The sequence below is a fragment of the Populus nigra genome, chromosome 19 (assembly GCF_951802175.1).
Source record: "Populus nigra chromosome 19, ddPopNigr1.1, whole genome shotgun sequence".
NCBI lineage: Eukaryota > Viridiplantae > Streptophyta > Magnoliopsida > Malpighiales > Salicaceae > Populus > Populus nigra.
In genome coordinates this window covers 9273028-9333975 of record NC_084870.1, presented here as the reverse complement: position 1 = coordinate 9333975, position 60948 = coordinate 9273028, and the positions used below count along the sequence as shown (strand labels likewise).

Sequence of the window (60948 nt, the reverse complement as noted above, 5' to 3'; positions counted from 1 at the left end):
AAGAGTTATTTTTTTAAAAAAAATTTCAAACTAATTGCTTATGCTTATGCTTTGCTTTAATTGGGGAGTCTGATCCCTAGAATTACTCCAGAACCAAGAAAGGATTTTCAATTTATAAAATATATAGCTAGGAACATATCTTAGTGTGTTTGGCGATGCATCTGCGAGCGCTTCAGCGAAGTGTCTTTTGGCTGAAAAAACATTGATGCATTTTTGGATGCTTTTTGATGGTTTTAAATTTTTAGTAGGAAGATGCCAAAAGGAACGAAAACAAAAGAAAAGGCATTTCAGCCAAAAACACTTTGCAAACGCTTGGCTAAAATCAAACATTATCTACCAGTATTTATTTAACTGTTGGCATCTCTTCGTTCATTGAATATTATTCTCCTCTCCTGCATCTATCAGAACACAACTCAAGAAATCTGACCTCAATGGCATTTTCCTAGTTGCTTTAATATCGTTTGCATCCCAATCTGCAACAAGTTCGATCATTCTTTACAGAAATAAATGCATTCCCTGGCTGTCACAACCTGTCATTTCAGCAATTACCTCCTGCTGGAAACCAAGCCAGCTTCCCTTGATGCAAGAAAAACAATTCTCCCTGATATTATGTGCTGAATGCCTGACTCCTTGGCCAGACTACTTCCTTATCCCCACCAAAATCTGCTTTCAGCAGTAATAGGAGAGATGCATCTCGTTAGGCTTTCAGTTTCAGTACTTGCCACCAACTTCAGGAAAAAAAAAGAGAGAAGGGAAACCCCAAATTAGAGATGACTGGTTCAACATCCATTCATCAAAGCTTGACGAGACAACCTACTGAGATGATTTTTTACCTCTTTCTCTCTGTCTCTCTCTCTCGCTCACTATTTGACCTCAAACGTTGGCACATTATAGATGAAGATCCCAAACCTTGCAAGATTCTTAACTGATTCATGGTCTCAAAACATCCCAACTTTTTTTCATATATGGAGGTAAAGGAGCATCAAACTTGAGGCTAGCCAATTGTGAGAAGTCATAGTCTGAAGATAATTGCACATCTTGCAAAGCTTTAGATACATCGGGTAAAACCATTTGTTTGCAGTGGAGATGTAGGCGGGGGTGCTTTTCAGAGATACTACCACTATCCAAATCAAGGGCGAAAGGGAGTATTTTCTCACTTAGGGACTTATCATTTGAGTTATCTTCAATATTAGACCATGGCAACTGTTTCCAATTCCTGTGAGCTTGCCATGCGTATTTGTAGTCTCCAACTATTGGCGTCCCCAATACTTCAGCACAGTGTACACGGAGCTGTGATGGTGACCGGAAATGGTTGAAAGAAATCAGTGACATTGAAAGTGAGCACGAGTAAGAGGACAGAGTTACAGGCAGACATCATAGATCAAGATATGTGTTGATTCTGCTTCATACCTGATGCTTTCTACCAGTGAGAGGGGACAGCTCCAACCACGTGAAGCCTGCATTAAGGCACAGATTAAGACTATGAACTAAAAATTACGCAAACAACTTAAGAATGAGCACCCAGAAGATCCAAAATTCTCAAATAAATGTTCCATTTCAATTAACCCAAGGGAAAAATGGAGAAAAACAGACACAAGACAAAAAAGACTAAAAACAATCCAGGACGAGCACAAGAAACAGTAAGTGGAATTTTCTTTGGCTGGCAAGAGCATGCTCTCATCAAATGCTTTAAAAGAGAGATATAACAAGTTCAGTGAATTTCTAGCAAACAAGGTCATGCTCTCCTCCTTGGTGTAACTCCTAAAAACCATCCTACATCTTTCTACAATTTCCAGCAAACAGACAGCACAACTAGCAGCAAAACACTCACTCACACTCACTAAACAACTTCCCACACGTAACTAACCAATCCTACAACAATTAACTACCAAAGTTTCAGCCTGAAATCCCCTAAAACACTGCCCGCATACCATTCACAGCCCCCTAAAATTCAGAACCAGAACATCCATTAATTACACATTCATTAAATGCTAGCATTAGAGATATATGGCTCTTAGACAAATTCAGTTAAAGAGATTTTCCCAGAGATCATGTTTAACTACATATTTGAGCAGACAAGAAGATATTCACGAATGATTTCTATGTACAATGATCAATTTGGATATCCATGAAATATCTAAATCAGGTTAAATGTATAAATGATTGATAGCTTATTTAGTTGAACGTAACATATAATGGGTCAGTTTAATTCTTTTCACTAGCAAATTATCAATAGAAAAGAAAAAAACATGTGTCAAAATAAATCTCATCTTCCTGACACATTACATCATCAAGCTATATTGATACAAAACTAGACATGTATTATTAAAAAATTCACATGCAATGGATGTGACAGAGAAGTTACGTGCTAACCATGAGATGATTCAATTACTCTGTACTGTGTAACTGCATGCTGAGAAGACAAGTTTTGTGAATTCTCAACCACTGTTATTCGATCAGATTTTCCATTGTCCACAACCACCTACGAGCAATCAGAGCACAAAGATTTTCAATATGATATTGCAAAAACCAAAGGCTTCTGATTAATGGTGTTAAGCATTAAACTCATTCTAACCTTTCCCAATGGTGCTGAAATTAATCCCTTTGGACGTCTTGGAGAACCAATGACAAGTGCCCAGTATTTTCTTTGCAGGATTCTTCTTTTGTTACCCACGTCCTTAAAAGAGAAGATAAATATTGTTAGCCTGAAACTGGGATGGACTTAACAATTTTCCACTTCTAAAGGGCATTTATAGACTAAGATAAGGAGAGTAGAGACAGGAAATGCAATACAGTAGACAATACATCATTTGATGCTGCAAGAGTTTTCTCCCGGAAGATGGCATGCAAAACTGTCGCACTTGTTTGTGTCCTTCCCATCACCAAGATACCACTGCAATCTCTGTCAAGTCTATGAACCTGATAAACACAATGATTTCATGGAAATATTTGTCGTAAGGCAACATATGAACAAAAGGGGAGGGCACTCTGCTTAGCTAACTGCTACAAGGAAATGAAGACCACTAACTTTTACACAACATAAAAAATACTTCAATAACTATATCATTTTTACTCCATGCTGCTTTCTGGGAAATTGCCTCAGATCAGTTACATGAAATATTCAATAGAACACATGCTTTTATGATGGCCGCAAGGAATATTTTTAGCAAGTAGAGTGTACCTGAACAAGAAGTGGTTCTGGAGTAACTGAAATTAAACAGCATGAATTCACCAGAAACTCACCAGCCGTGGGGGTTCTGAGTAGTCAGAACTAAAGCAACTAGCTGACAATTCATCTAAACTTCTTTTGATGCCAATGCCACCCTGTCCAGAGTAATTTAAGACAAACAAAGTTAAACTTTTACCGCTACTGATCCAACACAACATAAAGAAGCCCTGGAGGAGCAGACATTCTCTAAGTCACCTGAACAGGCATTCCGGGAGGTTTATTGACAACAATGATTGCAGCATCCTAACAACAAAAAAGCGTGTTGGGTCCACATTTGGAAATAAGAAGAATATATTTTTGACAAAACAGCAGAGTTTATGTCAATAACCTTATACAGCTCAAGGCCACGAATAAAGTTTATTTCTTCTTCATTGCAATGACAGTCTTGTTTCTCAGCAGGTAACACTTTCACACTAATTGGAAGAAAAATTCTATCTCCTACATCCATCGAATCCTTAGCTGCCACCTTTCAGTAATTTCAAATATCAAAGACAGCAATCATAATCAAACAATATAAAAAACAAACAATTCTTTTAATGCATTCCTAAAATGAAAATCAAACAGTCCTAATCATGAGAAATGCTATTTCAAAATTTTAATCAAATCCACTAGGGTAATTTCTTACTCTTTTCAGCCGATGTTCCTGTCCTTGATCACCAAGATTACAACTTTCCATGACAGGGGACTCTCTTCGTACCTGTAACCACACACACCATGACAAATCAGTCATCCTCCACTTAGCCTTTTATTTAAGTTGTTTCAAATTACAATTCAGTTTCAGTAAAAAAGACCTTTCTGAAAAAAAAATCCAAAAATTAAAACATTTCAGCTACCGTTGAACACTACTAATTGACTCCAACATTCATAAAACATGTAAAGAATGAAAATTTAAGTCCACAGCCATTGTTTCGTAAGGTCAAATTCTAGGGGGGGGGGGGGACAGATGCGCATTAAAAGCTTAAGAAAGAAAACCTCAAACCTGTCTTAAGCGAAACAGCTTTTGTACAAGGTTTCTAGGGAGTTCAGGGCAACAACGAAGTACCCACTTAAGCGCTGTCGTTTCAGAAGCTGATTTTGCGGGGATTCTTGCAGAAAGCGCTTTTCCCAAAACGCTGCCATTGATAGTCGAAGTGTAAGGAGGTAAAGTGAACCATTTGCCTCTCTTGTCATTCTCATAATGATTTTGGCTATTGGTGTTGGTGGTGTACTGAGATTGGAGTACGCGGACGGTTGAGATGGACGGTTTGGTTGCACGGAGTGAGGAGATTGACCGTGATGGTAGGAGGAGGACACGGGCGAGGAGCGTGGCGTACGCCATCATCATGCGAATTCGTGGTTTTTGGTGGTTTGATTGTTGGAGGGGAGAGGAAGGGTTTTAATATACAAATGGGCTTGGGCTCTGTTGATTCTTTTTAGAAAACTGGTCTAAGCCTTGTAAGGATCCAAAAACACCCACCAGAACTAAATAAGGATTAAGAGTTAGCTATTTAAGAGCCCATTTGTCTTGTGGCCGCAACCATTGTACTCTAATTAGTAATTCCCCCCTTTTTTCTTTTTTAAAATAAATAATAGTTTTCGGGTATTTTATTAAGAAGAAATTTTATGGCTCTCGGTTACTTTAGATTTTATATTTTTTTCAGTTTTTCATTTTTTTTAAAAATAATTGACAATATGTTTTTTTGTCCAGTTTTTTGTATTTTTAAATTTTTTTCCTCAAAAATTTCTTAAATTTGAATTAGAAAAATAATTTTTCTAAAAATTTAAATTTTTTGTTTAAATTTTGTTTATATATATTTTTAGATTATTTTGATGTGTTGATGTAAAAAATAATATTAAAAAATAAAAAAAATATTATTTTGATAAATTTCTAATTAAAAAACACTTTAAATTATAATCGCTGGCACATTTTCAAATACTTCTTAAATATTTTAGTTCTTGTTCAAGAGCCTAGATTTAATTCCATTAATGAACAAGATAATTTTTAAAATAAAATCCATAAAGATGAAAAGATATTGATTATATGAAATAAAATCAAACAATCATTAAACATTCCAAATCAAGGCAGGGGATTAACGGTTCAATGAACTCAAATTGGAAGTTTCTTTATCAGTCAAAAAAAGTCTCTCCACTTGGATAGATTGATGGTTTTCTGATTATCAATGCATGAGAGTTCTACATCGACGAGAGCCTATTGGATCATCCAGGGGGCATGTCCGCCATCTGCCACTTGCATGCCTGCTCCGGCTTGCTTTGTCTTTTTCTGATGCTGAAATGATGAGCGGGTGCGCTTAATACAATAAAAGAACCATTGCCCCTCTTATTTTTCGATAATTAGGCTCTTGAATTAATGGAGAAACAAAGACCTCTCAGTAAATTTAAAAGATAAAAGAAATAAAATATGTAAATATATTCTCGTGGAAAAACATTATTTCCTTTAAAGGGCGCGGGATATCGTTCTATGTAACATTCTTTGAACCGAGAAAGAAAATCTTACAGCGCTCTAGTAATAGCTAGCTGTTCACTTCTGCCGAGATGTAAGAAAAGCATGCGCAGCATCCAATCTTACGAAGATCAGAATTTCTAAACATGTAATAAGATGATTGTACATCCAATTTAAAGCAAACAGATTTGAAATAACAATAACAAAAAAGACCAGTAATGTTTTTTTAGTTTAATGTGGGTATCCGGGCTAGCTTTCACACACCTCGACTAATTTTATGAACTCTAAAATTAATAATCATGTAAACTTCCAGTGATTATTATAAAACTGACAATGTGCATGCCTTGGAGTATTTGTGTGCGGCTCGGACCGGAGTATTTAATCGGTCCAAGAAGTTGAGCATTTCATGATCCGTGGCCTGGACCGCCTGGGCTTGGCCCGGATTGCTTAATGCCTCGAGGGGCTAATTTAGTGAAGGAATCCTCCATCTTCTTGAAAGAGCTAGCCACCTTCAGATGCCGAGCTTGGGATTGGGAAAGAACAATGCTCAGGCAGAGGAGTAGAAGAACAACAAAACAAAGAGATCTTAGTTCTCGAGCCATCTTTAAGTGATATATATATATATATATATATATAAACCTAAAGATTCAAATGTTAGTAATGCTTGTAGAAGTGGTGATGCATGGAAACTTGGAGTCGAGTATATATAGAAAACTGAAAGTAGGTGTGCTTTTATAGCATTGAAGGTAAGTTAGGTCCTCCTTGCTCTAAAGTAAGATCTCATGTGATTTTTTCTCTCTTAATTTCCTTTCAACTGCCACAAAAAAAATAAAGAATTTTGAAGAATCCAAGATGGTCGTGGATTTAGGAGGCCACAGGGAGGAATGTAGATAGTCCAACTTCAAAGGTACCGTATCATATATATGACTTGTGAATTTGCCAATTTTCAACTGAAAGCAAAGGCAATGTCAATTTTCTTGGCTGGCCGACGGTCATCGTAATTCTAACGTGTTTGCAATCTCAAGCCTTCCGGTGGGGGACCAAACCCATGCAAAACGTCACGACCAGTTCTTTTCTCATCTTTTTTGGGCACGTAAATTCTCCAAATCGTCTGTCTTTTTCTAATAATCTTTCTTCTCTAAGATCATTTTCATTAATTAGCTGTGCTGACATATATAATTTTTCATAGAGCAGTAATTTCTTGTTGGGTATACGACCAAAGTCTCACATTGGCTAGAAATTAGGAGGATCATGGGTATATAAGGATGGGTATATAAGGATGGACAAATATCTCCATTGGTATGAGGCCTTTTGGGTATAGCCCAAGAGCAAATTCATGAGAGCTTAGGCCCAAAGTGGACAATATCATACCAATGTGGAGATAGGTGGTGTTTATAGTCCTTACATTCCTTTCATAAAATTTTTGGATTTTGCATTCGTGTTTTTCTCAACCCCTTATTCTAATTAATTCTATAATTAATTTATTTTATTTTTTATTAATATAGATGTTCGGTTCAATTCATGAGCATCTCGACTAATCTTATAGATTCTGAAGTTAATAATCATGTAAGTTTTCAATAATCCTGAATTTTATAGAACTCGAACTGATAGTTTTTATAATACAAACTTAAAATCTGATCAATTAATTTATATTTTTTTACTTTGTTTCGTGTACCAATTCTAAAATAAAGCGGCACCATGTTTAAAGCCCTATTGGGATAATCAAACCATTTTTTACTACACGCAACAATGCTTCTTGTTTTAAGCTGCCCGTGAACTCCATTAGTAAGATTTTCTTTTTCATTTCGAAAAACACAACATTATCATACCTTGGTTTTGCTATCAAATTAACTCCGCTGAGTAGGGACATTAGAAACTAATTATTTGCTTGTTTCTCGATCGTGCTAAGTGACAGAATTCTAGAATTCCATATCTTGCTTTTGGCCCCAAGAAGATTAAATGACAAAGAAAAACAATCACTAGTTTCATTACACAAGATATGGATATTTTAGTTTTTCATTCTCCATCAACATGCATGGTAGTACGTTTTCCTAAGATAGCTACACCAGGGGCTGCCAATTGTTTGATGTCTTGATCACCCAATTCATTGAAATTCGAATCCAAGTTAGGTCACGAAGCACACCGTTGTTAAATTAGCACGTGCACAGCAGCCCGGCAGTTAAAGTAGCAAATTTCAGCTCAAAATTTAACAAGGCAGTCTGTTTTTGAAATTATTTTTTTATTTAAAAAGATATTAAATTAATGTTTTAAGTATTTTTTTAATAATTTTAATATGTTGGTGTTAAAAATAAAAAAATATTTTAATATATTTTTAATTAAAAAAATATTTTAATAGATTCAAACGCTCTAACAAATCCATTCTAGTATCTAACAATTAAAAAAAAAAATTCGAAGAAAAATATTGGCAACAATCAAAATAAGCTTAATTTAATGTAAAATAATTTTCAATAAAAAAAAATTCATAATATTTTCATATGTCAATTTAAAAAAAGAATCAAAATATCTCACCATTAAAAATTATATTAAATAATTTTAAAAAATATATTAAGAGTTAAATCATAATTTATATTAGGCAAGAAGTGCGATAAAGCTAAAATACAATCCCGGTGCAACAAGCAACCGGCTACAGATGCCCTGGGAGGTTTCTAAAATCCATATATTGTTTGAACCATAAAGGCATGGTTCTTAAACTTCCTCCTCACTAGAAAAAGAAGGGGGTGGGGGGGTGGTGGTGGGTGGTGGTGTGGGGAACACTGCCTGCCCACTTATTCTCCCCGATGACTTGGAGCTTTAATTTAAATGTGTGTTTTACCCTTTTTCATCAGATAAAAATAGCAATTAACTTTATTTAATGCACATTAATTAATTTGATTTTCATGATCAGGATCCGGCACGTGATAGGTGTAATATATAAAGACAATTATTAAAGATTTTCATCTCCTTAAAACGTATTTATAGAGAACAATAAATCTTGACGTAATTACCTTTTGGAAATAATTCAGTCCCAGGGCCAGGAACATCTCTCCCGGCCCCTTGCCTGTCTGCAAAGCATCGCTGTAGTCCAAACTTTCTGCTGCTCATGGTATATAAACCTGTAGCTTTCTGACAGTTTTTAGGCAGATTGAATATGGTTCCAAGTTGACCACTTAAAAAGGCTCGTGCGAGGAGGATGAATTACAATGCCACAAAAGAAAGCACTGTCATGGTGGGTTTACCCCTTTTTTTTTTATTCCACGATACAGAATATTTTAGAGAAATTAATATTCATTTTTTTATGTTTTTACCAGTGTATTTAGAAAAAAAATAAATTCACTGGAATATTAGTTTTAAAATTTGAATCAAGGAGAGAAAAGGAAGGGAGTGTCTTGTACTAATTAGCTAGCTTTTATAAACACCTTTCCCAGTTGAAAAAGATCCACCGTCTAAATCTTTCGGAACATTTCGTTTTCGGCTTAGAAACTAATAAGCTGCCTCAGAGAGAGAAGTATGCGATTATTTAGTCTTGGGCAGTTTTCTTCTTTTTTCTGGAACTCCCGTCAATTGTTTCACCAAATCTTAAAGGATAATTGTCATCAATCTTATCAAGATACCACTAAAAATATATATTTCGTAGTTCTTGATTTTTCTAATTAGGGTTTCAACTCTCCATTTATCTTGTTTTGGTCCTCGGCTTGACAATTTAGTAATGAACAAGCTAGCGTTTATGTTGCCAGCTAACTTAATTATACGGTAAATTATTTGGGTATTTTCTTATGTTCTATTTATTTTTGTATTTTAAAATTGTTTATAAAAAAGTTTAAATTTTTTTTATTTTTTTACTTTAAATTAATATTTTTTTTGTGTTTTTAAATTATTTTAATACGCTGATATAAAAAATAATTTTTTAAAAGTAAAAAATATATATTATTTTAATATATTTTTAAATAAAAAATATTTTAAAAAATAACTGCTATTAACTAAACAATTTGGTTAAAAATCACGCTAGCCTAAAACATACATGAATGAGCCACGCAGAATCCGATACGTCTCCCCCAAATCAACCAGGAAAGCAAAGTAATTAGAAAACTTTCTTCCCCGTCAGCTATAATGTCTAATTAAAATATCAAGCAACAACAGTCTTGATAGCCTAAAGTCTTGACTAAACTAAAAAATTCAGGTAATCCTAGAGTGAGTTTTCAAAAGAAGACAGCTGGCTAATGGGAAAGAAAACAAAAGAATTTAGCTAGTACTACAAGTTTTGATCTCTCATAATCGTGTCGTTGTACTAGGTAAAATCGTTCTACAAACCCTTAGATTCATGTTGGTCCACCACATTACTTGTATGATCCTAGTTTATCCATGTCACTAAATGTACTTTTCATGTTAGTTGCTTATATAAATCAGTATCTTTGCCAGATTTTTACTGTTGAAAACTGCTGATGAGATTGGAGAATTCAATCCAAAATTCCCAGGCTAGGTACAAATCGAATTGGCCATCGCCCTCTTACTTTCTTTAACCAAAACTTTAACTCGCACTTCTTTCGAGCTCACCGCCAGTTCCATATTTCGATTCCCGTTAATGTTACCACTTGTCCATTCTTAGAAATCGTACTCTTTGCTTTAACTATTTGCCAAGCTGATTGGAAATTTCTCTTTCCAAAGATCAGCCAAGATGGTACCCTATACTATGAACCAAAGGTGGCCTGGCGGCACATGATCAATAATTCAAATTATCACATGCTTTCGAATAGTGATGCGCAACCTTTTCCGTCAAATCATCTCCCAAACTAACTTAAAGAGCTCAAACTACTAATTTTCAAGCCTTATAAATGGAACTCCAGCATACAACCTGCCATTCATTGTCGAAACATACACAGCACATAGTCAGGGAAACATATTTCGGAGGCATATAATTAAACCATAAGGTTCAAAAACGTGTATGTCTAGCATGGGGAGAGAACAAAAACCTGTAACCCTCTCTTCTCTTCTTCTTCTTCTTGGTTCTCTCTTGATAATCACCATGGTTGTCGGCACAGAAGCTCGGCCTTTGAGTGGTTCAAGGCTGAATAAAGATGTTAATGTTGGAGGGATTGAAGGTCTTATTGGAGGATTTTCTCTCCAAGCAGTGAAGAAGTCAGGGCCGAGCCCAGGTATTGGTCATAAATACGAAAACTTTCAAACTCAAGGAGAGGCTACAAATTCTGGTTCGAGTCGTGGTGAGGGACATAAGCACGTTATTAATGGCAATAAACCGTAACAGCATTTTACGCACATAGCCAATGGGATGAAGATCTTCAATTTTTTTAGGATACATAGGCAGGAGAGAAGATCATATTATTAATTTCTTTTTCGTTTTCCCGTACAATAGTTTTCACTTATTGTTTTTGTAGTTTTTAACATGTATTTACGACATATAATTAAGGTAATTAATTAACCAAGTAAATATGATTTTAATTAGGGAAACCCAAACTTTTCAGTGAAGTGCATTGTTTCTACATATGTGTGGGTATGGATGGCACGAACACGAGCTAATGCAACTGAAATTTGAGAATACAAACACGAAGTGGTCAAATTTTTGTCCTAACAATTCTTATATTTTAACCTTGAAGTCTTTGTTTTTCTTCTCAATTAGTACACTTTCCAACAATTTATTTGGCAACGTTCGGCTAAATGTCTTATTTGGAATAAAATATGGCTGATCGGTTAAAAACTACCCCGAGTTATTAATCAACATCGAATTAGTCCCTGTAACTTTCTTTTATTTTAATTTGGCTCTTCAACTTCTTTTTCAACGATGTTAATTTTTTCCGTCTAGCTGATCACATGTAAGAGCTATAGACGTAACCTTTAAATCTCATAACATGTTTTCGAGGAGAGACACTTACAAACACGTGATTGAAATTGTTTGAAAATTGATGAAGTATAAAAAATCCAAGTGGGAAATAGGATTTTAAGGTCTGATGATCAGTTAATTAATTCATCTCAGCAGTAATTTTATCAATTCTTTTAAGTTATGGTGATTCATAACTTGTAATTAGTATTTGTTAGGATTGTGATTAATACCTGAAAAAACATCTTTTAATGAATGGTCAAATTCTTAGATATTTAAATAAATATCATTTTATAGAGAAAAAATAAAATAATATTCTTAGATTTTATGGTAAAATTTGTATAATTGATGACATTAGATTAATATATTATATTTAAATTCATGAGTGTAATGAATTCAGTCATATCAGGAGTGCGATGATAAAATTTCTCAGGTTCAACACCATTTGTATAACATGTGACAAACTCACTCCTATTGATCTGGAAACGCATCAGGTCAAGTTATTGGATTTGGCAAGCACCACTGATTCAGTTCCTTGTTCCCTCTCCCTCTCGATTGATTCCCCCTGTTCCCTCTCCCTCTTAGTCGATCCCCCTCTCGGTTTCTCTCATTCCCCCATTCCTCTGTTCCCTCTCCCTCTCGGTCGATTCCCCTCTCGGTTTTTCTCATTCCCCCATTCCCCTGTTCCCTCTCGATTTCTCTCATGCCCCTATTCGCTATCGGTTTCCCCGTGTTCCCTCTCTGTTTCTCTCGTCATTTATGCACAAAGAAGCAAATATTGAAGACATAGAAGTAGGACAAAGATTCAAGGGGCAACAAGGCTCCTCCTTCCCAGTTCTCCTCCCTCTCCCTCCCGGTTACTGTTTAAAAACAAATAGAGCAAGGGTTGATTTTCAACGCTTCCACCCGGGATATGGTGGCTGGATCCGGGGATAGGGTAACAGGGAGGGGCTGCTGTTTGCTGGGGAAGATTGATTAACACAGTTTGGGGATTTTTGGCGTGTCTTGAATTGGTTTGTTGGGTTAGAATAAAACTGCCGAATGTGAGTGATTTTTGAAGAAAACTATCATGGAAAAATTATGTTTTTTGTGGCTTTGCTTGATGAATTTTAGTTGTGTTATGGAAATGTTATGGAAAATATGACAGGTAACAGATTTATGGAAATGGAATGCCATACTTTTTACAGATCTACGAAGAAGATAAGAACATAAAGGAAATAAAGGAAAAAAAATACCTGAAATTGTGCAAGCGAAATGCTTCAATTGTCCAGAGAATGCTTCTGTAATTGTTCCTGCTTCCAATCATTTTTGACGAGAGAGAAAGAGATCGTGATTTGTGAAAATAGGTGTATTAAAAAAAAGGAAAGTGTTTTCCTTTCTTTATCCGGGGGAAAACACTTTCCTTTGATAAAACGATGTTTTTTTGTTGATTGTAATTAAGTTTCCGTTGACTACTTTTCCGTAATGTTGTCAAACATGGGAAAGTAAGGAAAATGAATTCCAGAAATTCATTTTCCTTGAAACAAACAAGGCGCAAGGTAGAGGGGTTGCGTGTAAGTAGGGGAAAGATTTTTTACCTGGAGAGCAAGCTGGAATTGCACAATCTTTAAAAACTAGAAGATTCTATTTTACTGTAGCTTTCCATCACTTCTTTTTACTGCAGCTTTTCCAGTTTTCAAAGATTTATAATAGAAGTGATGGGAAGCTGCAGTATGTGAGCTTTGAATTTGCAGTCTCTTTTAAAATCAACGAGAAACCTTCATCCATAAGAGAAACAAGTTGTATACAAATCAACGAGAAACCTTCATCCATAAAAAAAATATAAAACGAACATAAATGTATTTAGTTAAAAGAACACACACACACACACACACACACACACACACACATATATATATATATATATATAAATATAGTATTTTTTTTTTTATATTGGGCAACTAATTTTTCAAAAATTACATTTTATATTCTCTGGAATTAACACAAAAAAAATAAACAAAAAATATATATTTAATTATAAGACCATCATTATATTTTAAATAATAACTAAAGAGCTTGTAAAACTTAAAAATAACAAAAAAATATCACTAAATTTCTTAAAGTTTATTTTCACTGTTTACATCAGTAAACAAAGCAGTATCGAAAAAATTGCTTAGACATAGTATCAAAAAGATTTACATCAGTAAACAAAACAGTATCGAAAAGATTGCTTAGACAAGACCTCTGTGCTCAGTCGACGCAAATTAGTTAATGACCAAGTTGGTGGACTGTATTTTCCTTCATAGTTGGCTGAGTGCGATGATAAAATTTCTCAGGCTCAATATCTTTTGTATAACACGTGACAAACCCACTCCTATTGGTCTGGAAACGCGTCATGTCAAGTTATTGGATCTAGCAAGCACCATTCTTAGATGCTGTTTTGGCCTGGTGTTGACTAGATTCAACAACACTTGGATCAGGCCAGTGTTAAGCTCAATAATTTTTTTTTAAAATCATATCTATATGTTTTTTTATCCAGTATTTTTCAATAAACATATATATAATGATAAAATCTTGGTTGATAAAAAATATTTGGAATTTTTAAGTTTCAAGTGGTTATGAATTAGGGGTATCGTGTTTAGGAGTAATATAAGAACCATGTCAGTGGTTTTAGTTTTAAGGCAGAAACAATCATGTACCCAATAATATCTTTCCTAGGAGACACGTATCATGATATCGAAGGATCATGTTGTTCTCACATCAAGTAAATATTGTTCGGGGATCGGTCGGCGAGATGGAAGGATGACTTCCTAGTAAAAAAAAAAATTCATGACCTAAATAAAAAATAAAATGAAAATGAAGGACTAGTTTTCTATTGACCAATACTTGATTATAGTTTTTAATCAATTAACTATAAAATATTCCGTTGTTTAGAGTGCTCTTTGTTAATTCGCTCTTGTATTAATTAAATATTTAGACTTTGTTCTATAAATTACGATGATTGACACTCCATTATGTGAAATGGACATTAATTAATATAACCATCAAACTCTTTCTTGGGACTTTTTTCCATTACAAAGTACTGGCATACGCGCACGAGTATTTAAATGATATTTATGAACTGTACTTATAAAAAAAAATTAAATTAAATGTAATAAGATCTCTGTATAAGCATCACGGTTCATGTTCTAGCTACAAATAAAATACATTAATGATATAAAATTTTATTAAATTTATTTTATATATTTAATTTATGTTTCATTCATGAAAAGAAAATATAGTATCGCTCTGACGTAAAAGAGTATTAATTATGTGATTGTGAAAACATTCCAAACCCAGCAGCTCACCCTTAAGTTTTTTTTAAAATAAATATAAGTATGAGAGAAAAATTCTAAATGGATATATTTTTAATAATATTAATAAAATTCATACAAATATCTTCCAATTTATATAAATATCAGAAATTTGGTTAAATAATTAGATAAATTCAAAATGATATTATTTTAAAAGAATTAAAAATAAAATTATATTTCACTTGTGATTTGACCGGGTTATGAGTTGACATATCGAATCAATTGGTTTGATTTAATCAAGTATCGTCCGGTTTGAAATAAAATAAAGATTGAGTCGGATCGAGTTTAATAACATTGATAAAACCATACAAATATCTTTTGATTTATATAAATGTCATTAAATATATTTATAATAAAGATAAACAACGTAACAATTTAAAAATGATAATCTCAACTAACTTTTAGTCTTGCATTGAATAGTTACATGTGTGTGTGTGTAGTGCAATGTGTAATCAAATACATGCATGCATGCATGCAACAAAAATTGTATCTGTCGTTCATAGTTATGAGTACAAGTTTTTATATTTTTGGAGAAATTAAGAATTTAACCAATCCAAAGTCAAATATATATATATATATATATATATATATATATATATATATATATATATATATATATATATATATTGTCAAAGTTAATGTACTGCACAAAGGAGAAGCATTATTTACGACATCTGAAGAAAAATGGCATACAATTTACGTCTTCTGCAACGTGAAGCAGACCTAGAATTAACTAATGGTCAAAGCAGGTGGAATAACTGGTAGCTGTCGAAGTGACACCATTTAACTGGTCTCGAGTACTGCTTCAAAGGATTGACTTGCAATTGGGAGTTGCAGGGCTGAATATTTGTTAATTCTCCCGAACCATTATTAAAGCATCCTCACCCAACGTTTTCCAAATTCTGGCAAACTAGATAATATTAAAAAGAATACTCATTACTGTACGGTCTATCTATCACTAAAAACTTTGAATGGAACTCCTTCTAAATGCTATATATATATCCGCATCCTTTCATTCCATGCTCACCCCTCACTCCCAAACTCATCAAGTCCTCTACTGTACATCAATCTCTTCTCATTCTCTTCCGTCTCTCTGCCAGTCAAAAAAACCCTGAAGAGAAAAATGGTTTCCAAGTCTCTTGGCCATCTCTTCCTTGTTTCTTTCCCAGGCCAAGGCCATGTAAATCCTTTACTTAGACTTGGAAAAATTCTTGCCTCCAAAGGCTTCCTTGTCACCTTCTCCACCACTGAAACCACTGGCAAAGAGATGAGAGAAGCCAGTGACATCATAGATAAGCTAACCCCGTTTGGTGATGGCTTTATCCGGTTTGAATTCTTTGAAGATGGATGGAAAGAGGACGAGCCTAGGCACCAAGACCTTGATCAATACTTACTTCAACTTGAGCTTGTTGGTAAACAAGTAATTCCTCAAATGATCAAGAAAAATGCAGAGCAAGGGCGGCCTGTTTCTTGCCTCATAAACAACCCTTTCATTCCTTGGGTTACAGATGTGGCCACAAGTCTAGGTCTCCCTTCTGCAATGCTTTGGGTTCAATCCTGCGCTTGTTTCGCCTCATATTACCATTACTATCACGGTGCTGTACCTTTCCCTGATGAGGAGCACCCCGAGATAGATGTCCAACTACCATGGATGCCTCTCCTAAAACATGATGAAATTCCTAGTTTCTTATATCCTACAACTCCTTATCCTTTCTTGAGGAGGGCTATTTTAGGTCAGTACAAAAATCTTGACAGGCCATTTTGCATCCTGATGGAAACATTCGAAGAGCTTGAACCAGAGCTTATCAAGCACATGTCCGAAATCTTCCCCATCAAGACCGTTGGGCCACTATTCAGAAATCCTAAGGTAATAAAGACAACGGTCCATGGAGACTTCCTGAAGGCAGATGATTGCATCGAATGGCTTGACACAAAGCCACCTTCATCAGTTGTTTATGTGTCTTTCGGTAGTGTCGTACAATTGAAGCAAGACCAATGGAACGAGATGGCTTGTGGGTTACTGAATTCGGGCGTCTCTTTCTTGTTAGTTATGAAACCACCCCACAAAGATTCAGGAAATGACCTCCTTGTTCTGCCAGATGGGTTATTGGAGAAAGCAGGAGACAGGGGCAATGTGGTGCAATGGAGTCCTCAAGAGAAGGTTTTAGCTCACCCATCAGTTGCGTGCTTTGTAACACATTGTGGGTGGAACTCTACTATGGAAGCACTCACATCAGGCATGCCAGTGGTGGCTTTCCCTCAATGGGGTGATCAAGTAACTAATGCAAAATATTTGGTCGACATCTTTAAGGTTGGTGTGAGATTGTGCCGCGGAGAAGCAGAGAACAAACTGATTACTCGTGATGAGATAGAGAAATGCTTGTTGGAGGCCACAGTGGGACCTAAGGCAGTGGAAATGAAGCAGAATGCAATGAAATGGAAGGAGGCAGCCGAGGCAGCAGTGGCTGAGGGTGGTTCCTCCGACTGGAATATACGATATTTTACTGACGATATTGTAAAAGCGAATGAGTCTGAGATTGCTGGGAAGTGCATTGGTTCTAATGAGTTTCCAGTGGCGGTAGTGGTGAAGTCCAACGAGAAAGTGGCTGAACTGGTGGGGTGATCGGCATGAGGAGATTTGCTATATATGCAGTGAATATGGAACGGGTTTAATCCAGTGTTAGTATGATGAAATTACTCTTGTTATGTAATTGTCTCCTTTTTACTTCTTTTAATTAGGTATTAATAACATACAGTAAAGGCCAAGTGCCATATGTATGATTGTTGTCGATTTTTTGTACTCTCCTATTTATAATTTGCTAAAATCTTATTGGTTTGAATTGCTTGGAATGGCTGTTGAAAATTAAAATTGTTGTAATATTTTTAGTTTTTATTATATTCATGATTGTCTTATGATTTGGATATAAATTTCATTATATATAGGATCTTTATAATGTCGAGTAGTAACCAAAATCCAAAGAAATACAAAGGTATGGGTTTATTTTTTAAGAAAGTAAGATCATCAAGTAGGTGGAGGACAAAAAATTCTAAACCTTCTAGTTTTGAAAATATAGAATCTCAAGGATTTTTTCAGTCTTTAAAAAAGGATCATGCATGGTTAAGAATTTAACATTACAATTCTTGAAGTAATCCAAAATTATATTGGCAAATATTTGAATTTTTAGTTAATAATGCCGACAATATTCAAAGAGTATACATGACCCATATGAATATCCTAGTCATGCAGATGGAGCACAATCTCAAAGGTTTCAATGTAAGTCATTTAAGCATATTTTTGGCTTGAGTATTCTATTGCCAAAGATATGAAATTTTGTTTTCCTTGCTTTCATTTTAATAATGAATAACATAAGAGAGAGACTCATCATTCCAAAACATATACCAGCACGTCTACAAATAAACGAGAAAATGAAAGAAGGTGCATAGGGAATTGAGGGTGTCAGGCTCCTCGATAGTTGCTCCCAGTATAATGATCAGTCAGTAGCTAGAAAGCAGAATATATAGCTTTGAGCAAACGACAATAATTGTAGGAGGCAGGTGAAGTGAATTGGGTCGATATTTGGTTCGTCATACAACAAATAATGCAAGGTATGGGCGGTTTCTGCTCAGAAACGTGAACAGTGGAGGTTGCACGCAGAGAAGTGTTGTGTGTGGTCCCGCACCATGTGATGGTGGGACCACCACATTAATTAGTAAGAGACAGCAAGGCAAGGCTGTCTCTTTGAATTAATAGAGGAGCTGCCACTGTAGAGGCAGTAGCAAAAACGGGAGAAAAACAAGAGAAAAGAGAAGAAGAGGCAGCAGAGCAGCCTGTGTTCTTTCTTCGATTTCCAGCTCGTTCACCGTTGGATCGGGCTGAGATTTTGACAGCAGCTTCTAGACACATTCCTCTTCATTCTGGACGGCTGGATTGAAGATTGGTGGTGTGGAAGCTGGCCGTTTTGATAGAAAACGGGGCTGTCAGTTTTGTGAGTTTTTCTCAAATAATTCTCCTTTAATCTTGTTGTAATCCGAGAATAAGTAGTTCTTGATGATATATATGTTGTATCCCTTAGTTGAATCTGAGGAAGAACAGTTGTGAACCCATTATTTGTGATAGTGGAAGTTTTTAGGTGGACTCCGGTCCCGTGGTTTTTCCCGCATCGGGTTTTCCACGTAAAAATCTTGGTGTTAATTTGTGTGATTATTTGCATTATATTTGATCATTGTTTGAATCTGTTTTTTTTACTGCACAAAGAGGGAAAAAGGATTGGGACTTGTGGATTGTGAATTGTATTCCGCTGAATTGATCCGATTAGTTGTCCCGAGTTTTCCCAACAAAGTGGTATCAGAGCATTTGGTTGTGTAGATTGATTTCTTGTGCAGTTAAAATGGAAAAGGAAGATTCGGGCATGATAAAGCTCACTTCCTCAAATTATTTTCTGTGGAAAACAATGATGGAGGATCACTTATATTGCAATGATTTGGCTTTGCCGATTGAATGTAAAGGAATAAAGCCTGATGACATGGATGATGCAAAATGGAATGGACTAAATAGAAAGGCTACCGCTAATGTTAGAAAATGGGTATCTTCTAAGTCCATTAATCATATTTCTCAAGAACATGACTGTTATACAGTGTGGAAGATGTTGGAAGAAACATTTGCCAAGGAGAGTGCACAAAACAAGGTTTTTGTAATTAGAGACCTTGTGAATTTGAAGTATAGAGATGGTGAAGATGCTTCAGTGCATATAAATGTATTCCAAGGGTTCTTGAATCAGCTGTCATTGATGAACCTTGAGTTAGCCGATGAAATGCAAGCATTAATCCTATTGAGTGCATTGCCGGATAGTTGGGAGACTTTGGTAGTGTCACTTAGCAATTCTACTCCGAATGGAAAGCTCACTTTAAAAACAGTGAAGGATTGTATCCTCAATGAAGAGAAGAGGAGGAAAGGAACAAGCACTTCCGAGTCTCATGCACTTGTTACAGAAAGTCGAGGGAGAAGTCAAAGCAGGTTCTCTCACGGCAAGCAAGATGGAGAATCCAGCAATAGAAAAGGCAAATGGAAGCCAAGAGGAAGATCTCAGTCAAGGAAGGGTTTTAAATGTTATTATTGTGACAAGCCTGGGCATATGCAAAAAGATTGCAGAAAGTATAAGAGAGATAAAAAGGGTAGAGATGAAGACAAGAATGAAGAGAACGAGACAACTGCAGTTGTGTCTGATGGTGATGTTGCCATTGTGTGTGATGATGGCTGTGTTAATCTTGCATGTCAAGATACCACCTGGGTTGCAGATTCAGCAGCTTCTTACCATGTAACACCCCGACGTGATTTTTACACATCCTACACTGCTGGTGACTTTGGTCAAGTTAGGATGGGAAATCAAGGGATGGCTAATGTTGTGGGCATTGGAGATATTTGGTTGGAAACTAATACTGGGTGCAAGTTGCTACTCAAAGATGTTAGGCATGTGCCTGATATGCGCCTACATTTGATCTCTACTGGTACTCTTGATGAAGAAGGCTATCACAGTTACTTTGGAGATGGTAAATGGAAGCTCTCCAGAAATTCCCTAATTATTGCTAAAGGGAAGAAGATGGGTCTCTACATGTCACAAGCCAAGGTGATCAAAGGGGAGGTGAATGCAATTGAAGATTGCTCTACTGATCTATGGCATAAGCGGCTTGGACATTTGAGTGAGAAAGGCCTTGGCATCCTTGCCAAGAAGAACTACCTTCCTTTAAAAGGTATGAACTTGAACACATGTACTCATTGTTTAGTTGGTAAACAACATAGAGTTGCATTTCAAAGATCACCTCCACATAGAAGATCACATGTTCTTGATTTAGTTCATACTGATGTTTGCTCAATGATTGATAAGTCTCTTGGAGGTGCATTGTACTTTGTTAGTTTTATTGATGATCATTCCAGGAAGATTTGGGCCATTTGTTTGAAATCCAAAGATCAGGTGCTTGATGTCTTTAAGGATTTCCATGCCAGAGTTGAAAGAGAAACTGGTAGAAAGCTGAAATGTGTTCGAGCAGACAATGGTGGTGAATACAGGGGTCCTTTTGAGAAGTACTGCAGGGAACATGGTATCAAGTTGGAGAAGACAGTTCCTAAGACTCCACAGCAGAATGGAGTGGCTGAGAGAATGAACAGAACAATTGTTGAAAGAATTAGATGTATGCTCTCTCATGCAAAGCTGCCTAAGTCCTTTTGGGGTGAGGCAATGAAGACTGCAGTTGCCATGATCAACCTTTCTCCATCAGTTCCTCTTGAGTTTGATGTTCCAGATAGAGTTTGGAAAGGAAATGATGTTTCCTATGCACACTTGAGAGTGTTTGGATGCAGAGCATTTGTACATGTTCCAAGGGATGAAAGGTCTAAGCTTGATAGCAAGACAAAGCAGTGTATTTTCTTGGGCTCTGAAGATGATGAGTTTGGTTATAGGTTATGGGATCCAAAGGAGAAGAAAATTGTGAGAAGCAGAGATGTTATCTTCTTTGAAGATCAAACCATTGAAGACTTTGAACTGAAGGAGAAAACAGAGTCTACTACTTTTATTCCATCTAATTCAAATCCAGCACCTACTCCACAGTTATCTTTGATGCCTGCTAATCATGGGGGAGACTTGCAAAATGATGAAAATGATGGTTTTCTTAATGAGCCATTAGTTGGTGATCCTGAATCAGCTAATGATGATATTGATGTTATTCCTGAACAGGTTATGCAGGAAGCTCCAGATGAGCCACAATTGAGGAGGTCAACTAGACCTCGCCAACCTTCCACCAAATACTCTCCTCATGAGTATGTGCTGGTTACTGACGGGGGAGAGCCAGAATGCTTTGATGAAGCTATGTCACATGAGAAGAAAAGTGAGTGGTTGAAAGCAATGCAAGAAGAGATGAAATCCTTGCATGAAAATCATACCTTTGAGTTAGTGAAGCTTCCTAAAGGTAAGAGAGCGCTCAAGAACAAATGGGTGTTCAGGTTGAAAATTGATGAACATTGCTCACAACCAAGGTACAAGGCAAGATTGGTTGTGAAAGGTTTCGGTCAGAAGAAGGGTATTGATTTTGAAGAAATCTTTTCACCAGTGGTCAAGATGTCTTCAATCCGAGTTGTGCTTGGCTTAGCTGCTAGTTTGAATCTTGAAGTTGAGCAACTTGATGTGAAAACTGCCTTTCTCCATGGTGATTTAGATGAGGAGATCTACATGGAACAACCTGAAGGGTTTGAAGCAAAAGGTAAAGAGCAGCTAGTTTGCAAGTTGAAAAAGAGCTTATATGGGTTAAAGCAAGCTCCAAGACAATGGTACAAGAAGTTTGATTCTTTCATGGTGGATCATGGTTATGACAGGACCACTTCTGATCATTGTGTATTTATGAAAAGGTTTCCAGATGGAAACTTTACTATTCTCCTGTTGTATGTGGATGATATGTTGATTGTTGGCCATGATGCTAAGAAGATTCAGATGTTGAAGGAAGAGTTAAACAAGTCTTTTGCAATGAAAGACTTAGGACCGGCAAAACAGATTCTTGGCATGAAGATCACACGTGACAGGAAGAAGAAGAAACTTTGGCTATCTCAGGAGAGATATGTCCAAAAGGTACTTGAGAGATTCAACATGAGCAACTCCAAACCAGTTTGTTCTCCACTTGCAAGCCACTTTAAACTAAGTTCTAAGCAGTGTCCTTCAAGTGATGAAGAAAGAGATGAGATGAAAAAGGTTCCTTATGCATCCGCAGTTGGTAGCTTGATGTATGCCATGGTTTGCACAAGGCCGGATATAGCTCATGCAGTTGGTGTGGTTAGTCGGTTCCTCTCCAATCCCGGTAAAGAACACTGGTCAGCAGTGAAATGGATACTTAGGTATCTCAAAGGTACTTCTAGTTTCAACTTATGTTTTGGTAATGATAAACCTGTGTTGGATGGATACACAGATGCAGATATGGCTGGTGATGTTGATTCTAGAAAGTCCACATCAGGATACTTGATGAAGTTTGCAGGGGGAGCAGTCTCATGGCAATCAAGGCTGCAAAAATGTGTTGCATTATCCACTATAGAGGCTGAATATATTGCTCTTACTGAAGGGGGCAAAGAGTTGTTATGGATGAAGAAGTTCTTACATGAACTTGGCCTAGTTCAAGAGAACTTTGTGTTGCATTGTGATAGTCAAAGTGCAATCCATCTCAGTAAGCATCCTACTTTTCACTCTCGGTCAAAGCACATTGAAGTTAGATATCAATGGATTCGAGATGCTATGGAGATGAAGTCATTTGTTGTTGAGAAGATCCATACTGATGACAACGTGTCAGATATGATGACCAAACCTCTACCGAGAGAGAAGTTTGAGTTTTGTAGAAGGGAAGCAGGCTTATCAGAGCCTCCTAAATTGAAGCTTACATGTTGATCGCCAGTATGGCGAATTCCTCACATGGTGCGTGAGGGGGAGATTTGTTGTGTGTGGTCCCGCACCATGTGATGGTGGGACCACCACATTAATTAGTAAGAGACAGCAAGGCAAGGTTGTCTCTTTGAATTAATAGAGGAGCTGCCACTGTAGAGGCAGTAGCAAAAACGGGAGAAAAACAAGAGAAAAGAGAAGAAGAGGCAGCAGAGCAGCCTGTGTTCTTTCTTCGATTTCCAGCTCGTTCACCGTTGGATCGGGCTGAGATTTTGACAGCAGCTTCTAGACACATTCCTCTTCATTCTGGACGGTTGGATTGAAGATTGGTGGTGTGGAAGCTGGCCGTTTTGACAGAAAACGGGGCTGTCAGTTTTGTGAGTTTTTCTCAAATAATTCTCCTTTAATCTTGTTGTAATCCGAGAATAAGTAGTTCTTGATGATATATATGTTGTATCCCTTAGTTGAATCTGAGGAAGAACAGTTGTGAACCCATTATTTGTGATAGTGGAAGTTTTTAGGTGGACTCCGGTCCCGTGGTTTTTCCCGCATCGGGTTTTCCACGTAAAAATCTTGGTGTTAATTTGTGTGATTATTTGCATTATATTTAATCATTGTTTGAATCTGTTTTTTTACTGCACAAAGAGGGAAAAAGGATTGGGACTTGTGGATTGTGAATTGTATTCCGCTGAATTGATCCGATTAGTTGTCCCGAGTTTTCCCAACAAGAAGGAGAAGAGGAAAATAAAGGAGGTGGAAGCTGACCTGCAGTGGCGGTGCTGTTGTTGACGTTGGGCGAAGAGGACTGGCGGTGGTTTGCGAAGGACGCTGCTGGTTGTTCTTCCTCTTTCTCTGTATTTTCCTTCTGCTTGTCTTCTGTTATCTCTTTTCCTTCCCTGTATTTTTCTGTTCTTCTCCTTTTGTTCTCTAGCGGTGGCAGTGCTACTGGTGGCGGCTGGCGATGGTTCGCGGCTGGGAACGGTTCTTCTTCCTAAACAAAGTGGCTGTGCAATAGGGAGCTGTTGTGCCGGTCGACAGTTTTTTCTCTTTTTTTCCTGTTTGTTTTTCCTTTGTTTCACTTCTTATGTAACTCCTTTCTATTTTTGTTTTCATCCTCTTCTCTTGTTTCTGTCCCTTTTTTATAAGTTCTTTCCTCTCTGTCTCTTCTTGTTTAGCTCTCAAGTTCCCTTGTTTTTTTGTTGTTTTTTGTTCTTCTTTTTCTTTCTTTCTCTCTATAATTTCACTTGTTTTTTTCATCCCCCGCTCCTCTCTGTCCCCTAGTATTTATAAGGGGGAAAAGGGAGAGAGAGGAAGCGTTACTACCCTTGTCCAGTCATGGTGTAAGGGTAGGGTGGCTGAGACAGTCTCTCTGCAGCCGTTCCAAAGTCGCCTGTAGGCATGCTTCTCCTAGCTTTTTTATCATGGTGGTATGTCATGAGGGGGTGTGGATTGTGTTGGGGTTTTGGGTTCTTAGGATAGAGCCTAACGGACGCTGCAAAAGAGGGGAAGAAAACCTTCTTCCCCTGCCTATACGCGTCAAGAAAGAAGAATACACACCATGTCATTCAAAATAGCACTGTTTTGAGCCTTTTCAATGAACAATGCATGAAACAACGTGGTTTTGAAAAAAACATGCTGTTCCATTTAAAAAAAACATGATGCTAAGTGTTAATTTTTAAATAAGTTTTCAATTTTTTATTTATTCAACTAAATTTTCAGTTGCTTAAGAATCAATTCAATTACGACTCTTCTAAAATTGAATATCAGTTCTAACATTGACCGTCTTTTTAATTTTAGTACATGTCTCTGATTTATTCAATTTAAATTTTAATTAATAAATAAACTTTTAATTTTTTCAATTTGGCTCCTGATTCAGACAATTTCAGTTTCTCTATTTTCACGCCTTTTCAGTTTGATCATTGATTTTTTATTTCTTCAATCAAGTCCCTAATTGACCATCAAACTTTGATATTTATACAATTAAACCCCTGATTTGACCAAATCAACTCTTAAAAATTATAATTTGACCCCTGTACTTTAATTTTTTCCAATAAAAGCTCAAATTGACTTTAAAATCATTTTTTCTTTCAATCAAACCCTCTACAAATTTAATTAAACCTTCAATTGAGTCCATAAATATATGATTTTAAACTTTTCTTCCTTAAATTCAATTTTTTTTTGTCAACACAGCTCCATTTGGCCCTCTAGTTCCTCCATCACTTCTTGGTGAAGATGAAGATCATGATACGGGTGTCGAGATGTGGAAAGCAGAAGATACTTGCATTGAATGGTTAAACAAGGAAGCCCCTTCTTCAGTTATATACGTATCTTTTGGAAGCCTTGTTTTCTTATCAGCCAAACAAATGGAGTGCATGGCGAAAGCCCTGAAGAACAGTAACAATCCATTTATTTGGGCGGTTAAGAAACCAGACTTAACAGAACCTCATGGTGCAGGACAATTGCCATTAGGATTCTTGGAGGAGAGGAAAGACCAAGGGGTGGTTGTATCATGGTCTCCACAAACCAAAGTTTTAGCCCACCCAGCCATTGCGTGTTTTATAATTCATTGTGGATGGAATTCTATGTTAGAAACAATTGCTGCGGGCGTGCCGGTGATTGCATACCCCAAGTGGAGTGACCAGCCAACAAATGCAAAACTTATTGTTGATGTTTTTCGCATTGGTCTAAGGCTTAGAGCAAATCAAGATGGGATTGTTAGCAATGAGGAATTAGTTAGAAAGATCGATGTATTAGAGAGATCATGGACGGACCAAAGTCTGTGGAGCTTAAATCCAATGCAAGGGAATTGAGGATCGCGGCAAGAAAGACAGTTGCCGGTGGTGGCTCATCGGACAAGAATACCCAGTTGTTTGTAGATGAAATTATTGAGAGTTGTGGTTCAATTAATTGAAGTATCCAATGTAGAATGCACGGTTCCGTGACGTGAAGGGATTGTGCAATGATAAATCATGACATGAAGATTAATTAAGGCAAGGACGTCAGTGATAATCCTACCAAATGGTGGTTGTACGCTCTTTGTTTCCTCGTCAATATACATAAGGCAACGAAGGCCAATAATTGTGATTGGATAATGCTAGGATTACTGCGTTTTTTTATTATTATTAAGTTTTGTTTACCCGTTATTTATTCCAAGGAAAGAATTCAAATCATGAAATGTAGATCATATCATATTTAAGACTATGTTACTCTATTTTTAGCACTAATAATGGTCATTTTTCTAACTGGACTGAAGAAATATACGTGGTCTGGATGTGAGAAAACAAATGATATTAAAATAAAATAAAATAATGCTTAATATATTAATACTGATGGAATATTCATGCCTGCAAGTTAATTCTCTGAAGCAAGGAAAATGAGATGAACTCCCTTTTTCTAATCTTCTGCATAAGAAATTATGTGTTTTTTAATCTTTTATGGCTTAATCTAATCCATTTCATTGTATTTTTATATAATTCGATTTTTAAAAATATTTTTTAATTGAAAATATATTAAAATTATTATTTTTATATTTTTGTAACATTAATTTATCAAAATTATTGAAAAAAAAACTTTAATTTAATAACGAAAGTAACATCTTTTCACTGAAAATAAATGTCCTTTCTATGGAGCCCCACAAATTGAAAACGTTTTCACTTTTCAAATATATAAAATATTATATTTGAAACAATTTATCAAAATAATATTTAAATATTTATTCAATTATATTATTGTTTTTAAGAAATTTTTTATAAATATTGTTAATTATTTTATGAATAATTATATATTAGTTAAACATTAATTGCTATACATTTCGAACTGATAGGAATAGCTTGATAATTAAGATGCATGTTTGTCTCATTCCCGGAGAAAGCTTGTCCAAATTCAATGGATCCTCTTTTAGTCTTTACAAGTTTCGTAAAATTAATTATAGAGTGCAATGTGGGCATTTGGAATTCCATTGATACTGCTCCCCTGAGACTTCCATGCAAATTAAACACACTAAGGCTCTGTTTGTTTGTTTGCACAAAAATTATTTTTTTAAAAAGTAAATTTTAAGAAAAGTAAATTTTTGAAAAATAAATTACAGGAAAATATTTTTTGATATTTAGTAGTGTTATGGAAAATAAACTGGAAAACACTTTCCAGTGTTTAGTTATGTTATGGAAAATAAACTGAAAAATAATTTATTAATGAATTAATATTTTTTTCAAGTTTATCTAATATATATCTAATATATAATATAAATATTTAATCACTTACAATAAAAGAATGAAATCTAAAAAGTATAATGATGAATTTTTTTATTATAATATATATTCATACATAGCTTATTTTATAAAATATAACTATATATATATATATATATATCATATCATATTATATAGAAATAAGCTTGTGAAATATTTTTTAAGTAAAACCTATTAATATATATTTTTTTAATTTTAAAAGCTTAAAATAAGTTTTTTTTTTCATATGATGAAAGCCAAATTAGTTTATGGTAAGAGTTATATATTTGGGTTTTTTTTTGGTATGAAGTTTTTTTAAAAGATAAATAGATTCAAAAAATATTTTGATGGGTTTTTTGGATAAATATTTTTTTTTACGGGTAAAGACAATTATCCATTTAATATATATCGAATAAACATCAAGAAATAAATATAAATATCTAACATCAAACAAAGTCATGCATAAATATTAAGTTTCGATGTCATATACATACATATTAGTTCAAATTACAAACATAAACATGTTAGACCGAATTAAACAAGTAAACATACTTGTTAAATAACAAACATAGTCTGAACCCAAATTTTAAATATAGTCAAACCATCTTAGCAAGCAGGCTTGTAGTAGTGTTGATTCATAAAATTCTGAACCCAAATTTTCCTCAAATTAGCATTTTTTGCCATAAATGCTTTTGCCAACATTTCATTTTGGACCAAATGATCAAATGCCTCCCCAAGAGTGATCTCATCAAAGCCTTCAATTTTCATCACTTCCGCATACAACTCATTAACATCAAGTTGATTTTTGCTGAGACTTTGAATTGCAAGTGCTACATCTCCAATCTGTTTAGACAACTTTTCAACACCATCATCTTCATACATGCAATTTCTCTTCCTATGTTGCCTCTTTTGTGTACTAGAGGAAGATGTCTCTTTTCCCTTAGAAGTTTCTTCATATTCCCCTTCATTTTCAATTGAAATTGATTGCTCTTCAATGTTCTCTTCCATGTTGACATCAACATATGATTTGGCATAATTTCCGGTTGCCATGTCTTTTCCAACAACAATTGTCATTGCCTCGTACATATCAAGTTTTTTATTGAGAAACTTGTCATGATTGGGATGTGCCTATTCATAAAGTTTAGAATATGCAATTTTTTAATTCATTGTATAACATTTTAGAAACAAAAGTAAATATAAAAATTACAAAGAGTATAATATTTATCATACCTTTATTTCTTCATCATATACATCTTTCGAAACTGTAATCATCTTCAGACAATCATCCCAGCCAAAGCCACTTTTATTTTTAAGTTTGGTTATTATTCCCCATTCTTTTTTCACAGTCTTGAGATGATTGTCCACATGCTTAGGCTCGCATTGCACGTTGAACTTTTGACTGATTTCTGTAGCCACCTTAACAAAAGATTCTGCTTTAAAGGTGGAAGAATGTTTGTTTCCTTTAAGTGCCTCCTCAGCTAATATCTCAAGCAACATGTGAGACATAGGCTTAGACCATGTGAAGTGCTTGCCCTTGCATTTTTCATTATGTGTGGAACTCATTTCTACAAAAAAAGAAATTATAAATTTATACAAAATAAAATCATACAATATTTAGATTTAACAAATTTCATATAAAAACTACAATTAATAATTAAAAGAGAAATTATAATAAAGTCAACATCTACTTCAAATACATAACAAACATAATACAAACTCAAGCAAGACATAATAAAAAAACATATAATTAACACTCAATTACTAGTTTCTTTGAGTGTTATAATCATTCCACATGGTTGAGGCAATCATTTCTCTTTTTGTTATCTACTCCCTATTCTCTTCCCTTTCCTCCCGTTGACTTAAGTTGATTGTTCGTCTAATTGGTTCACTATCCGAACATATTTCTTCCATAAAAAAGTCATAAGGATCAACCCCTATTATGTGATTATGAATAATACAACATGCAAGCACAACATCTACTTGTGTTTCATAAGACCAAAAAGATTTTCCATCAATTGATCTAAAACAACTCTTCAAAATACCAAACCCTCGCTCAATAACGGTTCTCAATGAAGAGTGTCGAAGATTAAATAGCTCCTTTTCATTTTTTGGTGAACGTTCTGTAAACTCATTCAAGTGATACCGAACTCCACAAAAAGAAGAAATGATTCCTTTTCAAATACCATAACCAGCATCACCGAGATAATATTTCCCTATAAATTTTTAAAAAAACCCTATTACTATCTTTATGTAATAAGACATTTTATATGTTTATTGCATATAATACATACTTTATTATATACCTTCTAGAATTTTTAGACCATTAGGTCTTGATAATGCATCACCTAAAACCCGTGAATCATGGGCACTTCCTTCCCAGCTAGCTAAAACATATATAAACTTCAAATTAAAAGTTATAGCTGTTAAAATATTTTGTGTTGTTCCTTCTTTTCGACCTCGAAACTTTCCTTGAATCTCAACAGGAACGTTTGCAGGAACATGGGTACCATCAATTGCTCCTGCACAATCCTATATAAACATGAAAAAATAATTTATAACCTTTTCTTCTAGATGTAATTAATTAATGTATAAAGATATTGGTATTGTTTTCATACCTTAAAATAAGGATAGAATCTTCGATTATTCATTATCTCTACTGGAACTGTATCCTCTGGATTTTTAATAAGGTGTTTATATAACTTAAGAACTGCTTTTAAAACAATTCTAAAGTAACGATGGATAGTTTCAACAGACCTATAGTATATACCATTAATAACACGAAATCTTTAGTTTTGGCCTACTATTTGTAAGAACACAATTACTTGCTCCCTAATAGACACATTTTGAGTGTATCGTAATAGGTCATGACTTGTGAGAATATCACACAATCTATATAAGATAACAGGTTTCATACGAATTTGTTCAACGCAATGTCTATCACCTCGATTCAAAATGCTGTCAATATATAATTCTTGTTGAGCAATTGCATTTATACGTGGTTCTCTTGGTATATAAATTCTATTTCTTTCTTGTTCAATAATAGCTACCTCTGTAGCTATCACAGTTACAGCTGCTCCCATACATGCTGCATGAATTATCTTACTATCCATATCATGAAAGTGAAGTTTTCTGATAACAAAACCTAAAAATTTAAAGAAATAAATATTAAAAAATGCATATAAAATACTTTCACAATCAATACAATAAATTATGTTGAAAGAAGTTGACAATATATAATAGTTATGGCAATGATATCTAATTCCCTAAACAAACAAGGTCTTAAAATATATTATTTAAGACCATAAAAGTAAATTTCTCAATGATAAAACCATTTTCAAAATTATACAATTCATAAGTTCACAACAATCAATAAACATTGCGCAATGAAATCTATATAATTACCGGTATAGTCCCACAAATTTATCCATATATAAGAAATATAATCAAACATTAATCATATATTAATCAAAGCAAACTAAAACACAAATTTATGTTTATTGTTCTGTTATAATTCCCCTTATTAATGTAACATGTATTTAAACATCCTACTTCACACAGTAATAGGGTAATTATTCACAATAATAATATGACCATATGTAATTCCCCTCATTAACTCTCGCACAAACACATGAAAAAAATGGGAGCTCACATTCTCTGGTTAAAACTCTCATCATCTCTTGCATTTCCCTTACAAACACGCAGCCTGCCCCATGTTTTGCAGGTGCTCACGAGCCTAAATTCAATGGCTACCTTCAACGACTTAATCTACAAAGTCCAGCAATCAGCCATGAAAAGACCCGTAATCCTTCAAAGCTTCCTTCCCCTGACTTCACAAGTATCAAATTAAACTTATAATTTTATTCCCCTCTCCCATTCCCCCTCCCTCTCGGTCGATTCCCCTCTCCCATTCCCATGTTCACTGTTCCATGTTCCCTCTCCCTCTCGGTCGATTGCCCTCTCCCATTCCCCTATTCCTTGTTCCCTCTCCCTCTTGATTGATTCCCCCTGTTCCCTGTTCCCTCTTCCTCTCAGTCGATCCCCCCTGTTCCCTCTCCCTCTCGGTTTCTCTCATTCCCCCATTCCCCTGTTCCCTCTCGATTCTCTCATTTCCCTTCCCCTGTTCCTCTCCCTCTCGGTTTCTCTCATGCCCCTATTCCCTATCGGTTTCCCCGTGTTCCTTCCCTGTTTCTCTCATGCACAAAGAAGCAAATATTAAAGACATGGAAGCAGGACAAAGATTCAAGGGGCAACAAGGCTCCTCATTCTCAGTTCTCCTCCCTCTCCCCCCCGGCTACTGTTCAAAAACAAAGAGAGCAAGGGTTGATTTTCAACGCTTCCACCCGGGATATGGTGGCTGGATCCGAGGATGGGGTAACAGGGAGGGGCTGCTTTTTGCTGGGGAAGATTGATTAACACAGTTTGGGGATTTTTGGTGTGCCTTGAATTGGTTTGTTGGGTTAGAATAAAACTGCCGAATGTGAGTGATTTTTGAAGAAAACTATCATGGAAAAATTGTGTTTTTTGTGGCTTTGCTTGATGAATTTTAGCTGTGTTATGGAAATGTTATGGAAAACATATGATAGGTAACAGATTTATGGAAATGGAATGCTGTACTTTTTACAGATCTACGAAGAAGATAAGAACATAAAGGAAATAGAGGAAAAAAAATACCTGAAATTATGCAAGCGAAATGCTTCAATTGTTCAGAGAATGCTTCTGTAATTGTTCCTGCTTCCAATTGTTTTTGACGAGAGAGAGAGATCATGATTTGTGAAAATAGGTGTATAGAAAAAAAAAGTGTTTTCCTTTCTTTATCAAGAGGAAAACACTTTCCTTTGATAAAACGATGTTTTTTTGTTGACTGGAATTAAGTTTCCATTGACTACTTTTCCGTAATGTTGCCAAACATGGGAAAGTAAGGAAAATGAATTCCAGGAATTCATTTTCCTTGAAACAAACAAGGCGTAAGGTGGAGGGGTTGCGTGTAAGTAGGGGAAAGATTTTTTACCTGGAGAGCAAGCTGGAATTGCACAATCTTTAAAAACTGGAAGATTCTATTTTACTGCAGCTTTCCATCACTTCTATTTACTGCAACTTTTCCAGTTTTCAAAGATTTATAATAGAAGTGATGGGAAGCTGCAGTATGTGAGCTTCGAATTTGCAGTCTCTTTTTAAATCAACGAGAAACCTTCATCCATAAGAGAAACAAGTTGTATACAAATCAACGAGAAACCTTCATCCATAAAAAAATATAAAACGAACATAAATGTATTTAGTTAAAAGAACATATATATAGTATTTTTTATATTGGGCAACTAATTTTTCAAAAATCACTTTTTATATTCTTTGGAATTAACACAAAAAAATAAACAAAAAATATATATTTAATTATAAGAATATCATTATATTTTAAATAATAACTAAAGAGCTTGTAAAACTTAAAAATAACAAAAAAAATATCACTAAATTTCTTAAAGTTAGCTGAGTGCGATGATAAAATTTCTTAGGCTCAACACCTTTTGTATAACAAGTGACAAACCCACTCTTATTGATCTAGAAACGCGTCATGTCAAGTTATTGGATCTGACAAGCACCATTCTTAGATGGTGTTTTGGCCTGGTGTTGGCTAGATTCAACAACACTTGGATCAGGTTAGTGTTAAGCTCAATAATTTTTTTTAAAAAATCATATCTATATGTTTTTTTATCCGGTATTTTTCAATAAACATATATATAATGATAAAATCTTGGTTGATAAAAAATATTTGAAATTTTTAAGTTTCAAGTGGTTATGAATTAGGGGTATCATCAACAATCCATTTGTTACTTGGGTAGCTGATGTTGCCATCAATCATGGAATTCCCTGTGCCATGTTTTGGATACAACCATGTTCACTTTATGCCATTTATTATCGCTTTTACAATAAGCTAAACTCATTTCCTACTTTAACAGATCCTGAAATGAGTGTTGAGTTGCCAGGTTTGCATGCCACTGTTGAATACGGAAGATTTACCTTCTTTTGTTCTTCCTTCAAATCCATATGGTATCTTTCCTAAATTGTTCTCAGACATGTTCCAGAACATGAAGAGGTATAAATAGGTTCTTGGGAACTCATTCTTTAGGCTTGAGAAAGATGTTATTGAGTCCATGGCTGATCTCAACCCTATTAGTCCCATTGGCCCAAGATGAAGATCACGATACGGGTGTCGAGATGTGGAAAGCATAAGATACTTGCATTGAAGAGGTTGTGTGACTATGCCTCCAGTTTGAAAAACAACTTACTTGAAGAGAATATCCAGGCATGTCATCATCTTTTTGTTTTCTTTTGGCCTTTTCAATACTCTGTTACTAAACTTTACCGTTCACTATGGTCCACAAATTCTGCAGACTTCAGCATCCAGTTCACGACTAACATTCTCATCAAAGGTAATATTTTTCTTCTGCATTAGGGCACGTGTCTGATAAAACATTGTAAACAAAGTAGTTGTTTTTGTTATTGGAGACACCATATCTATATTTCTAAACTAGATATTGTCTATTTTACCATCTTAGTTAATGGGGAGATCTATTTAAGATTAGAATCTAATTACTTTTACTGGACATGCCCAGGCTGAAGCATTCTGTTATCCCAAACCAGAGGCCACATGCTTAAAATAGCTTTGCTTAAGTGCTTGCATATGTTCCAAATATGGTTTCTGGAGCCTAAAGTTTTCACTAGTTTTTGTGTTGTTATTTACCAGGCTGGGGCATTGCCTGCTCCATCAAGTGAACCATCAACTCCTGCTTCGATTGGATCTCAAGAGGTTTGTTTACTTTTGAAAATTTGTTGCTTGTGGCTAAAATAAATTTCTGCGAGCATCAATGAGAGATTGTCAACAATTTTTCATATATTGCGACTTACCCTGTTTTCCAGTCCATGAATAATCTAATATAGCTATCTTACAAGTTTAAAGAATTTCTTTATGACTTTTATTCCATGCTAATAGCTTGATTGATGTTCCCTTTTTAGTTTTTTTTTTACAGCATAAGATAACTTTTCTTTATGAATTTCAATTTGCAGTTTACATCCTTTTTATTTATTTATATAATTTCTTGACATCTAACTTTTTCAACGAAATATTTCCAGAGAAGTAACGGGATTTCAGGTGTGGCTGAGCTTGCTAGCAGCCTCGGGATTTCTAAAGGTATCCATACAGAAGAAGAAACAAGTAATAGAACGAGTTGGTTGAAACCTGCATTCCTTATGAGAACACGTAGAGCGTGTTTGGCAGTGTGGTTGCGGGTGCTTTTCAAATAACTTTTCGTGCCAAAATGCATGCCAACGATGTTTTTTCATTTTTTAAAAATCATTTTTGACATCAGCACATCAAAACGATCCAAAACATACAAACCATATTAAATTTTAGCAAAAAAAAAAAATTTCAAATTTTTTGGGAACGCGGCCGCAGCCGCGTTCCCAAACGGTGCTGTAGTGCAACAAACAGTGTAGTGCAACAAATATTCGTCGATCCAAATGGTTCGTCTTCGCAACCAGCACCATAATTGTATCTTTTGTTATTTTTTTTTAAATTGTATTTCAACTTAATTGTATTAATACAAGTTTGACTAAATTTTTATAATATGAATATTATTTTTATTTCATTTTTTATTAGTTATACAATTATTTTTAATATTAATTTATGTTGGTTATATATATTCTACAACTTTTAAAATATCCATAAATAATTAATTAAACAAATTAAAAGTCATTTTAATAAATAAATAAAAATTAATTTAATAAAAAATAATATACTCAGCAACGGATTATCCATTGTTGATTCCCAAAATTAGCAACGGAATTTTCGTTGCTAAAATTAGCAACGAAATATCCGTTGCTGGTTGTTAGCATCGGATTATCCATTGCTAATTGTAAGCAACGGAATTTTCGTTGCTGCGAAATCAGCAACGATAAATCTGCATCCGATATTTGCCGTTGCTGATTCCATTGCTAAATTGTTCTAGCAACGGATTTTAGCATTATTTGCAACGAACCAATCCGTTGCTAATTACTATATTTTTTAGTAGTGAATAAAATCTATAATGTGTTTCTTGACTAATTATAAAAACATGTAAATTTAAGAATCGGCTGATCTAGAATTTAAATCAATTCGTGTTAAAATAATATAGAAAAGAGAATAATCTAGAAATTTTAATATTTTAGGAGTTTTTTAAAGTTTTTTTTGAATAAATATAAGTATGAGAAGAAAAATTCTAAATGGATACATTTTTATCATTTTTGATAAGTTAAGAGTTTCATTTTATCTTTTTTCTTTGTGTCTGTATTTGTTTTCAATAGAGACCTGAAAAGTAATTAATAGGAAAGTAATTAATAGAATGTTATTATTTATTTATTGAATACCATGAATTTTTTTTATAAATAATTTGATTTGATCTGATAAAAAATTTAAATTTATTTTGAGTAAATCAAATAAAAATTTGGTTTCTAACTCTTGAATTTTTTATTAAAATAATATTATTTTAATTTTTTTAAATAATCAGCCAATGTTGATATTTCTAATCCATCACCCATCATCCTCTATTGGATATTGAGAGTGAATGCTGTGTTTGAAAAGTAAAATATAAGAGCAACATTTAGTCATTTACCAAACTTCGAAGACATGAAGGATGACACGGTTTGCAAAATGTGTTTCGTGACTAATTATAAAAACATGTCAATTTAAGAATCGGTTGATCTAGAGTTTATATCGATTCGTGTTAAAAATATATAGAAAAGAGAATAATCTAGAAATTCTAGGTGTTTATGGATTAATTACTGATATTTTATTAATTATTTTTTAAATATATATAAAAAAATTATAGATGAATATATTTTTATCATTTTTGATAAGTTATAAGTTTCATTTTGTTTTTTCTTTGTATCTATATATATATTTTTTAATATAGATCTGAAAAGTAATTAATAAGAAAATAATTAATAGAATGTCATTATTTATTTAATTGAATACCATGATTTTTTTATAAAAAATTTGATATGATCTTATAAAAAATTTAAGCTTATTTTAAATAAATTAACTAAAAACTTAATTTTTAACTTTTTTATTAAAATAATATTATTTTGATTTATTTTAAATGATTTCATTGTTGATATTTCTAACCCATCACCCTCTATTGATTTCCCTACAATCACAACCTCAATACTAGCTAGCAAAGCATCTTTAACAAAGTACATTGATTGTAAAGAGAAACTAGTGTTTTTCTTAGTACTCCCAATCCTTCAAATTCGAGACTTTATACAATGTTCACCAATTAAATTGAATTGCTCTACCATTACTCTATCTGTTTATTTGCATGTCCACATATTCATTACCATAATTACAAGACTATCATGGGATGTTTTCCAACTCGATCGTTGAAGATAATCATGGTACGTTACCATGCTTGTGTTGCTTGTAAATTGTAATATATAAGTTAATGTACTGCACAAAGGAGAAGTATTATTTACGACATCTGAAGAAAAATGGCATACAATTTGCGTCTTCTGTAACGTGAAGCAGACCTAGAACTAATGGTCAAAGCAAGCAGGTGGAATAACTTCAAAGGATAGAATTACAGCTTCAAAGTAGAGTTGGAAATTAGCGCAAGGAGACAAAAAAAAAATCTTTCATATACAACCAGAAATCAAGGAATGAAGTGCACTTGCACCAGTAATTAATCTTCATCATTCAATCGGTATAAGTTGTTGGTTTACCCGAATTGTTAAGATAATTTTTTTTATTAGAATATATATGTAAATATGTATAAATAAAATTACACTCACATTATTGAAAAAACCATATCAATAAATTATCTCTAGTTCTGCTTCAAAGGATTGGCTAACTTATAGATTTGAAATCGGTTTAATAGGTTGACCCGTAATTTGACTGACTTGAAATTAAAACTAGATCAAGTTTAAAAAACTAAAGAAAGTTAAAACCTGGATCAACCGTGTGGATTAACCCAAAATGAAAGCATATATATTTTTTTGGCTCCAAAATGGTTTCTTTTGTCTGCTTTTATAGGTCTTTAATTTTGTGGAGGTTATATGTTAATTAAAATTAAGTAAACTCTACTAATTAAAGAAAAAAAGCCATCCAATTTCGTTTGCAAGGGAATTGTTTTTTATTATGTTTTTTTTTTTGAATTTGGTTTTGATTATATATATATATATATATATATATATATATATATATATATATATATATATATTGTCAAAGTTAATGTACTGCACAAAGGAGAAGCATTATTTACGACATCAGAAGAAAAATGGCATGCAATTTACGTCTTCTGCTACGTGAAGCAGACCTAGAATTAACTAAGGGTCAAAGAAGGTGGAATAACTGGTAGCTGTTGAAGTGACACCATTTAACTGGTCTCAAGTACTGCTTCAAAGGATTGACTTACAGATTTGAAACTGGAAGGATTTTTTTTTTATAGCTGAACTTCTAATTCTTGAGTGACATCTTGACTGGATTGGCAACTAAAATTAGACGGAGCACTCCTGAGTGCAATTGGGAGTTACTAAAATTAGACGGAGCACTCATGAATATTTATTAATTCTCCCGAACCATTATTAAAGCATCCTCACCCAACGTTTTTCAAACTTCTGGAAACTAGATAATATTAAAAAGAATATTCATTACTGTAGGATCAATCAAAACTGACGATGTACTTTTTTGCTGTTTAAGAGCGCATCGTGTCGGTAAATGACCCACAATGTATATGGAAAGTCAAATTCATTGACTCACAATTTATAATCCCTCCAATTATAAAAAAAATATAATATAAAGTAAAAATACATCATAAAATTATAAAAATATAAAGAAATTTTTTCTAGATACAATGTGTTTAATAATTCATGAATCAATTTAAATCAGCCAAAAAAAAACTATTCATGACAAACAAACCTTGTCTGTCTGTGGCTGGCTAAAAAGCTCCAACTTATACTTCTCATAGCAGACCTTGAATATGGTCATGATACAATTCAGTTCGGGCTTTATAAGTTAGGTATAATTAAAACTTAAAATATCAAATGGATCAGTGACGATGAGTATATACGCAGACGTCGTTATATTACTATTATTTTCTATCAATTTATGAACAAGGCAGGGCAAAACATTATAAAATACATGGCTTTCAGTTCACTTGAGCCAGCTGTTGACCGAGCCAACTGTGTGTTCAATAAAGATGTTTTTTAAAAGATATTTAAGAGGATGATAACTAATGATTGTTTTTTTAAAATAATTTTTATTTTAAAATATATTAAAAATACATTTTTATTTTATTTTTTAAAAAATATTTTTAATATTAATATATTAGATTTAAAAATATTAAAAAAATAATTTAATTTTTTTAAAATTTTACAAAATAATAATTGCACAGCCTTGCAAAACACACCTTAAAACAGACAAGCTAGCAACAACTGCAGGTCTGCAATAATCTTTAACTGTTCATTAACATTATTTTCAAAACTCTTACTTCGGACCCCACCTAGACCAAGATGCATTGCATCCTCACCGTCCACCCAGATCTAAATATCTAATATACGGCACCACAAAAATGTATATATCTTTTTTTAAATCATAAAAATGGTTACAAACTCATGATTTTACATTTTATTGATTTCACATGATTTTATTAATTTTACCTGATTTTAATTTGAGTTTATCTATTTTTCAAGTTTTTAAAATGATTTTACATGTTAAACATGTATTCACTTATAAAATCATATGATTTTAGCATTTAACTCGTGATTTTAAGAATTTTGGCTCCAAATTCTATTTAATAAAAAGATTAGTTTTCAAAAACAAAACGTGCCCTACCCTTTAACTAAAAAATTATAATTTAATACGTAAGCTAGACTAGGAACTAACAGCTAACTAGGATAGAATTCTACGGCTAATGAGTTTATAACAGGTTTTCCTTTTTCCGACAGTCTCCTGTGCCTGGTAGACTTTGTGGGTTAAAGGTCGCGCCTCCTGATTTGCATCAGGGTAATTAACGTGTAATCGGTAAGTAGAGCTGGTAATTGGCGCAAGGAGACAAAAAAATCTTTCATAGACAACCAGAAATCAAGGAATGAAGTGCACTTGCACTAGTAATTAATCTTCATCATTCCATCGGTATAAGTTGTTGGTTTCATTACCCGATGTATTGGGTTTCTGAGTGTTTTCTAAATATTTTCAAATATGATGTATTTTTGTTAGAAAATAATATAAATTATTTATTAGAATCTTACCTAATAATTTAAGTTTTTAGATTGAATTTGTTCTTTGATATAGTATTAAAACCTTAATGACTAAGCGGTCATAAATTCGAATCTCATCATCCTCATTTATTTGATAAAATTTGAATATAAGGTAATGTGGGTCTATACAAGTTTCAAGTATAAAGGATTTTCATTCAAGAAGATGTGTTAAAAAATAATATAAATCATTTCTTGATACTTCACCTAAAACCTAACCTACTGATTTTCATGATCGGAAAAAGAGAGTAATAATCGACATACAAAATTGCAAATAGATGTGTTTCTCGCTTCTATAATCACAATATACATTTTGCTCTAATATGACTGCAAAATCATTGAAAGCTAAAGTTAATAAGTAGCATAATCAAATTTGATTTCATCTTTTGTTCGAAGAAGCCAAGGAAAGAGTTATAATTGAAACATTGTATGTGTTAACTAATATTTATGTAGTCTTATTTATTAAGGGTAGAATAGTACTTTTAGTTTAACCTATATATACTTTATTTATATTTAGGTTAAGTCTAAGCACTCGTAATAAACAGATTAATTGAGAATTCTAGCCTCCTTTTTGTGTTTGTTCTTAGTTATTTTAACATGGTATCAGAGTTAGTTTTATGAAATGAGGCTTAATCCCTAACACAACTTCATGGATCCCGAACAAATTTTTTGGAGTGATATTTTGTCTTCCGCTTCTGCAAAAAAATTTGGTATTTCGTCAGTTTCTGCAATTATTTTGGTATTTCGTCTTCTCTTTAGCTTCTGCAATTTGTTATTTGCGTTCAGTTTTTGCAAATTTATTTTGTGTTTTGGAGTAATAGTATAATTTCGAGAAGATATTTGTTTAGTTTCTGTAATCTCTGTTAAGTTTCTGCAATTTGGTATTTTGTTCCCCGCTGCTTTTGCATTCTGGTTATCTGTGATTGTTGATTATGGCTACTAAAAGAGATGATTCACTTCAGTCTGTGAGTGTGAGGTTGGATGGGAAGAACTATTCGTATTGGAGTTATGTAATGAGAAATTTCAGGGTAAGAAGATATAGGGGTATGTTAGTGGAACTTCTATGATAACTAAGAATATTGAGGAGGGGGATGCTGCCTTGATAGATACATGGAAAGCAAATAATGCAAAGATCATTACTTGGATCAACAATTCTGTTGAGCATTCGATAGGTACCCAGTTGGTGAAGTATGAGACAACAAAAGAGGTTTGGGATCATCTGCAAAGATTATTCACACAATAAAATTTTGCAAAACAGTATCAATTAGAGAATGGCATACGAGCTCTTCATCAGAAGAATATGAGTATTCAAGAGTTTTAATCTGTTATGACAGATCTTTGGGATCAATTGGCTCTTACAGAATTAAAGGCATATGGTGCCTATATTGAGCGCAGAGAGTAGCAACGATTGGTGCAGTTTTTAACAGCACTTCGCAGTGATTTTGAAGGACTTAGAGGTTCAATTCTGAATCATTCTCCACTGCCTTCTGTTGACTCTGTTATCAGTGAGTTATTGGCTGAAGAAATACATCTTCATTCTTATTCTGAAAAGAGAATTCTTTCTGCTTCAAATCCTTCTATACTAGTAGTATCTTCTAAGCATTCTCTAATCATCAGAATAAGCCTTACACAAGGGTTGGTTTCGATGAGTATAGTTTCTGTAAGTAGAAAGGTCATTGGAAGGCTAAGTGCCTTAAGTTGAGACAACATAATCAAGCTTGGAAACCTGGCAGTCAGTCACAATCTAATGCTCATAGACCACCTCATGGTTATAAACCACCACACAACAATACCGCAGTAGTAGCTTCCCTGGGCTCTATTACCGATCCTAATACTTTGGCTGAGCAATTTCAGAAGTTTCTCTCCTTGCAGCCACAAGCAATGTCCGCTTCTTCTTCCATAGGTCAGTTGCCTTATAGTTCCTCAAGTATGTCACACTCTGTATGGGTTTTGGATTCTGGTTCTTCCCATCATATGTCTCCAGATTCTTCATTACCTCTGTGTCCCCTTTGTCCTCCATTCCTGTTATGACTGCTGATGACACTCCTATGCCCTTAACAGGTGTTGGTTCTGTTGTTACACCTCACTTGTCTCTTTCTAATGTTTATCTTATTTCAAAACTCAAATTGAATCTTACGTCTATTTGTCAAATATATGATTCTGGTGATTATTTAGTCATGTTTTTTGGTTCTTTATGTTGTGTACAGGATCTGCAGTCTCAGAAGCTGATTGAGACAGGCCGTAGGGAGAATGGACTATATATTTTGGATGAGTTAAAAGTGTTGGTTGCTGCTGCCGCTACTGCTACCACTACTGTTTATTTATCTTCTTTTCGTTTGAGTCTTTCATCTTCTAGTTTTTATTTATAGCATTCCCATCTAAGTCATGTTTCGTCTTCTCGTTTGAGATTTTTGGCATCCATAGGAGTTTTAGGAAATTTGAAAACTTGTGACATTTCTGATTGTAGTGGATGTAAACTGTCAAAATTTTCCACTTTACCTTTTAATCGAAGTATTTCTGTTTCTTCTTCACCATTTAATTTAATTCATTCTGATGTATGGGGACCTTCTCCTGTTGCCACAAAAAGAGGGTCTCGATATTATGTCTATTTTATTGATGATCATACTCGTTATTGTTGGGTTTATTTAATGAAACATCATTCTAAATTCTTTGAGATATATGCAGCTTTTTGAGCTCTTATTAAAACTCAACATTCTACTATGATCAAATGCTTTAGGTGTGATTTGGGTGGGGAATACACTTCTAATATAAATTTTATCAATTGCTTGCCTTAGATGGAACCATCCACCAAACTTCATGTACAGATACTCCTGAACAAAATGGTGTTGCTGAAAGAAAACATAGGCACATTGTCAAAACTGCTCGTTCTCTCTTGTTGTCTGCTTTTGTTCCTAGTGAGTTTTGGGGAGAAGTTGTTCTTACTGCTGTAAGTTTGATTAATACAATTCTATATTCTCATAGTTTGGGTCTATCTCCTTTTGAAAAGTTATATGGGTATGTCCCTGATTATTCCTCATTTAGAGTCTTTGGTTATACTTGTTTCGTTCTTCGTCCTCATGTAGAACGCAGTAAGCTATCCTCTCGATCCGCTATTTGTGTCTTTCTGTGTTATGGTGAAGGTAAAAAGGGGTATTGTTGTTTTGATCCAATAACTCAAAAACTTTATGTGTCTCGTCATGTTGTCTTCCTTGAGCATATACCTTTCTTTTATACCATCCACTACTCATAGCCTGATTAAATCTAATCTTATTCGTATAGATCCCTTTTCTGAAGATTCTGGTAATGATACATCTCCCCATGTTCGATCAATTTGTACTCATAACTCTGTAGGTACTGGTACTTTACTCTCTGGCACACCTGAAGCTCCATTCTCATCTACAGCCCCTCAAACTTCATTTGAGACTGTGGATCCACCTCCACGTCAGTCCATCCACATTTGTAAGTCTATAAAACTACCAGATTTTGCTTATTCTTGTTATTCTTCATCATTTACTTTCTTTTTAGCTTCTATTCATTGTCTCTTTGAGCCCTCTTCCTATAAAGAGGTAATTCTTGATCCACTTTAGCAGCAAGCTATGGATGAGGAACTTTCTGCTTTGCATAAGACAGATACTTGGGATCTGGTTTCTCTACCTCTTGGTAAGGGTGTTATTGGTTGTCGTTGTGTGTATAAGATCAAGACTAATTCTGATGGGTCTATTGAGCGATACAAAGCTAGGCTGATTGCAAAAGGATACTCTCAATAGTATGGTATGAACTATGAGGAGATATTTTTCCCGGTTAAAAATGACTACTATTCATACTCTTATTGTCGTAGCTTCGATTCGTCAGTAACATATTTCTCAGCTTGATGTTAAAAATGCCTTCTTGAATGGAGATCTTCAAGAAAAAGTTTATGTGGCATCCCCTCCTGGTATTTCACATGACTTTGGATATGTTTGTAAGCTTAAGAAAGCATTATGTGGTGTCAAACAAGAACCCCATGCTTGGTTTGAGAAATTCTCTATTGTGATCTCGTCTCTTGGCTTTGTTTTTAGCAGTCATGATTTTGCTCTTTTTATTAAGTGCACTGATGCAGGTCATATCATTCTGTCTTTATATGTTAATGACATAATTATTACTGGTGTTGACATTGATGGTATTCAGTTTTGAAGACATAGTTGGCTAGACGATTTGAAATGAAGGATTTGGGTTATCTTTGATATTTCTTGGATATTAAAGTAACATACTCACCTAGAGGTTACCTTCTTTCTCAGTCGAAATATGTTGCAGATGTTCTTGAGCGGGCTAGACTTACTAATAACAAAACTGTAGATACTCCTATTGAGGTTAACGCAAGGTACTCTTCTTTTGATGGTTTACCCTTGATAGATCCTACTTTATACCGCACTATTGTTGGGAGTTTGGAATATCTCACCATTACTCGTCCAGATATTGCATATGTTGTTCATGTTGTTAGTCAGTTTGTTGCTTCTCATACTACTATTCACTAGGCAGCTATTCTTTGTATTTTGTGATATCTTCGGGGTATAGATTTTCAGAGTCTTTTACTTTCATCCACCTATTCCTTGGAGTTGCGTGCATACTCTGATGCTAATCATGGTAGTGATCCGACAGATCGCAAGTCTGTTACCGGGTTCTGTATCTTTTTAGGTGATTCTCTTATTTCTTGGAAGAGCAAGAAACAATCTATTATTTCTCAATCATCCACCAAAGCAGAATATCGTGCCATGTCATCTACTACCAAAAAGATTGTTTGGTTACGTTGGTTACTTGCTGATATGGGAGTTTCTTTTTCGCATCCTACTCCTATGTATTGTGACAACCAGAGTTCTATTCAGATTGCTCGAAACTCGATTTTTCATGAGCGAACTAAGCACATTGAGATCGATTGTCATTTTACTCGTCATCATCTCAAGCATGACACCATTGCTTTGCCTTTTGTTCTTTTTTCCTTGCAGATTGCAGATTTCTTTACCAAGGCGCATTCCATCTCTTATTTTTGCTTTCTAGTTGACAAACTTTCGATGCTTGTAACTGCCGTATTGTGAGTTTGAGGGGAGATGTTAAATAATATTTATGTAGTCTTATTTATTAAGGATAAAATAGTACTTTCAGTTTAACCTATATATATTTTATTTGTATTTAGATTAAGTCTAAACACTCATAATAAACAGATTAATTGAGAAGTCTAGCTTTCTTCTTTATTTCTTCTTAGTTATTTTAACATTATGTATCCGCCCGTCAGCCAACTAACAGTCTCTGTAGATCTATCTATCACTAAAAACTTTGAATGGAACTCCTTATAAATGCTATATTTATCTGCATCCTTTCATTCCATGGTCACCACTCACTCCCAAACTCATCAAGTCCTCTACAGTACATCAATCTCTTCTCATTCTCTTCCGTCTCTCTGCCAGTCAAAAAACCCCGGAAGAGAAAAATGGTTTCCGAGTCTCTTGGCCATCTCTTCCTTGTTTCTTTCCCAGCCCAAGGCCATGTAAATCCTTTACTTAGACTTGGAAAAATTCTTGCCTCCAAAGGCTTCCTTGTCACCTTCTCCAGTACTGAAATCACTGGCAAACAGATGAGAAAAGCCAGTGACATCATAGATAAGCTGACCCCGTTTGGTGATGGCTTTATCCGGTTTGAATTCTTTGAAGATGGATGGGAAGAGGACCAGGATAGGCACCAAGACCTTGATCAATACTTACTTCAACTTGAGCTTGTTGGTAAACAAGTAATTCCTCAAATGATCAAGAAAAATGCAGAGCAAGGGCGGCCTGTTTCTTGCCTCATAAACAACCCTTTCATTCCTTGGGTTACAGATGTGGCCACAAGTCTAGGTCTCCCTTCTGCAATGCTTTGGATTCAATCCTGCGCTTGTTTTGCCTCATATTACCATTACTATCACGGTACTGTACCTTTCCCTGATGAGGAGCACCCCGAGATAGATGTCCAATTACCATGCAATATGCCTCTCCTAAAACATGATGAAGTGCCTAGTTTCTTATATCCTACAACTCCTTATCCTTTCTTGAGGAGGGCTATTTTAGGTCAGTACAAAAATCTTGACAAGCCATTTTGCATCCTGATGGAAACATTCGAAGAGCTTGAACCAGAGCTTATCAAGCACATGTCCGAAATCTTCCCCATCAAGGCCGTTGGGCCGCTATTCAGAAATCCTAAGGCATCAAAGACAACGGTCCATGGAGACTTGCTGAAGGCAGATGATTGCATCGAATGGCTTGACACAAAGCCACCTTCATCAGTTGTTTATGTGTCTTTCGGTAGTGTCGTACAATTGAAGCAAGACCAATGGAACGAGATCGCTCATGGGTTATTGAATTCGGTCGTCTCCTTCTTGATAGTTATGAAACCAGCCCAGAAAGATGCTGGACATGACCTCCTTGTTCTGCCAGATGGGTTCTTGGAGAAAGCAGGAGACAGGGGCAAGGTGGTGCAATGGAGTCCTCAAGAGAAGGTTTTAACTCACCCATCAGTTGCGTGCTTTGTAACACATTGTGGGTGGAACTCTTCTATGGAAGCACTCACATCAGGCATGCCAGTGGTGGCTTTCCCTCAATGGGGTGATCAAGTAACTAATGCAAAATATTTGGTCGACATCCTTAAGGTTGGTGTGAGAATGTGCCGCGGAGAAGCAGAGAACAAACTGATTACTCGTGATGAGATAGAGAAATGCTTGTTGGAGGCCACAGTGGGACCTAAGGCAGTGGAAATGAAGCAGAATGCAATGAAATGGAAGGAGGCAGCCGCGGCAGCAGTGGCTGAGGGTGGTTCCTCCGACTGGAATATACGATCTTTTACTGACGATATTGTAAAAGCGAAGGAGTCTGAGATTGCTAGAAAGTGTATTGGTTCTAATGAGTCTCTAGTGTCGGTAGTGGTGAAGTCCAACGAGAAAGTGGCTGAACTGGTGGGGTCATCGGCATGAGTAGATTTGCTATATATGCCGTGAATATGGAACGGGTTTAATCCAGTGTTAGTATGATGATATTACTCTTGTTATGTAGTTGTCTGCTTTTTACTTCTTTTAATTAGCTATTAATAATATACAGTAAAGGCCTAATGCCATATAAAGGCCATATGTATGGTTGTTATCGAATTTATAATTTGCTAATATCTTATTGGTTTGAATTGCTTGGAATGGTTGTTGAAAATTAAAATTGTTGTAATATTTTTAGTTTTTATTATATTCATGATTGTCTTATGATTTGGTTATAAATTTCATAATATCTATAATATCGAGCAGTAATCAAAATCCAAAGAAATACAAAAGTATGGATTTAGTTTTGAAAATATATTGTCTCAAGGATTTTTTTAATTTTCAAGAAAGGATTATGCATGGTTAAGAATTTAACATTACAACTCTAATCATTAATAATGGAGCACATTTGACTTAAGTTTATTTTTTAATCAATTAAATGGCTTTCGAGGTACAACTCTTATCTCTAATAATTAATAATCGCAATCAATGCATTTTTCTTTTCTTTTGAGATATAGAATGATAATTGGGATTTAATTAGATTATCTTTTTTTTCTTAAGAATAATTTGATTAGATAATTAGGGAGTCAGACGTCAAGTCCTGTCCTAAGTTAATCAAGGCAAATTATTACAGGGAGCTAATTTATTTCTTATGCACTTTAATGCGCGCGGTCATAGTCAACCACACCAATAGAAACCAGAAATGAAGTAAACATAATATTTATAAGTAATTAACTGTCATGTCTATTTTTATTTAAAAAGATTGAGAATAACTATTTTATATTTTTATTAAGAAAAAAAGCAAATTCTAATCAATTAATACTCTTACATCTAGGTAAAAATAGTTGTGTTTAATGTGTTTTTTTTTTAGGGGTGTTCATTTTTAGTTCGGTTTGGTTTTTATAAAAAAAGTTGGAATCAAACTGGTTTTTAAAAAAAACTGAAAAACGAACCGAAATTGATTCGAACCGAAACTGGTTCAAACTGGCCGGTTTCGGTTTGATTCAGTTATTTTAAAATAAAAACCGGTTTTTTCCGGTTTAGCTTGGTTTTTCCGGTTTGGCTCGGTTTTTTTAGGTTTGGGTTTGGCTATGTTCGATTTTTTCGGTTTCAGGCTTATAAAACTAAAATCAAACCAAACTGGTTGGTTTTTTTAAATTCTAATCAGTTTAATTAGTTTTTTTTCATGATTTGATTTTTTTAATTTTTTTTTCAGTTTTTTTAGTTTAATTGGTTTTTTAATTTTTTTGTTCACCCTTACTTTTCATAGAGTTTTTAATCGAATGATGATATTACAAGAGCAATGAAAACATGTTACTACACACTTGATGTTTTGTTATAAAAAAACCAAAAAAAAAAGTAACAATACTTCAAAATTAAATAAAAAAGAAGCTAGAAACATTAATTATACATATCTGCTTGCTAGATAGAAGCTTCTATGTTGTTATGATAAAAAAAAAAAAAAAAGAGAAATTTATTAAAAACTTCATGTCTTTTGAGTGTGAGAAAGCTTTGCATATCAAATTTATATAAACCCTAATCTCAATATCATTTTCTAAAAATATGTGAATTATGATTAGTAATTATCGTAATTAGATTTTAAATTAAAAGGGGAAGGATATATATCTTATTCCGAGTCACCTATATCGTACCACCACATTTTAATCTTTTAGTAACCCTTTTTTTTAACCATCATTATTGCCATTTTTACTGCCTCCAATCAAACTAGAATTATCCTCAACACCTTTGTCATCTATCATCTCTACCATCTTTGCTAGTCCTGCAATTTACAACATTACCATTTGTGTCAGCATTAATTATTATGAATGTTATCAACCTATTCATCCTTTTCTTCATCTTCGTCTAAAAATTTAAATTTATTTTTATATGATAAAATATAACCGTCAAAGTTATCTCCAACAACACTAACTATATCAATTGCATTCTCTGTATCATTATCAAAGACAAGAAAATACTTAGTGTTAGGTGCCCTACGTACCATCGTTACCATTCATAATTGTAGAGGTTTCTCCGACAGATAATAGACAATTACAATCTTTTGTTGATGAAGTTAAGCTAGCGAATAAGTCTTCAAATCGCTGGCAAGAATGTTATCGGAGGCCACGGTGGGGCCTGAGGCAGTGGAGACGAAGCATGATGCATTGAAGTTGAAGAAGGCAGATGAGACAGCAGTGGCTGAGGGTGGTTCCTTAGACAGCAACATACAATCTTCTGTTGATGAAGTGAAGTGAAGTGAAGCGAAGAAGTCTTCAATTCGCTGGCAAGTCCACTAGTTCCAATTAGGATTCCGGTTTGCTGGAGTGAAGTCCAATGAAAAAGTTATTGAGTTGGTGCAATCATCCGACTTATTATGAAGTTGATGGGGGACTTGTTTTAACCTAGTGTTAAAATAATAAAATGGATAGTGACCAACGTAAAGCATTCATCTAATATTTAATGTTTTAGCTCTCACAAAAGTTTTGTTCAAGACAGAGGTTGCGCATTACATTGAACCTTCAACTAAGAAAGAAGATGGAGTAAAAGTTCTCAAATCAACGGGACAACATCCATATATATATATATATATATATTATAGTGAACATTTGAAAGCACCTCAGTAGTAACGAAGCCCAAAGGCATAAAAGATGGTTTTTACGCGTCCATTACAGATGCCTGTTAAAGAAAAGGTAAAGTGTATGTTTGGCAACCTTAGTACTGCTGGGAAGGCACATATCATCCAACTTCTTTGAGCCTTGCTTGAAACTCCATGTGGATGGAAACAACATTTCAGGAGTAATTTCAAGTAAAGAGAAGGAATCACACCCCACGATGCACAACAACGTAACTAGTTTCTCTATCGCCCTGCCTCCACGGAGAATATTTGGTATTATTTACGAGATTAGACGAAAAGTATACCAGTTGCAAGCATTCTTTGGTTATGGACATCCAATCCAAGGTTGTTTCAGTCATTTCAGGTATGATTGAAATAACTTTTATTTTTATCTTTTATTTTATTTTAAAGATATTTTTTATTTTAAAATATATTTTTTATTTTTTATAATTTTGATGTGTTAATATAAAAAAAAACTTTGAAGAGAACATTTAGAAATGTGGGTCAATCTGCATTACTAAAAAAATTAATTTTTTTAAATGTTTTGAATCGTTTTAATGCGCTGATCTCAAAAATAATTTTTTAAAATAAAAAAATCATTTTGATGCATTTCGAAATGAAAAGTATTTTAAAAAGCAACCGTAACCACGTTCCCAAACAAGCCCGAATAGGCTAATATAGAGTTTAAATAGATTTGTATTAAAAAAATAGAAAAGGGAATAATCTAGAAATTTTAAGTGTTTATGAATTAGTTAGTGATATTTTATTAGTTATTTTTTGAGTTTTTTTAAATAAATACAAGTATGAGAGATAAATTTTAGATAGATATATTTTTATCTCTTTTAGTAAGTAATGAGTTTTATTTTGTCTATCTTTTTTTTATCTGTATTTTTTTTAATATAGATTTGAAAAATAATTAATAAGATGTTATCAGTTACTTATTAATAGGATGTTATCAGTTACTTATTAAATACCATAAAATTTTCACAAATAACTTGATTTGAATTGATAGAAAATCTAGATTGATTTTGAGTAAATCAAATAAAAACTCAGCTTCTAACCTCTTGATATTTTTTTTATTAAAATAAAACTAATTTAATTTTTTTAAAATGATCAACCATTGTTGATATTCACCCTCCATCACCGTCTATTGATCTGATTGGCACTCTCCTACAATCACAAACTCATATTCTAGCAAACTAGTGTTTTTCTTGGTACTCCCAGGCCAGTCCTTCAAATTCGGGACTTTATACAATGTTCACCAATTAAATTGAATTGCTCTACCATTACTCTATCTGTTCATTTGCATGCCCACAGATTCATTACCATAATTACAAGACTATCATGGGATGTTTTCAAACTCGATCGTTGAAGATATTCATGGGATATATGTTTCCTTGCTTGTGTTGCTTGTAAATTGTAATTTTATGTTTTAGGCTTTAGCCCCGTCGTTCTTGATAAAAAAAAGAAAAGAAAGAAAGAATGGTGATGGGTATGTTTACTTATCCACCCATCAAACCCAAAAAAATTTCTTGGAGGTTATATGTTAATTAAAATTAAATAAACTCTACTAACTAAAGAAAAAAAGGCATCCAATTTCGTTTGCAAGGGAGTTGTTTTTTATTATGAATTTGGTTTTGATTATATATATATATATATATATATATATATATATATATATATATATATATATATTGTCAAAGTTAATGTACTGGACAAAGGAGAAGAATATATTATTTACGAGATCAGACGAAAAATTGCATACAATTTACGTCTTCTGCAACGTGAAGCAGACCTAGAACTAATGGTCGAAACAGCTGGCATAACTGGTAGCTGTTGAAGTGACACCATTTAACTGGTCTCGAGCTCTGCTTCAAAGGACTGACTACCTTACAGATTTGAAACTGGAAGCATATATTTTTTGGCTCTGAAATGGATTCTTTTGTCTGCTTTTGTAGGTCTGTAATTTTGTGGGAGCTTCGGCTTCTCTCATCAGGATGCTTTTCTTTCCGCTTGAGTGCCTATTCGTTCCTTGTTTCAATGAATTCATTTGGCTTGCCCCCAAAAGAAAGGGAGGCTATTCAGCTAGCGGAGGCCATCTCAATAACAATCTTTATATATGATTAATGGCAATGGAGATTTCTTTTTGAATTGGTCGAGAGGGAAGGAATTTAACTCGAATTTCTTCAAGACCTTGATCACATGGTGAAACTTTTATGGGGGCGTTTAAAATGACGATCATATTTCTGCCTTGGGATTCTGATCAATTTTGTCTGTTGGAACCAAACATTGTTTTAGATGACTTGTATTCACTGGTTTATTTTCTTGAGTTGCTTTTCTTACTTTCTTTTTTTAGATTTTGTATTTTTTTTGGCTTTCAATATTTGATTTATCATATTTGTTTTTATATAAGTTCAATGAGGTTATCATGTTTTCCCGTCTAAAATCATGAATTTTTTCATAATTAACCAAAATTAATTTAATATACTGCTATTTTAATATATTAAAAAAATATATATGCTGTTCAATATGTCAATATTTGAACGTAAGCAGCAACTGAATATCCTTCTTAACATGACGTGCTGGAAAGCATATGCTAGTGTAGAATCCAGGAAGCTATTTATTAATTCTCCCGAACCATTATTAAAGCAGCCTCATCTAACGTTTTTCGAACTTCTGACAAACTAGATATAAAACTAATATTACAAAGAATATTAATTACTGTAGAGTCAATCAAAACTGACGATGTACTTTTTTTCTGTTTAAGAGAGCAGTACCGTGTCTGTAAATGGAAAGTGAAATTCATTGACTCACTATTTATTATTAATATTATTATACATATACAATCGTTTTTTTTGGTTTAATTCAGTTTTCATCTGCATAATTCTCTGCAATTTGTTTTTGTGTTATACGGTTAAGTTGGTTTTTTGTCCACTATAATGCTTTTCTAATCTTATTAAAGAAGAATAAGAGTAGGGGGTAATTAACGTGTAATCGGTAAGTAGTGCAGGTAATTAGCACTAGTAACTAATCTTCATCATTCAATCGGTATAAGTTGTTGGTTTACCCGATGTATTGGGTTTCTGAGTGTTTTCCAAAGATTTTCAAACATGTCTTAACTGCTGATTTCCATGATCGGAAAAAGAGAATAATAATCGATTATCGACATACAAAATTGCAAATAGACGTGTTTCTCGCTTCTATAATCACAATATATATTTTGCTGTAATATGACTGTAAAATCATTGAAAGCTACAGTCAATTAAGTAGCGGAATCAAATTTGATTTCATCTTCTGTTCAAAGAAGCCAAGGAAAGAGTTATAATTGAAAAATTGTATACAAATGGCCGTCAGCCAACTAACAGTCTCTATAAATCTATCTACTACTAAAAACTTTGAATGTAGCTCCTTATAAATGCTATATATATCTGCATCCTTTCATTCCATGCTCATCACTCACTCCCAAACTCATCAAGTCCTCTCCTGTACATCAATCTCTTCTGTCTCTTTGCCTGTCAAAAAACCCTGAAGAGAAAAATGGTTTCCAAGTCTCTTGGCCATCTCTTCCTTGTTTCTTTCCCAGCCCAAGGCCATGTAAATCCTTTACTTAGACTTGGAAAAATTCTTGCCTCCAAAGGCTTCCTTGTCACCTTCTCCACCACTGAAACCACTGGCAAAGAGATGAGAGAAGCCAGTGACATCATAGATAAGCTAACCCCGTTTGGTGATGGCTTTATCCGGTTTGAATTCTTTGAAGATGGATGGAAAGAGGACAAGCCTAGGCACCAAGACCTTGATCAATACTTACTTCAACTTGAGCTTGTTGGTAAACAAGTAATTCCTCAAATGATCAAGAAAAATGCAGAGCAAGGGCAGCCTGTTTCTTGCCTCATAAACAACCCTTTCATTCCTTGGGTTACAGATGTGGCCACAAGTCTAGGTCTCCCTTCTGCAATGCTTTGGGTTCAATCCTGCGCTTGTTTTGCCTCATATTACCATTACTATCACGGTGCTGTACCTTTCCCTGATGAGGAGCACCCCGAGATAGATGTCAAACTACCATGGATGCCTCTCCTAAAACATGATGAAGTGCCTAGTTTCTTATATCCTACAACTCCTTATCCTTTCTTGAGGAGGGCTATTTTAGGTCAGTACAAAAATCTTGACAAGCCATTTTGCATCCTGATGGAAACATTCGAAGAGCTTGAACCAGAGCTTATCAAGCACATGTCCGAAATCTTCCCCATCAAGACCGTTGGGCCACTATTCAGAAATCCTAAGGTACGAAAGACAACGGTCCATGGAGACTTGCTGAAGGCAGATGATTGCATCGAATGGCTTGACACAAAGCCACATTCATCAGTTGTTTATGTGTCTTTCGGTAGTGTCGTACAATTGAAGCAAGACCAATGGAACGAGATGGCTTGTGGGTTACTGAATTCGGGCGTCTCCTTCTTGTTAGTTAGGAAACCACCCCACAAAGATTCAGGAAATGACCTCCTTGTTCTGCCAGATGGGTTCTTGGAGAAAGCAGGGGACAGGGGCAATGTGGTGCAATGGAGTCCTCAAGAGAAGGTTTTAGCTCACCCATCAATTGCGTGCTTTGTAACACATTGTGGGTGGAACTCTACTATGGAAGCACTCACATCAGGCATGCCAGTGGTGGCTTTCCCTCAATGGGGTGATCAAGTAACTAATGCAAAATATTTGGTCGACATCTTTAAGGTTGGTGTGAGTTTGTGCCGCGGAGAAGCAGAGAACAAACTGATTACTCGTGATGAGATAGAGAAATGCTTGTTGGAGGCCACAGTGGGACCTAAGGCAGTGGAAATGAAGCAGAATGCAATGAAATGGAAGGAGGCAGCCGAGGCAGCAGTGGCTGAGGGTGGTTCCTCCGACTGGAATATACGATCTTTTACAGACGATATTGTAAAAGCGAATGAGTCTGAGATTGCTGGGAAGTGCATTGGTTCTAATGAGTTTCCAGTGTCGCTAGTGGTGAAGTCCAACGAGAAAGTGGTTGAACTGGTGGGGTGATCGGCATGAGGAGATTTGCTATATATGCAGTGAATATGGAACGGGTTTAATCCAGTGTTAGTATGATGAAATTACTCTTGTTATGTAGTTGTCTCCTTTTTACTTCTTTTAATTAGGTATTAATAACATACAGTAAAGGCCAAGTGCCATATGTATGGTTGTTGTCGATTTTTTGTACTCTCCTATTTATAATTTGCTAAAATCTTATTGGTTTGAATTGCTTGAAATGGTTGTTGTAATATTTTTAGTTTTTATTATATTGATGATTGTCTTATGATTTGGGTATAAATTTCATTATATATAGGATCTTTACAATGTCGAGTAGCAACCAAAATCCAAAGAAATACAAAAATATGGGTTTATTTTAAAAAAAAAGTAAGTGATAGATCATCAAGTGGGTGGAGAACAACAAATTCTAAACCTTCTAGTTTTGAAAATATAGTGTTTCCAGGATTTTTTCAGTCTTTAAAAAAGGATCATGCATGATTAAAAATTTAACATTACAACTCTTGAACGTAATCTAGAATTATATTGGCAAATATTTGAATTTTTAGTTAATAATGCCGATAATATTCAAAAAGTATACATTAATCTTGACCCATATGTATATTCTAGTCATGCAGATGGAGCACAATCTCAAAGGTTTCAATATAAGTCATTTAAGCATATTTTTGGCTTGAGTATTCTATTGCCAAAGATATGACATTTTGTTTTCCTTGCTTTCATTGTAATAATTAATAACATAAGAGAGAGACTCATCATTCCAAAACATATACTAGCATGTCTACAAATAAACGAGAAATGAAAGAAGGTGCATGGGGAATCGAGGGTGTCAGGCTCCTCGATAGTTCCTCCCAGTATAATGATCAGTCAGCAGCTAGAAAGCAGAATATATAACTTTGAGCAAACAACAGTAATTGTAGGAGGCAAGTGGAGTGAATTGGGTCGATATTTGGTTCGTTATACAACAAATAATGCAAGGTAAGGGCGGTTTCTGCTCAGAAACGTGAACAGTGGAGGTTGCACGCAGAGAAGGAGAAGAGGAAAATAAAGAAGGTGGAAGCTGACTTGCAGTGGCGGTGCTGTTGTTGACGTTGGGCGAATAGGACTGGCGGTGGAACCTCCAGTTGCAGTGGCGGTGCTGTTGTTGTGAACAGTGGAGGTTGCGAACAGGACGCTGCTGGTTGTTCTTCCTCTTTCTCTATATTTTCCTTCTGCTTGTCTTCTGTTATCTCTTTTCCTTCCCTCTATTTTTCTGTTCTTCTCCTTTTGTTCTCTAGTGGTGGCAGTGCTACTGGTGGCGGCTGGCGATGGTTCGCGGCGAGGAACGGTTCTTCTTCCTAACAAGGTGGCTGTGCAATAGGGAGTTGTGTTAGGTATACAACCAAAGTCCCACATTGGCTAGAAGTGGGGAGGATCATGGGTATATAAGGATGGATAAATATTTCCATTGGTGTGAGGTCTTTTGGGTATAACCCAAGAGCAAATCCATGAGGGCTTAGGCCCAAAGTGGACAATATCACACCAATGTGGAGATAGGTGGTGTCAATAGTCCTTACAAGTGGTATCAGAGCCAAGCCCCAGAGTTAGCCATGATGGATGAATCCTCAGAATGCCTAACAAAAAGTGGTGGGCCCCCAATCACGATGTAATCCATGGATCAGCTCTATTGGATAGGCGGTGTGCTCCCTTCATGGACGTGTCCTGATCCCAACAAGGTGAAGAGGAGTTGACCTAGAAAGAGCAAACTCTCAAGTTAGGTAGTGCTCTCCAGATGCTTCATGGACGTGTCCTGACCCCAACATGGTGAAGTAGAGAATGAAGAATCCTGGTTGGTAGAGAGTGGACGGATGAATGATTGGTTTGAGGGGAGGCTCGGTGATCCTTTGTTCTAAGGGAGGATTGTTGGGTATACAACCAAAGTCCCACATTGGCTAGAAGTGGGGAGGATCATGGGTATATAAGGATGGATAAATATCTCCATTGGTGTGAGGTCTTTTGGGTATAACCCAAGAGCAAATCCATGAGGGCTTAGGCCCAAAGTGGACAATATCACACCAATGTGGAGATAGGTGGTGTCCATAGTCTTTACAAGCTGTTGTGCTGGTCGACAATTTTTTTTCTGTGTGTTTTTCCTTTGTTTTACTTCTTATGTAACCCCTCTCTATTTTTGTTTTCATCCTCTTCTCTTGTTTCTATCCCTTTTTATAAGTTCTTTTCTCTCTGTCTCTTCTTGTTTAGTTCTCAAGTTCCCTTGTTTCTTTTTCTCTTTTGTTCTTCTTTTTCTTTCTTTCTCTCTATAATTTCACTCGTTTTTTTCATCCCCTTCTCCTCTCTGTCCCCTAGTATTTATAAAAGGGAGTTGTGCAAGGGAAAAGAGAGTTATTACCCTTGTCTAGTCGTTGTGCAAGGGTAGGGTGGCTGAAGTGGCCTTTGTGCAGCCACCTCAAAGTCGCCTGCAAGCATGGTTCTCCTAGCTTTTTCATCATGGTGGTATGTCATGAGAGGGTGTGGATTGTGTCGGGGTTTTGGGTTCTTAGGAGAGAGCTAAACGGACGCTGCAAAAGAGGGGAAGAAAACCTTCTTCCCCTGCCTATACGCGTCAGGAAAGAAGAAGACACACAATGTCGTTTAAAAAACCTTCTTCCCCTGCCTATTCGCGTCAGGAAAGAAGAATATACACAATGTCGTTTAAAATGACACCGTTTTGGGGCTTTTTATAAACAGTGCAAGAAACAACGTCGTTTTGAACAAAACGCGCTATTTCATTTAAAAGAAAATGATGTCAAAATGTGTTAATTTTCAAATAAGTCCTCAATTTTTTATTTGTTCAATCAAGTCCTCAATTGCAATTTTAATTTTAAGAATCAATTTAATTGTATCTCTGTCAAAATTGAATGTCAACTCTAAAGTTGGCCGTTGTTTTCATTTCGGTACTTGGTCTTGGATTTATCCAATTTGAATCTCAATTGATCAATAAACTTTCAATTTCTTTAATTTGGCTCCTGATTCGGACAATTTCAGTTCCTCTATTTACACGCATTTTCCAGTTTGATCATTGGTTTCGGATTTCTTCAATCAAGTTTCTAATTGGCCATCAAACTTTGATATTTATGCAATTAAGCCCCTGATTTGACTAAATCAACTCTTAAAAATTATAATTTGACCCCTATATTTTTATTTTTTCCAATAAAAGCTCAAATTGACTTAAAAATCAATTTTTCTTTCAATCAAACCCTCTACAAATTCAATTAAACCTTCAATTGAGTCCATAAATATATGATTTTGGACTTTTCTTTCTTCAATTCAATTTTTTTTTGTCAATACGGCTATCGTCAATAAAAAATATACTGTCAAATTTTAATTTTTTTTTTAACATCCTCAACTAATTTTTAGTCATTTTCTAGGTACTCTGATATTTTCTTTTCACTGCTATTATTTGTTTTTGGTTTTGTTGTGAATTTTTTTTTTTACTTTTTTCTTTTTTGTGTGGGGACTATAACAACAAACTTTTATAAAGAAAATTAAATTAAATATAATAAGATCTTCGTACAAGTATATGATTCATGTTCTACAAATAAAATACGGTAATTATATCAAAATTTTATTAAATTTATTTTATGTGTGTAATTTGTGTTTGATTCATGAAAAGAAAACACAACATCACTCAGACATAAAAGAGTATTATGTGGCTGTGAAAACATTTCAAGCCCAGTAGCCCACCCTAAAAAACTATGATATTGTAGCACCACCACTACTATGCAAGTCGTGGTCGTTATATATGGCAATGCACCTACAAATTTATATATGGCATTGCACCTTCAAATTTATCCTGAAGAATGTGAAGACTTGGCATGCTTTTTGCAAAGTGTGATATGAAGTTTTGAGCAAAATTTGATAACTTCTTTGATTTATCCTCAAAGTATTGAAGGTGAACTCTACTGAGGTGCAAGGCTTGACAGCTTTTTTTTTTTTTTGCAGAGTTTCAATACTTGAGTATAACTTTTTTTTTTCCCTTTCCTTTCTTGTGATAGTGAAGCCCTTTATTTATTTATAGAGGTTTAAAGAGTTAAATTTGAAGATTTTGAGTGAAAGATATGTAAAAATAAATGACAATTGATAAAATTACTTGTAAAATATATTTTTAAATAACACCTCACAAACTTGGTAATCATTAAAAAAAAGGCTTAAGTGATCCAAAAATGATATTTGGAAATAAAATCTTGATGTTTCAAATATTTAATTTAATTTAATTTAATTACCATAACAAAAAACAAGATGACATTTAACAAATAAGACCACCAAAATAATTTGTCAAATCAATTGGAATTTTTTTAATTCTACAAGCAGGACTATTACTATGCGAGTTGTGGTCATTCTAGTGGCGTGGAAGCCTAAATTAAATGACTATAATAAATATATAATAATTAATAGCAAGGTTTAGCAACAGAATGTTCAAACTTTGAGTTTTTTTTTAATAGGAAAACGTCCAGCAAGTCTTTTTTCACTATATAATTATAAGAAATTAGAGCGGTTAGAACTAACATTCATCAAAGAAAGATGGCTTTGCTCTGTTTACTTGGGTTGAATGTTGAAATCACATTGACAAGCGGTTAGTTAACTCCATTTTTATAATGTTGATATCAGACTGCTGAGATCGCTTTCTGTCCGTCGAGAGTTTGGGACCAGCTTTCTGGGTGGTTTTTCCTTGATGGGCTGCATTTTTTTTTTTTTGGTGTGGAATAAAAGGGGCAATACTTGAGCCCATCCAGGGAGGGACGTGCCTGTCATTTTAGCAAATTAACTGTACCCCTCTCCTTTATTATTATTTACTAGATTATTTTTTACATCTTTTCTTAGTTTTTTTTAATTTAAATTTTATTGTTTAATATTATTTTTATTATTAAACAATAAAATTAGTTTTGGATTTTATATATGCAGTGAATATGGAACGGGTTTAATCCAGTGTTAGTATGATGAAATTACTCTTGTTATGTAGTTGTCTACTTTTTACTTCTTTTAATTAGGTATTAATAACATACAGTAAAGGCCAAGTGCCATATGTATGGTTGTTGTCGATTTTTTGTACTCTCCTATTTATAATTTGCTAAAATCTTATTGGTTTGAATTGTTTGGAATGGTTGTTGAAAATTAAAATTGTTGTAATATTTTTAGTTTTTATTATATTGATGATTGTCTTATGATTTGGGTATAAATTTTATTATATCTAGGATCTTTATAATGTCGAGTAGTAATTAAAATTTAAAAAAATATAAAAATACAGGTTTATTTTTAAAAAAAATAAATAATAGATCATGGATTGAGTCGAATAAATTTTAAACTTGAAAATATATTGTCAAGTATATTTTTTATTTTTAAGAATGGATCATGCATGGTTAATAATCGAGCACATTTGACTTAAATTTCTTTTTTAATCAATTAAATGGGTTTCGAGCTACAAGTTTTATCTCTAATCATTAATAATCGCAATCAAAGCATTTTTCTTTTCTTTTGAGATATAGAATGATAATTGGGATTTAATTAGATTATCTTTTTTTCTTAAGTATAATTTGATTAGATAATTAGGGAGTCAGACGTCAAGTCGTGTCCTAAGTTAATCAAGACAAATTATTACAGGGAGCTAATTTATTTCCTATGCAATTTAATGCGCGCGGTCATAGTCAACCACACCAATAGAATCCAGAAATGAGGTAAAAATAATATTTATAAGTAATTAACCTTCACGTCTATTTTTATTTAAAAAGATCGAGAATAACTATTTTGTATTTTTATTAAGAAAAAAAGCAAATTCTAATCAATTAATACTCTTACATCTATGTAAAAATAGTTGTGTTTAAAAGCAAAGCCTGTTATCTAATTTTATTTCATTAGTGTTAGTTAATGTATTAATTGTGCTTTTTTACAGGGGTGGTGATCATTTTCAGTTCGGTTTGATTTTTATCAAAACAAATAATCAAACTGATTTTTTTCCAAAAAAAACTGAAAACGAACCGAAATTGGTTCAAATCGACCGGTTTTGGTTATTTTAGAATAAAAACCGGTTTTTTCCCGGTTTAGCTTGGTTTTTTCGGTTTGGATCGTTTTTTTCTATTTGGGTTCGACTCGGTTCAGTTTTTTGGGTTTCAGTTTTATAAAACCAAAACCGAACCGAACTGGTTAGTTTTTTTAAAATTCTAATCGATTTAATTAGTTTTTTTCATGGTTCGGTTTTTTCAGTTATTTTTTTTATTTTTCTCGATTTAATTATTTTTTTGGTTTCTTTACTCACCCCTATTTTTTATAGAGTTTTTAATCAAATGATAATATTGCAAGAGCAATGAAAACATGTTACTAACACACACTTGATGTTTTGTTATAAAAAAAACCACAAAAAAAAGTAACAATACCTCAAAATTAAATAAAAAAGAAGCTAGAAACATTAATTATATATATCTGCTACCTAGATAGAAGTTTCTATGTTATGATAAAAAAAAAAAAAAAAACAAGAAGAAGAGAAATTTATTAA

At 34.3% G+C, this 60948-nt stretch overlaps 6 protein-coding genes across 6 annotated transcripts; 5 read left to right on the top strand and 1 right to left on the bottom strand.

The window, feature by feature from the left end:
- Positions 1-317: 317 nt before the first annotated feature.
- Positions 318-4570, bottom strand: LOC133679659 (RNA pseudouridine synthase 4, mitochondrial). Its single transcript, XM_062102319.1, has 10 exons — positions 4209-4570; positions 3855-3926; positions 3558-3695; positions 3425-3472; positions 3244-3324; positions 2806-2919; positions 2576-2677; positions 2374-2482; positions 1411-1457; positions 318-1290 (listed from the first exon to the last, which is right to left on the bottom strand). The coding sequence occupies exons 1-10, from the start codon at positions 4551-4553 to the stop codon at positions 931-933; spliced, it is 1416 nt and encodes a 471-aa protein (XP_061958303.1). The 5' UTR covers positions 4554-4570; the 3' UTR covers positions 318-930.
- Positions 4571-10617: 6047 nt separating this feature from the next.
- Positions 10618-10926, top strand: LOC133680176 (PAMP-induced secreted peptide 2-like). Its single transcript, XM_062102991.1, has one exon. The coding sequence runs from the start codon at positions 10618-10620 to the stop codon at positions 10924-10926; it is 309 nt and encodes a 102-aa protein (XP_061958975.1).
- A 4929-nt stretch (positions 10927-15855) lies between these two features.
- LOC133679788 (gallate 1-beta-glucosyltransferase 84A24-like) lies at positions 15856-17681 on the top strand. The gene has a single exon (XM_062102483.1). It carries the CDS (start codon positions 15955-15957, stop codon positions 17452-17454), a length of 1500 nt encoding a protein of 499 aa, XP_061958467.1. The 5' UTR covers positions 15856-15954; the 3' UTR covers positions 17455-17681.
- Positions 17682-25500: 7819 nt separating this feature from the next.
- On the top strand, positions 25501-26052 carry LOC133680175 (UDP-glycosyltransferase 84B1-like). Its single transcript, XM_062102990.1, has one exon. It carries the CDS (start codon positions 25501-25503, stop codon positions 26050-26052), a length of 552 nt encoding a protein of 183 aa, XP_061958974.1.
- Positions 26053-45091: 19039 nt separating this feature from the next.
- Positions 45092-46936, top strand: LOC133679351 (gallate 1-beta-glucosyltransferase 84A24-like). The gene has a single exon (XM_062101920.1). The coding sequence runs from the start codon at positions 45212-45214 to the stop codon at positions 46721-46723; it is 1512 nt and encodes a 503-aa protein (XP_061957904.1). The 5' UTR covers positions 45092-45211; the 3' UTR covers positions 46724-46936.
- A 5887-nt stretch (positions 46937-52823) lies between these two features.
- Positions 52824-54649, top strand: LOC133679929 (gallate 1-beta-glucosyltransferase 84A24-like). Its single transcript, XM_062102671.1, has one exon. It carries the CDS (start codon positions 52923-52925, stop codon positions 54420-54422), a length of 1500 nt encoding a protein of 499 aa, XP_061958655.1. The 5' UTR covers positions 52824-52922; the 3' UTR covers positions 54423-54649.
- The last annotated feature ends 6299 nt before the right edge of the window (positions 54650-60948 follow it).

Coding starts and splice junctions, on each gene's coding strand:
- LOC133679659 (XM_062102319.1), bottom strand. CDS start 4,553: ATGATGATGGCGTACGCCACGCTCCTCGCCCGTGTCCTCCTCCTACCA. Junction 3,473..3,557: donor GTGGCCTTGAGCTGTATAAG/GTTATTGACATA, acceptor TTTTGTTGTTAG/GATGCTGCAATCATTGTTGT. Junction 3,325..3,424: donor CTCCCGGAATGCCTGTTCAG/GTGACTTAGAGA, acceptor TACTCTGGACAG/GGTGGCATTGGCATCAAAAG.
- LOC133680176 (XM_062102991.1), top strand. CDS start 10,618: ATGGGGAGAGAACAAAAACCTGTAACCCTCTCTTCTCTTCTTCTTCTT.
- LOC133679788 (XM_062102483.1), top strand. CDS start 15,955: ATGGTTTCCAAGTCTCTTGGCCATCTCTTCCTTGTTTCTTTCCCAGGC.
- LOC133680175 (XM_062102990.1), top strand. CDS start 25,501: ATGTGGAAAGCAGAAGATACTTGCATTGAATGGTTAAACAAGGAAGCC.
- LOC133679351 (XM_062101920.1), top strand. CDS start 45,212: ATGGTTTCCGAGTCTCTTGGCCATCTCTTCCTTGTTTCTTTCCCAGCC.
- LOC133679929 (XM_062102671.1), top strand. CDS start 52,923: ATGGTTTCCAAGTCTCTTGGCCATCTCTTCCTTGTTTCTTTCCCAGCC.